The 62,833-nt window shown below is 42.4% G+C and overlaps 3 protein-coding genes across 13 annotated transcripts; 2 read left to right on the forward strand and 1 right to left on the reverse strand.

Moving 5' to 3' along the window:
• Positions 1–757: 757 nt before the first annotated feature.
• On the reverse strand, positions 758–7,743 carry Yod1 (YOD1 deubiquitinase). Its single transcript, XM_035445786.1, has 3 exons — positions 7,577–7,743; positions 7,275–7,541; positions 758–6,217 (listed from the first exon to the last, which is right to left on the reverse strand). The coding sequence occupies exons 1-3, from the start codon at positions 7,635–7,637 to the stop codon at positions 5,514–5,516; spliced, it is 1,032 nt and encodes a 343-aa protein (XP_035301677.1). The 5' UTR covers positions 7,638–7,743; the 3' UTR covers positions 758–5,513.
• Positions 7,312–36,502, forward strand: Pfkfb2 (6-phosphofructo-2-kinase/fructose-2,6-biphosphatase 2). 11 transcript variants are annotated; one of them, XM_035445785.1, is made up of 17 exons: positions 8,624–9,444; positions 10,582–10,698; positions 16,861–16,986; positions 17,453–17,549; positions 17,945–18,011; positions 18,146–18,220; positions 18,582–18,638; positions 19,532–19,656; positions 22,830–23,037; positions 23,392–23,538; positions 24,889–24,993; positions 25,647–25,776; positions 26,505–26,567; positions 26,996–27,060; positions 27,654–27,833; positions 28,444–28,512; positions 34,594–36,502. In XM_035445785.1, exons 2-17 carry the CDS (start codon positions 10,602–10,604, stop codon positions 34,657–34,659), a joined length of 1,677 nt encoding a protein of 558 aa, XP_035301676.1. In that variant the 5' UTR covers positions 8,624–9,444; positions 10,582–10,601; the 3' UTR covers positions 34,660–36,502. The 11 variants fall into 11 exon arrangements, 9 of the variants coding, with proteins under 9 accessions (XP_035301671.1, XP_035301676.1, XP_027273524.1 ...); XR_004770345.1 differs by having other exon boundaries at positions 27,654–31,736; XM_027417723.2 differs by lacking the exon at positions 28,444–28,512 and having other exon boundaries at positions 27,654–27,856.
• A 963-nt stretch (positions 36,503–37,465) lies between these two features.
• C4bpb (complement component 4 binding protein beta) lies at positions 37,466–48,810 on the forward strand. The gene is made up of 6 exons (XM_035445787.1): positions 37,466–38,906; positions 39,429–39,595; positions 41,078–41,254; positions 41,829–41,922; positions 47,928–48,054; positions 48,603–48,810. The coding sequence occupies exons 1-6, from the start codon at positions 38,851–38,853 to the stop codon at positions 48,753–48,755; spliced, it is 774 nt and encodes a 257-aa protein (XP_035301678.1). The 5' UTR covers positions 37,466–38,850; the 3' UTR covers positions 48,756–48,810.
• Positions 48,811–62,833: the final 14,023 nt, after the last annotated feature.

The following is a 62,833-nucleotide window of genomic DNA, read 5'->3' on the forward strand; positions in this document are numbered from 1 at the left end:
CTGACCCCGCCCCCTAACAGGGCACTCACTCACCCGCCATGCATTGCAACCTGTGAGGTGCAAAGCCCCAGTGCGTATATGCAACCTTTCCTTTAAAAGGTCCTGCCACCCATCCCTTGCTCTCTCTCTTCCTCTCAGCTCCTCTTGGGTTGGCTGACTACCCATCCCCCTCTCTCCCCTTTTGGGTTGTTTATCCGTTGTTCCTTTCTTTATATTAGCAGCTGCAGCTTAAACAAAAGAATAACAGAGACTGACTTCTAGTATCATCCCCATAATGCAGATTTAACAGCATTTGAGTTTTTAAGAAATATTAAAGCAACCAATTCTTGTTAGTTTCTTGTGTGCTGTGTGTATTTGTGGACTTAAGTCAAGTTAGAAAATCTAAGCTCTGGCCAACACTAACAGCCCTGGGGTTTCTGCTGACAATGAAAAACTATAGAAAAGCCACCAACTTTCAAACACAAGTAAGTCCATCCAGACCCTATTCTAGTAAAAAACAGGGACACCCAACTTTTACATTTGAACAATTTGCCAGCAAAGGTTATTAAATTTAAACTTCAGGGGATTTAGAAAGAAATTTAGTTAGTGAAGGGAAAATTTAAATGCCTTTTGGCATCAGAAAAGAGAAACACTAACTACTCCGGGTGTGGGAATCAGGTACACAAATTCAAGCTGTGGTATGGGTTGGTAATATGTAACTTGAGTGTAGTATTCTTCGCTGGCCCTCTGCCCTGACCCCAAAATATGCTCACACAACAATGTTTTCACTTTATTTATTCCTTTAAAACAAGTCACTTCATACATTTAGATATTGAAAAATCACGTCATAAATAAAATTAATGCATCTTAGTAACAAAGGCAAAATCATGAATTGTGTAAAATGAAGTTAGACATCTTCCAGGTAGCAGCAGTGCATGAACTTTGAAAACTTGCTGGGAAACAGCCAAGGGAACATTCAGAAAGCAATACTGTCCATCTTCACTAAGAACACATTTTCTTATGCTAAGAAAACAACTCTTTTATCTGTTTGGCTCCATTTAATACCTTTGCAATTATGTTCTAGAGCTCTGCATTTCAGGATTCATGGCTGTTTTTTATTTAAGGAGCTCTGCTCTACTGTGTTAATACAGCCTTTATAGACTATTTCTCAGTCCTTATCCTTTTGACAAGCTATATGTACTTATTAGGCATTCTTAAAGGAAAAATTAATTTGTTATAAACATATTTTCTGTGACACCTGGAGTCCTGAATGGCACAAAATATGAACTGGAAACCCTTGTCCTTTAAGTAACTTAGGGGGAATTATACTTAACTAAACATTCTGAACCAGTTCTGGTGCCAAGACATATCACCTCAGTAGAAATTCTCAACCTCTTTACCTGTAACTTAACCAAAGCATACCTTCACTATACTTAAATTCCTACATACAGGTTAATGTACTTAAAATCAGAAGTAAAAAAGCATGCCAGGCAAAATGCTTACATTCATGCCTTTTTAGTAGTACTTTTTCCTACTAAATTAAGATGTAAACACTCCATAATTCAGTATCAACATAAATACTTTGTTTTCCAAGTGAAATATTCAAAGCACTGTAAACAAATACTAATTTTTGAAGAAAAAAGACCTACCACAATCAAGGAAGTCTTACATTCATTGAGTTGGATGTGCTGACATATTACATTGGTTATTAAGAAAACACCCTGGGGCTGGGGATGTTGATCAGTGAGCACTTACCTAGCAAGCACAAAGCCCTGGTTTGATGTCTATCACCATGAGAAACAAGCTAGTTTATTCAAATCAAGTATTCCTTTAGGTTCACAAATACTGCTTGCATATCTTACTCAAAAACCAATTTCCCTAAAATAAGCTTACTTACAAATGAATGAAAGGGTTGATGAATCTACTCTTTCTTTTAAAAACTCTGTGCTGTAAACAAAATCTGAATACTGTAAAACAAGTGATAAGAATCACATTACAAAAATAACATTTCTTATGTTAGGGCACAGACCAAGCTCCTAATAGTGACTGAAATTAGACTTTATCAGAAGATACAGAAAACACTGATGCTGAAGGTTGTATCTTTCCTGTCCTCAAGATCTGTAGAGGGCTATGTAAACTTTTATTTTCCAATTTTTAAAGTGCTACAAAAATAATGTTTCAACACAGGAAAACATGTAATTCTTAGTATATGTAAATTTAAGAAGGCCACCTGATTTTTAATATATAACATGCTTGTGTGTATATGGATCATTGTTGCTTAATTTCATACACATCCTTCTGTACATTTTCCAAATGGACAGAAAATTCAACTAGGACAGTTTGAAGGGAGGAAGCTAGATAGACAAGCAAGTTAGGCAAAAGCAGTTAGAGGGAAATATAGGTAGGGAAGTAATGTTACTTTTGGATTCTGATTTTCTGGGACTTGGGACTTCATAGAATATTCAAATGGCATTAGTTCCTAACAAAAGGGTTAGGCTGACCAGTAACCATTTGATTGTGTTCATTTCTCATTCACAAAGAACAATTAAGAAATCAACCATGAATCACTAGCTTTTAAAAGATGTGGTTACATCCCGGATATCTTCATATGGCTGTCCTATCACAAAATTCCCAGGGACATTAATTTGGACTAATACCATAACTAGGGAGGGTATCTTCATAAAAACAGGCTGAATCTTTAATCCAAAGAAGACTGAGGGAAGACTGGGGTAGTGGGGTAAAAGTATAATTTTTATTCTACATCTAATATTCTAACACACTAATGTAAACGGTCTCATTTCAATTAAAAAAGAAATTCTTGTAGGACAGGCAAAAACTGAACAAAAGAAAGTGTATCATTAGGAAAAAATTTCTTTTAGTTACGATGCAACTAAATTTACAGATTTTTCAAAATTCTCATGAGTTTACTCATTAATAAATAATTTCAAGAGCTTAATAAGCACAGGCAAAAAATATAAAACAACAACAATAATAACAACAAAACCCTTTAAATTTTATGAGGCTTACCAGTTTGTATTTAGAAGGAACATAAATAATTAAATAATTTGCATATAATGCTTCACCTTGAATGTTCTAAACTAGAACACTACTCTAAAGCCAGTTTTCAAGTCAGCAAATAATTAAAAAGCCTTTTTTTAAAGCCATTTGACTATCAGTGTCTACCTGGCAACTGGACAAACCAGGTGTAAGATAAATAGGATAAAAAAAACTCCCTAAATAAATACTAAACAAACACTTGGAATGAAGGCTTTGAATTTTAAGACATCAGCACTCATTCTATTTCTTTACATTTACTAAACTAATCCTCTGTAGATAATGCAGACTCAAATTTAAAGTGACAGGAATTTATCTTCAAAAAATAGAACATGCCCTACACATTATAAGTTAATAAATAATTGTTACATGAACAAACTTCTGGATCCAAAATTTTAGAAACATTGAATTTGGATGCTCAAGTGGTATAGGAAGGCAGACTTTATAAATATGATGCACACAACTCGATTAATGGATGTCACCCAGTATTATATTTTTAATGTACAGTTTTAAATTAAATTATTTTATAGAGGAAATAAAAGAGATAAAAAAAATCATCTGGACCAAAGAGACTTTTGTGAGTCATTTACACATGTCACAAATGCCAAATGTTCAGTGTTCTAACTTCACTGGTGCTATATTTAAGGCTCAGTTAAAGAAATAAAACAAAACAAACAAACAAAAAAGGAACACAAAAATTAAGTATTTTCAATTTATATGACTATAATAATTGCTATTGCCTGACTGGCTATGTGCATAAAGGTTTTCAAGAAAGTCATCCGGTCAGGTGTGGCGGCCCCTCCTTTGTAATCTCAACACTCAGGAGGCTGAGGCAGAAGGACCACTTCAAGTTTGAAGAGCCTGGTCTATATAGTAAATTCCAGGCCAGCCAGAAACACATAGGGAGACCTTGTCTCAAATCAAGAAAGAATGTCACCTGATGAGTGAAGCATACTTTGTGAATCCTTCAATTGTTCTTTAAAGGAACTTTCTAAATTGTTCACTTTAATATTCCTTGATTTTACATCGTTACCACTACCAAGTAAAAGGCCAAGGGTTGACCTTAATTTGATAACATTTACTAAGATACACGGGAAAAGATGTAAGTGCTTTAAAGTGCACCGATGGTTGCCTGAGCTAAACAGTAAATCTGAGATTGAGATGACAAAACTTCACAACAGTATGCCTCTTTACATTGTATGACAGAGTACACAAACTGCAACTTAAAGATCCCTGATCTTTAGAAGAATTAAGAGGTAGAAAACTTTACCTGGAAGATTGTATAGTGAAGTTAAGTTTTGAGTGGGTGTGTCTTGAGGATTAATCCATCAAGCAAATGGCTACATATCTGATACTAGGTAGCAGGATTCTGAGAGAGCTGTATAAGGCAAGGATTTTAAAACTTTATATTTTAGAAGTGAAACAAACCCAATCAATTATTTAAAAACTGAAAGTCAAAGATCACAGGTAAACAAAGTACTAACTTGCAGATCAAAGTGGAGCTATGAACACTGTTATCTATGAAAAACACATTTACGAAATCAATTGACACCTTTGAGGAAGACTTGTTTGGAAGAAGTGCTTTCAGCAGGACAACTGAGGGAATGAAATCCCTCAAGACAGATTTAATGTAAAACAGCAAAAGAAAAACATCAAAACAAAACAAAACCACTCAAATTTGAAGATACTTTGAATTTTAAACTAAATTAGCAATTAAGAAGGCATACCCTGCTTCATTAAAAAAAATCTAATGTGACAAATACCAACACATGAATTGCATTAAAACATGAGGCCAACAGTCTTTTAAAGCTTCAGTAAGCTGCTTCAGGCACCTTTCCCCCTTATACATTCTACTTTATACACTAGAAAATCTCCAACAGGACCCCATTCCTGTTTTGGATAACATTCTCAAGGAATACACACATCCCTGTAAAATTGCTTTTTATGCATTTAGAAGTTGTTAGATACACTTATAAAGTCTACCAAATTGCAATATAAAAAGTTTTGACAATTCTGAGTATCTTCATCTGATGAATCAATTCAGAATTTAGAAACTACTAACTCATTCAAAGTTATTAAAAGGAATCAACTACTGGAGACACCGAAGTATATGTCCAGTGAACCTCTGCAAGGCTTTCCTCATTACCTAAAATATGATGTTTTCTTCTGTAAGTTAAAGAGCCGATGGGTGCTGGTTTATAATAGAATCCAGTCTTCAGGTTAGCATCAGAAGTGACCCAAGCCACCTATTCCGTCACCCTAGTAGAAAGAGGGCATGCCACTAGCGTAGACACACACCTGTAAACTTGCACACTAATTTTAATCTTAACAAGGAATTTCAGGGTCAGTCATACTGGTTTAAGTTAAAAGGATGGTCCAAGCATTGTGTTCTTCTATTCTGTAGGGTTATGAATAGCTTATTGGGAAACCCAGAGCCTTCTGGATCTGTGAGGTAGTAGGCTCCAACTCTTACGAACAGATCACACCTCTCCAAAGTTGGTGTGGCCTGTCTCCTTGGCATGTTCCCTTGCTTCCGCTTGTCCAGTTAACCCCTTCTGACACACCATGCATCTTAGGGTGAAGCGGTTTACATCAGTAAACTGTCTCTTTCTTTTAGCTTCTTCCGCTAACTCCAGTGCTTGTACAAGAACAATATCATCATTTGAGGAGAAAATGGTCAGAGGAGGAGTATCTGGATCAGAGAAGTTCCGCTGAAGAGGATCATAGTGGATACCGTCGTAGATGAGCAGAACCCTTTTGGTATATCCTGCATCTTCCCCAAAACGGTCAATTCTAACTGTCTGGGTATCTACCACACATATTTCACATTGATAGAATTTAGACAAAATTGATATCTCAATTGCTCCTCCCCAAGTATCATCCCTTTTGATCCATTCACAGTACTCTTCATTTGTTTTCCCCAGTATTGCCTCACTATAGAAGTCTGGGTCACTTGCTACAATCTGTGCTATGAGACGTCTCATGTCAGGGGCACAGGCTGGATTCAAGACTCCTCCTTCAACGACATAGTACACACTGGTAAAGAGGCAGGAGTTGTCTGCCGGGACTGCGGTTCTGGTAAGCACAGGCAAAGTTTCCCTGACATAACTAGGAGCACCATATTTTGAAAATGCAGGTGAAGCTTTTGGTCTGGTTTGGTCTTCTTCAACAATCAGCATGTCACCTGTTAAAAATAAAAGAAATCCAGAACTGCAGAGAAATTATAGACTGGGTGTTTATTAGCCAACTCCGTAGGTAAATTATGAGCCACATGAGTTAAAACAGGGTTACCAAGGAGAACTCGACTTTGTAAACAAGAGACCAGAAACACTTGTTTGTTTTTTAGTTCACGGTGTCTTCAGAAAGGAAAAGAGGAAAAAAAAAAAAATGCTTCAAGTTGCATCTCAACCTGGGAGACAAAAACCCTTATGTGAAAAGATAAGTTGAAAAACAAGCTGGGCAGTGGTGGCTCAGGCCTTTTAATTACCAGCGCTTGGGAGGTAAAGGCAGGTGGATCTCTTTTGGGTTCGTGGCTGAGTTCCAGGACAGGCTCCAAAGCTAACAGAGAAACCCTGTCTCAAAAAACAAAAACAAAAACACCCAAACAACAACAACAAAAACCCCTCCTGTGTTCTGCATTTTAAACCACGAATCTTTCAGATGTTAACCACAGACTAGGTAGGTCACCGTGGTATTTTCCTGGCACTTTGCACGACTATACATACCATTTGATGTGCAGAGGGGCCTTGCCACAGAATGGAAAGCCTTTTTTTTTTTTTTTTTTTTTTTTAATGATCAACACTGATATTCAAGTTTTAATACCGGGAACAAAACTGTACAGTAAATACAGTACAAGTAAGCGTACACGAAACAAAACTATAAAAACAAATTAACCGGAGAGAGAGAGAAAAAAAAAACCCAAAACACACCAATTGGTTAAAATCGGTTATCACAACTGCTGGCCTGCTGGTGATGGGGACAGAGAGAAATAGGGGTCCTGCTGTCCTTTGGGAAAGCAGAGGAGACAAAACGAATGGGGCGGTCTCGCGGAAGCCGGCTCAGGGAAGCGCGAAGTTCAAGGCTCCGGGCTCTCCTCCCTCCCAGGCAGCGAAGAGACTTGACACTTGCCCTGCCTTCCCGGACGGACGGACGGACGGACGGACGGAGCTGGGCTCCGCCAGGCCCCCGGCTGGCCCACCGGCACCTTGTGACCCTTCCCCGGTCCCGGCCGGTGCCCGTACCTGACTGGATGGGCAGGTCCCCGAGAGTGACGTCCCGGTCGCGGAGGTCCAGGCACTCGGGCGGGTAGCCGACGAGGATTCGCTGACTGCCCGGGGCGATCCCGGTGATCGCGGCGATTTGGCCCTGAAGTTCCCGTAAGCGGGTCCGGCTGGACAGTCCCTGCAAAACGTGAGTGCCACCCTTGGCCTTGCAGCGGAGCCGCCACATGGTGTCGGCCGGCCGGCCACCTGCGGGGCCAGCTTTGGTCCCTGCCGCAGCCTGGGAGGAGACGACGCCGCCGCCGCCGCCGCCTCCGCCGCCGCCGCCGCGGAGCAACCAGCAGGGGGGACTCCAAAATGGCCGCCTTTGGCGCCGCCAAACATCGCGAGAAGTAGCCGCTGTGGCGCTTCTCGCGTCACCTCGCTTAGGGACCGGCGTCGGTCCTCGGCGGAGCGCGGACGGTTAAAGTGCTAAGGGCGGCCGGCTGTCCCCGGGCGCTGCGGTGGGGCGCCCTGGGCGTCCGCGGCATTTATGCTGCGGGGAGGAGGGCGGGGAGGGAGTTCCCGAGTCTAGCAGAGCGGGGTGTCACCTTGCAGGGAGGTCGGGGATGATGAAAGCCGCCCTGGAGACACCAGGAAAAGCAGACTCATGGCTGACAAGGAAAACAAAGGTCACAGGACCTGCCGGACACTCAGGGGCGGCTGACGAGGCCCGAACTGATTCACCGGGGCTCACGGGACGGCACGACCGCACTCCTGGGTGAGACGAACCTGAAAGCGTCCATCTGCCACCTCAGAAAGACTGTGTGAGGTCAGCAGCCGTGCCCGGGGGCGGCGATGGCCTCACCCGGGGGCGGCGGCGGCGGTGGCGGCGGCATCAAGGAGGACGCACGCCTGTCACCGCACCCCCGGGGCCGCCCCGGGCGTCCAAAGCGGAAGACGCTTCGTTCCCGCACGGGGAGGGGGGACCACACGTCCTCATGCGGCTCAGAGACAGGGGACGGGGAGGAAGGTCATGCCGGACACACGGGCGGGTTTCCAGCCGTGTGTGCCGAGAGCCCGGCACGGCCTTGCCCATTAAAAAAGAAGAAAAAAAAAAAGTGCAGTAAACGCCAAATAATGACAGGGTTTGTAGCACGCGCGAGTAACGCACTAGGGCCGTGAAACGCATACTTGGACTGGCTGGAAGACGACCCCATTCCCAGGTAAAGAGGACACGAGTAAAGCCGCCCTGGTTCCTTCACGTTTCATACTTAACGTTGAAGCAGCAAGTTGCCTCCTCCCTCCCTCCCTCCCTCCCTCCCTCCCCGCCCGCTCGCCCACCGGGGACCGTCAAGTGCCAACGGCGTGCTGAGCTGACGGGGTAACCTCGGAAAGAAGTACTTCTGGAACGTGTAAAAAACAAAAAACAAAACAAAACAAAACGCCCGGACACAGCCTCTCCCTAAGCCTCTCCAACTGCAGTAGGCGGATCTCTGGGAGTTCGAGGCCAGCCTGGTCTCCAGAGCGAGTGCCAGGACAGGCTCCAAAGCTACACAGAGAAACCCTGTCTCGAAAAACAAACAAAAAGACAAAAAAAAAAAAAAAAAGAACCCACTGCAGCAGCAAATGTTATCCCTCTCCACCCCCCACACCAGGAGCAGGTGCAGTTTTCCTCCCTGGCTCTTCCAGATGACCACGGGTGACACAGTCTGGGTCGCGGCAGTGGGAGGACACGAGGGGGCGTGGCTTGGAGCCACCTGGGGCCAGGGAAGCTCGGGTTTGGAGCCTGGTTGGCTTAGGTTAGCAGTCAGCTCTCGCACCCTGGTAGCCAGCCGGGCATCTCTCAATTAAAAGCACATGTCTACCTCCCCGAGACTTGGGGAGTAACCTGAGCCTAGCTGGGGTTCAGGCGTGAAGGCGTTAATCTTCGCTCTTTCCCCAGTCAACTCCCACGCAGGATGTCAGTCAAATAGGTCTCGCGAGAGTAAGGGAAAAAAAAAAAAAAAAAAAAAAAAGGTAAGGCTTTTTAATTAACCCCGCCTTCAGCTCGATTTGTTCCTAAGCAACGACGCCACCAAGCTCCACTTGAGTCGTCGGGTCTGGGAGCCCGCAGCCCTAGGCGATCACAGATCCTCCCCGAGGCAGCCCAGCCTCCCCAGGAGCCCGCCTCCGGCCCTGCAGGTGCTCCATTGGTCCAGCCTGCCTCCAGGTGAGGGCTGATGCGCTGGTGGGCGGAGCCAGCGGGCCACGTGATCGGGGAGGGAGGGGGGGTCCGGGGCTTCAGTCTGTCGGCAAGGTCTGGTTCTCGGCGCTCCGGTGGCGGTGGCGACACCAGATCCACAGCCCCGAGGACGAATAGGGCAGGTCGAATAGGGTGAGCGATGGTTGAGCAGGATGCGAGGACGCGAGGATGGGGTGCTGCGCGGGCGCGGCTAAGGTGCTTAGCCCTTCGGGAAGTGTAGCTCCCCTGGCGCTCCTGGGGAGCTGAGCCGCAGCTGTTAGGACTGAAGGATTTGTGCTGTCAGGCGAGGAGCCGTGCAAGGGTTTTTTGTTTGCTTTTTTAATACGACCTTTTGTCTTGAGCTCCTTGGTATCTATCTGGGTTTGAGAAGTGAGACTCGGTCCCTCCTACCCTGTAGTTGGTATTAGGACCCAAGGCTTACTTTGTATGTAAATCATTTTCTTCCGCTGAGCCCCAGAGGGTGGAAAGGAGAGGGCAGGGAGGACGACTTGAGAATGGAGAACAGAGGAGGAGAGTGTAACACGCTAGGGATATCGCAGTCCCGTTACAATTCTTCCTTCAGAGAACATGTTTCTGCCCCTGGCCTCTCCAGCGTTCCCCTTCTCATTCTTCTTTTTTCCCGCTTCAAGACTGAGTCTTACCTTTGGATTGAGATTGCTTTCTTGACAATGCACTTCGCTTTTCCCCACCTCCACCTCACCTCTGATTGCCACCTCCGTTCTCTCCGTATTCTTAAAACTAGAATGTGAGGTCTAGAGAATTGGACAAACACTTTAGTCGGTTATCTTTGATTTGTCAGTTCTATAAAACAAACTGAAGTAATCATGATGGGAAAATCTGCTTTATTGAAAGATTACTGGAAGGCTTCCTGGATTTGAGATACATGAATGTGAACAAGGTCAACAAATAAATTCTAAGTTGGAGTGCAGCTCTATAGGTGAGGAGTCGGGTTTGTGAATTATCCAAGAACAAGTGCGCTTGAATTGGAGGAAGAGGCAGGATCTGAATCTTGGTAGGGACTCCTTGCTTGTATCACAATAATCTCTATTGTTTTTAGGGACACCTTCCTTCCCTTCCTTGTATTTCCCCTATCTCTTTTCCCAGGTGCCTCCTGAAGAACTACCATGTCTGGGAATTCATCTTCCACAGAACACAGAAGCAGCAGCAGCAGCAACTGTAAACCTCATACCTCAAACCTGCGGAAGGCAGGGAAGAAATGCTGTGAGTTCTGGTAAAGAGTGAAGGCTGCTCTCTCTTAGGAGTTTTTTTTTTTTTTTTTTTTTTTTTTTTTTTTTTTTGGTTTGGTCCTGGAAATGTATTTGTATCCTAGACTCTTGCTCTGTGGGAGTAAATAGTAATTCTTTGGCATGGCAATTTATGTTTTCCTTATTTTGTGACAGAGTCTTGCTACAGAACCCTGGCTTGTTGGGCACTTACTGTGTAACCCAGGCTGCCCGGTGGCTCATGCAATTCTCCTATTTTTTAGATGTGCGCCACTGTGTTGGACATGACATGGGATTAAAGTCTACAAAGTGGGCAATGTCTTATTCCAAACAAGTAGGGTTAGTAAAATGTGTCTTTGGAGCTTGACTGCTATGTGGCCCAGAGTTTCTTGTTGCTTTCATTGGATTTGGGAACACTTGCCTGATGTTGGATGCTAGTTATTACATACATAGGATGACAGAGTGTCAAGGTACAGGATTAACCTGGGGCTGTCACTATCTCAGTTTCCCTTTATCTCTTAAACTGTGTTCTAGAACACAGTCTAAATTGCAGGCAGAAGCCAGGCGTGATGGCACACACCTGTAATCCAAACCCTGATTTGATGAAGGCAGGATCAGGAGTTCAAGGTTGTGCTTAGTTCAGAGTACACCTGGGGTACTCAAGACATTGTCTCAAAACAAATAAACAAGCAGAAGTTGCAGGTAGAAGCCAGTACTCATCCTGCACCTCCAGGCCTGAGGGGAATGAGTCCTGACATGTGACTCTCAGTGTCTTGGGTGCCTTACATTCTTACAGGGTTAGCCTTGCATTTTGCAGATTCTTTCACCATAAGCCCAGAGATGGCAGAAATGGTGGCAGGGGAATGAAACATCTTTTCTTGTTCCTGACTTTACATTCCTCAGCAAGGCTCTAGAGTTCCTCAAAAGTCTGGGACATTGGTCCGCAGATGTTTCTGGAAACCACAGAAGTGTTTTAGCATGCTTGGTCTTCCTTGTGGAATGTCGCCTTTTTGGGAACTCTTCCAGTCGGTTCTCCATTTAGTAAGAAGTGCTTATGCATATGGGTAGGGGGAAGGAGGTGGGTGGTCAGCAGGAGACCAGGTCCTGGCTGTGTTCAGAGTTGACCCCAAAAGCTCCAGCATGGTGTCAGGCTCTCGTAGTTTCTTGCTCTTTTACCTGGCATCATGAGACATGTCCTGACAGGTGCAGTTATAGTACTGAGCCTGGAACACCTCTGTGGCTAGGGTCTCTTTTCCTTGCCAGGGCAGTACTGAGGGCAAACTGTTGCATGAGTAAACTAGGCAGCAAGATGCTTAATTGTAGCCCCTTCAGTCAGACTCCCTGGGTTTGAATGATGGTTTTCCTGTTTCCTAGCTATGTACCCGTGGGCAATTTGCTTAACCCCTCTCTCCCTCAGTTTACCCTTAAAAAAAAAAAAAGAATCAAGACTTCCCTCTCTCTGTCCCCTCTGACTCCCTTTTCTTCTTCCCCCTTTTCTTTCCTTTGACAGTGTCCCAGTATGTAGCCTAGATCAGTGTTAAACGTGCTTTCCTTGCCTTAGATCCAGAGTGCTAGGATTACAAGTGAACACTGCCACTCTTACATAGTTTACTCTGTTATAAAGTGAAATACTAAAGTGGTTCTCCTGGGAGTGATGTGAGAATTAGATCGGTGCATACAGTCAGATGACTATTGAAGCAGATGCTGTGTATACTGTCTCACGAGTGACTCTACTTTTTGTATTTACTCTTGAAACAGTACATAGAAATAGGATTGTACTTAAATCCTACCAGCACCTCATAATTTAAGAACATGGTAAAGAATTGTTTTTTTTCAGTGAAGAATGTTTTCTGTTTAACAGTATTGTAACTCACGTGTTCTGACCCAGCATGGCCCTCTTAAAGGGAATGTGCTCCTGTTACTAGGGTATGTAATTCAAAAAACAGTCAGGAGGGATGGAGTGGACATCAGAACCAGCTAGTTCACATTGTCATCCCTTCTAGCTCTGCTTTGCTCTCCAAGTAGCTGCACCTGCCTGCCTTCCTGACCCTTTCATAGTTCTGCCTGAGGGCTTTTGATTAAGAACCATAATCCTAGGTCCTGTTGGTGTTCTCTAGACTCATCCCTGCTCCGGCTCTAGCTTTTCTTTGCTAATCTCTCACTCTTTGAAACTGCTTTTTTTATACAACCGAAGGACTCTGAGTTGTCATTTATGTACCCAACTTTTCTAACTTTATGGTTGTACTGTGAGATTATGAGATCCTTAGGAGAATATTGGTCTATTTTGCTCTGCTGTACACAAAGATTTGACAGTTTGATTGTTTAGATGTCTTGTTCTGATCCATCCTACTAACGAGTAGATTCATAGGCACCTATTCTGTTCTGTTACTGTGTCCTTTTTTTTAAAAAAAAACTCTCTAAATGGTAGGTATCACACACAAGCTGATAGACCCAGACTCACCCATTCTTCATTGTGTGGGGAAGGTTACCTTGTTATAAACTCCCCACTGTCTAGTGTTGCTTTATTTATAGCTCAACTGCTATCTCCTTGTTGCTCATTACACCTGCTTGCTAACTTTGAGTCTGGAAAGTGACTGGGCTTTGTTTCAAGGCCAAAACCTCTGAGGAACCTTACTAGGACTTGAGATGTTACTGAGATGGGGTAGTAGGCAGGCTGGCTGGGTCCTTTTAAGATACCCAGGTGAGTGGTTTCAGGGGTCTCTGAGAGCAGTAAATGAGGGTCCTATGAGCTTTCTTTATTAAGTCTTTTTTTCTCTTTCTCAACTTTTGGTTTCTTTTCTTTATTTTTAAGATATTTTGAGTAGATCTGGAGAAGACCAGTATATTTTCCCCTAAATACAAAAGCAGTGCATGTGTAGGAAAACTCAAATAACTCAAAAAGGAAGCATGGAAAGTAAAATCTCTTCCAATCTCTCCTATCTTTGTTAAATTCACTTCTTTTAGGTGTTTCATTCTGGTGTATCCCATTACCAAACATAGGTAGCCTCATGATATATCTATTCTGTTCTGTTTCCTACACTTTGAACTCTTATTTTTTTTTTCCTGTTGGCAAATCCATATTGACCTCTTTCTACATTGTATTAATCTCATCCAGTAATTGTTTGAAATTCTTCACTATCATGAAGAACACTTCAGTGAACACCTTTATATTTCTGTACACTCAAGTCAACAGCATTTCTTAGAGAAGTATAAGGAACATGATAGTCCCAGTGGAAGTCCTCAGCCATGTGGTAATATGTTCTTTGAAGTTTCGGGGCCTCAAGAGATGTGTTTGCTGGAGGTTGGTTATTACCGACTAAGGCTGCACTGCTTGACAAAAACCTCAGTTTTTTTAGTGTTTAAGTATTGTTCTTAAACTTGATTATTTCATGCTTATCAGTCAAACAATAGTAGATAATCAGGTTTTGTAACTTTCAATGAATAAAATTAAGATAACAGTAATGATAATGCTTTATGGGTTGCATATTCAAAATACTGAGTCTGTTTATATAATAGAAAAAAAATCCTTGGCGGTGAGGAGCAGGAACCATTACTCTCCTAGACATCCTTCCAGATAAGCTTGGAGAACACAGTTATGTTTTCCCTGCTAATGTGATGGCCAAGAACCAGCAGATAAGCCTGAATAGGCAGTCATGAGATCAGGAATGTGGACAGGAAGCCTGACCTTGACTTTCTTCTGTTGTCCTGTGGGCCAAGCTCTTAAAGTCTGTGGGATTTAGTTTTTCCATTTATGTGAAAGAAACTGTCAAGCTCTCATTTTGACTAAGCATGCTTATAAAGAGAAAATGAATTGAAGCTGGATAAAGCAAGTTTAACTCTGCATAAGAAGACAAAAGAATTTCAGGGTTGGGGCAGTTTTCCATTGTCAAGACATGGTATTACGTATTTCTAGGTCAATTGGTGTGAAGTACCTTCTACTCAAACTCAGGTGGTGCTTTCTCCTTTTAACAGATAGGACACCAGCTTCCCAGTATTATTATTATTTTTTCTTTTTTTGCTTTATTTTATTTTCACAGATAAAAACCTGGTTATAGCAGGTGTGTGTGCGCACAGTCGAGCGTGTGTGTATGTGTATGTGTGTGTGTGCACATGTGCCTGGATGTGCTCTAGGCCGAGGCTAGAGGAGTGGTGCTGAAGAGTAGGGCTATGGAGTGCCTGTGACCCAGCCCTGTTTTCTTTTGTTGTTAGTTTTCTCTGTCCAACATGGGGAACACAGAGCAGCCTCCTCTCCGTGGTTTCTCTCAGAGCAGAGCAGCTCCTAAGCATGCTTTATTCTAAACTTCAGGGAGGGAAACAGCACCTTTGGGGGAAGTGCCTAATGGCCTGAAGATGTGGACAGAGAGGCCTGTAAGTGTAGCTAATGAGCCAAATTGTCAATTGTCCAGAGGAGTATGCATTAGGCTGGAGAACATGAAGGGGGGGGGGGTGTGTTAACTGCACGAACCTGATGCCAGGAGAGAGAGGCCTGTTGCCTGCTGGGGTCAGTGCTCAGGGACTAATGCCCCAGAGACTTTAAGGTATTGTTTTCTTACCCCTTAGCGCCTTGTGTGGATAGAGATGAAAAGTGCCTATGCTGCTCCATTACCTATTTTGGTGGAGCTCCTGTCCAGAGTCTGCAGTTTCCCCCATGCAACAGGGGTTGAACTCTTAGTAGGTGGTCTCTTAGTTCTTTTTGAAGGAAAGAATTCATAGAGACATTTAATAGATGTTTAAACCGAAGTTTATTTGGCAAAGCTAAACAAATAAAGACTCTGAGGAGATTGAAGTAGGAGTCTTCAAGGCCGGGAGGCATCCAGCAGGTTCTGAACTGTTGGTTTTGAACAAGTTTTTTTTAAGTATCTATTAGGTGGGTGCCTTTCTCCTCCAAAATCATGGTGGGCCACACCTCCCTTTTAAGATATTCTTCCCATGATCCCTGCAAACGGGGAAGTGTGTCACAACTGCAATGCACATGACATAATGACATCAGGTCTTGAGGGTGCAGATCCTTAGTGCACAAATGTGGGGAAATGCCCTGGTGCCTTTGTTTTTGGCACAGTGAGAACAACCTCACTGCAGGTTCAAAGATGTTTAGCCTCAAAGTGGCATTGTCACCACCAGGTGACACATGTTGCAGGGCTCCTTTGGAAAAGGGTGCTGAAAGCAGAAGTTCAAGGTGTTTTGTTTTTTCCTTTTCTTGTCTTTCCCTGATAACCTTAGCTTGGGTCTTGGCTTCAAGAAAGGGGTTGATCATACACAAATGTGGGTCTTTTCTCCATCTTTGCTCTGTGTCAGTGTACTCAGGGAGGAACCAGTTCTGAGAGCAAACTGAAAAAGGCCTTTTGTTAGGGAGAAAACTTTCTGGGTAGCACAGGTCTGGATTCCAATGCCAGGTCTACACTTGACTAATTTTGTGCTGTACAAGTCATTAACCTTCTAAGCCCACCAACCCAGGGAAACCTATATTTGTAAACAAACACTCCTGAGAGAAGTTAGTTACTCAGAAAGGTCAGCACCGCCAACTGCTACAGTTCTGCTTTCCAGTCATCTTGCCTTTATATGAGCTGTTGAGGCAGACAGGCCTCCCTGTGCTTAATCTGGAACCTTTATGGAGTCTAGTCAACCCTTTATCCTGCAGGCTTTGGCTACCAGATATCACTGGTTTAGAAATTAAAGTGGAGGAGGAGTTCATGGCCTCAGTGTTGTGGCCAAAACAGCTTGAGACAGGGCTCTTTTTGCAGAGACCTTCAAAGTCTTGCCTTGGGCTCTGGAGGGATGCCTGGGATCCTTAAGGGATACACTCTGTGGGACCTATTTTAAAGCCAGTCTAGTTTGGGGAGAATAGACTCATAGCTACAATGTTGTTAGGCATTCTTTCTCTTCCCAATCTTTACTAGTATTTCTTTCCCTCTTGGGAACCTCTCTGAAGACTTGGGAAATAAATGACTGGGTGTGTGTACTTTACAGAAGTCTACATGACCCTTTCACTCTGTTTCAAGAGGATATGCCAAATATAGCCTCATTTTGCCTCCTCACTCTTCCTGGACCTTTGCCCTGTAGGTTTATGAAGATTAGATGATGACTATGAAGTTCCTCATCTGGTACATAAACCTCAGGAGATGTGTAGTCATTAAGCTCTACCTGTTTCATTTTCTTTTAGCATGGGCTTCCTACATGACCAACTCCCCAACTCTCATTGTTATGATTGGTTTGCCAGCCCGGGGTAAAACTTATGTGTCCAAGAAACTAACACGCTACCTCAACTGGATTGGGGTACCCACCAAAGGTAGGTGCAGGCCATTCAATGGGAAGGGAGTTGGTTAGTTCTGGGTCCCCACAGGCCTCTGAGAGACTTAGTCTACCTAGCATTGAGGTCCTATAATACTTCCTAATTTACTGGATATGTTTCCTGTCCCCAGCCATGTCTCCTCCAGGCCTAGGCAGATCATCCTAGTTTTGATAGAATGCCTTTGATAGAAATATTCAGAATTAAATGAGAATATGGTATCTCAAAACCCTTGTCACATGTGTCATGTTTTGAACCTTAATGGTACCCTGGCAAGACAGTAGCTGAGGAGGTAGAAGTGGGCTTTAGACCTGCCCACGCTCTTGTAAGTCAGATCTTTAGCCCAACTTGTCTTAGTTTGGTATTGTTTCCGACATATATGGTGTTTTTTTCCCCCATTCCACTGGCCACTCTGTTAGGCCAAGAAGTCTCCTTTAGTGGGGCCATTGTATTGTTTTTACTGCAGTGTTTAATCTTGGGGTATATCGGCGTGAAGCAGTCAAGTCCTATAAGTCTTATGACTTCTTTCGTCATGACAATGAAGAAGCTATGAAGATTCGCAAGTGAGTCTTTTTTTAAGGCCTGACCTAAGTCAACTGTTTTTGGGTAGTTGTGAGACTGAATGTGTTAGGGTCCCATTTTTCTCTGGAAATATTTTTGGGGGAGGGCACATTTTAATGGATGTGATTAGGTTGACAGATCAGTTTGGGTTGGGTGGGTAGCAGACAGGGCTCTAGAAGATGCTTTTGTGTGATGCCTGAAGAGGTATAAGGTCTATAAATGGGACAGTGAGGAAGGTGTAGGATGGCGTGTAAACTTCTTGGAAAAGTTGAAAGATTTAATCAGGGGAAACATAACCAGAAAGAAATTGAGTGGGAAGTGACTCCTACAACTATGTGTGTCTCTGGCCTTGTTTGATCTTAGCTCTTTTCACTGATTTCCTTTGTTCTCATGGCAGACAGTGTGCTCTGGTAGCACTGGAAGATGTTAAGGCTTATTTTACTGAAGAGAGTGGGCAGATTGCGGTAAGCCTTGTCTGCTTCCCCTTCTTCATCTACACTCTTCCAGCATCCTGGTTACTCAACCCCACCTGGAGTTGGCCTTGGGGTCGTTTCATTTTTGTCTTCCCACTCATGTACTTTGTATGCTTTCTGCCTAGGTGTTTGATGCTACCAATACCACTCGGGAGAGGAGGGACATGATTTTGAACTTTGCAGAGCAGAATGCCTTCAAGGTGGGCTCTGATGCTATGTTGGAAGAAAAGGGATGAGTGGAGGTGGGGAGCTAGGTTGGAGAGATGGGAATGCAGATCCCTAAGACTCCGATGAGCACAAGATTAGGATATCTGATTTTGTCCATGTGGGGCATATGCCTTATCCTTGAGTTTTTTTGTTTAGATCCTTTCTCTGACTTTTATTTAGCCTGTAAGGGCCAGGGGATGCGGTAAGATCTGGTTTTAAAGGAAGAGGCCTTAAAGGCCACTTCATGAAGGAAATCCTGAAGATGGGGTAGCTGGGTGGAGTAGGTGAGTATGTGCTTTCAGTTAACAATCTGACATTTTTGACATGTTTATCATGTCTTTGCTCCATGGCTAGGTATTCTTTGTGGAATCTGTCTGTGATGATCCTGATGTCATTGCTGCCAATATTCTGGTGAGTGTTGCCCCTGTCACCTGTAGTCAGTCAGTCTCAGTCTCTCTGTCTCTGTCTTTCTCAGTGTCTGTGTGTGTGTGTGTGGGGGGGGGACTCTGGGTAGTGAAAGAAGGAAGCAAACAGAGGTCTTCTTTATCTGAGAGCATTTTGTACCTTTATGCTCTTGTCTTGGGACAAGGACCTGGGCCTGTGAGGAATAAAAATGAGTTGTTGAATGGGGAACAACTTAGACTGTGGGAGTCCTGGCTTTGTGCTCTGATATTATCTAATAGTGAAACCTAAATATTATACCAGATTAGAGTTCTTTTTGTCCTGTTCAGTCACCTCATAGGGAGGTTATTTATTCAGTAGTTGTCTAATGTTCTGATCAGCATTGAATATTGCACTTCTATGCCCTGTGGGGCACAGCACCAGACAGTACTCCCTGGACAGGTTGTTTTGTTCTGTGCTAAGTAGGCATCTTTGTATGCTCTCCTAGAGGTGCCTTCACACCATAGGAGCTGGAATTAACCTTATTTGAGGAAGAAGCAGTGATTCCTAAGTCAAGTACTGGGACACATACCCTATTCTGAGAAGCAGTAGGGGAAAATTGGAGCCCATTCTGTGTTCATAGGCAAGTACATAAAGGGCTTAGGGCTCAGGGCTCAGAAGCAGCATTAGCTGCATGACTTCCTCTGTCCTTTGGCCAAAGGCAGGCATATGACTCTCCAGTTGTCTTCCCTTTTTTGGTTGCCAGGGTCACAGGACAGGATGAGAGTGTTAGTGAATGGGGAATGCCAGTGCTCTAGTGAGAAGCTGTTTTTATAGACTTCTTCTGTTTTTAGCAGTGGCTATTTGTAGAGAACTGTTAAGAACAGAATTCTGACCAGGTCCATATGTTCCTATGATTTCAGGAGGTAAAGGTGTCAAGCCCTGACTACCCTGAAAGGAATAGGGAGAATGTGATGGAGGACTTCCTGAAGAGAATTGAGTGCTACAAAGTCACTTACCAGCCCCTTGACCCAGACAACTATGATAAGTAAGGTTCAACCCCATGATCTGAGGATTGAAACAGGAGGAAGAGTGTCTTGCTCCATCTTGGTCTCTATTCTTTCTGGTACTCTAAACCTACGATATTTATGCCATTTCTCAGAACAAGGTTTGTATTGTGATAGTGTCTTAGTTAGGTTACTATTGCTGTGATGAAACACCATGACCGAAAGCAAGCTGGGGAGGGAGGGGTTTATTTGGCTTACACTTCCACATTAGAGTTCATCGTTGAAGGAAGTCAGGACAGCAACTCAAGCAGGGCAGGAACCTGGAGGCTGGAGCTGATTGATACCACGGACATGGAGGGCTGCTGCTTACTGGCTTGCTCCTCATGGCTTGCTCAGCCTGTGTTCTTATAGAACCTAGTACCACCACCCCAGGGATGGCACCAACCACAATGGGCTTGGCCCTTCCCCCTCAATCATTGATTAAGAAAATGCCCTATATCCTGGTGTTACAGAGGCATTTTCTTAATTGAGGTTCCCTCCTCTCAGATGACTTTAGCTTATATTAAGTTGATATAAACTATCCAGCACACACATTATGGGTTGTATGTCTTACCTAACCACATTTAACCATGTTTTCCTATCTTCAGTTTTTCTTTCCTGTTTTCTAGAGCATTGGTTTTCAACCTGTGGGTTGGGACCTCTGTGGGGGTAGAGTGACCCTGTCACAGATGTTGCATATCACATATCTTGTATGTCAGATCCTACATTATGATTCATAACTAGAAAAATTACAGTTATGAAGCAGAGAAGCAACAAAAATTTTATGTTTGGAGGTTACAACATGAGGAACTGTATTAACGGGTCTCAGCATTAGGAAGGTTGAGAACCACTGCTCTGGAACAAGGTTTTCCACCTAAACATTAGTGACATTTTCAACTATGGGATTCTTTGTTGAAGGGGCTACTCTGCATATTCTAATATGCTTAGCAGTCTCCTTGGCCTCTGTCCACTAGGTACCAGGAACACCTCCAAGCTGTGAAAAGGGAAATGCTTTCAAATATTACCAAATGCCTCCTAGGAACCCAAATCATCTCTACTCAAGAAGCACTGCTCCAGATTTAGGAAATCTGAACTAGAATGCTGTTGAATATCCCTCAGATGCATCCATCATTAGTCTCCTCGATTTTGAAGTTCATCATATATAATTTGTATTTTAATATGCATATGTATCATATAAACCCAGGGACACTGACTGAAGGACAAATGTCTGATCAGTGTTAGCCATCATGGCTGGTAATGTCTTATGGCAGTGAGGCATAGAATACAGATTGATTTGCCTGGTGTGGGGTATAGTAAAATGTTAAGTCCATGTTGCAGAAAGGCAGTATATATTTGGAAACCTGTGGGAACATTGCCTTATGAAATAGTGTGTTTTGTTTTGAGTTTTTGAGACAGTCTCAAGGAGTCCATGCTGGCCTTTAACTTACTATATAACAGAGAATGACCTTTAACTCCTTGACCCTTCTGCTTCTACTTCCATAATTCTGGGATTGTATTTTGATGAAACAATGTTATATCCACTGGTTTTCTCATCATCACGATAGAACACTTGACGTAAGGAACTCTGGGAGGAGGAGTTAGTTTTGGCTTAGTGTTCAGCAGGTACAGCCACCATGGTAGGGAGAGCATGGGAACAGGACTGGATCCCACCCATGGTGGTGGAAGGCAGCTGCTTGCTCACATCTCAGAGGCTCAAGAGGCAGAAAAGCTGTGCTCATCTGGCTTTCTCCCTCCTCCAACCCCATTTTTTGAGTCAAGGTCTCACTGTGTATCCTAGGATAGCCTTGCGCTCAGGGCAACCCTAGTGCTGAGATTACAGGTGTGAGGCTCCATGTCTCGCTCCATTTTTTTTTTTTTCTCTTTGTTAAGTTCAGGACCCTATAGACCATGAGATGGTGCTGTCTACAGTCAGGGTGAAAGTTCCTCCCTTATTTAGTCTTCTGTGGGAACACTGTCACAGACAGAACCAGAGGTGTGTCTCTAGTGCCCTAGGTATTTCTTAATCCAGTCAAGATGACTATCAAAACCAGCCATCACAACTGTACATCATGAAATGTTAAATCACTACAGTTATCTCATTAATGTCTTGAACTTTTTCACTTTCTTCAAATGGATTTCTCGGAATATGTATTTAGAAGCATTTTCATAAAGTGGTTGAAAGGCACTGCCCTAGATGTTGCGTAAGGAGATAACCTTAAGTCTCTTTATGTCCTGAGTAGAAAAGCTTTCTAGAGGGATATTTATGTTTATCAGTATGTATGTTTATAGATTTTTATCTCTGGTGGTGGGTCGTGATTTCCCTTATTGTATATTTTCCTCCTGGTCATTATTTTGAATAAGCTCTTATTACTTTAATTTTAAGAAAAATCCTATGGCTACAAAGCAAATAGTGGCAATGTCTTTGAGAGAGATTGATTAGGTGACGCAAGGTGCAGTAGGCACCCTGATTTTTCCTCCCCTCCCCCTGAGTTGTCATGCTCTGTCTAGATTTTGACCACATTATGTGGGACCCATGTGTCTCACCAATTTTGAATTTAGTAAAATCTTCAAGTCACTTAGTCCAGCCCTGAATTCTGTTTTTCACACTTACACATATGGCATGGCACAGGATAGATACCAAGAAGACAGTACATACTTACTTTAAGTTCAATAAATCATATGCCAACCTAGTTTGAAGATGTAATCTATCTTTTTTTCTTTTTAAAGATTTATTTATTATGTACGCAGTATTCTGGCCTATATGTCTGCAGGCCAGAAGAGGGCACCAGATGTCATTATAGATGGTTGTAAGCTACCATGTGGTTGCTGGGAATTGAACTTTGGACCGTTGGAAGAGCGATCAGTGCTCTTAACCTCTGAGCTATCTTTCCAGCCCGTAATCTATCTTTTAACATTTGGTTGTTCTATAAATGTGGCAGTGACGGGGAGAGAAGGAAGAGCTGATAGGGCCTGTGAGTCAATATACAGATCATTCTCCCTATACTTTTCGTTTGCTCATTTGTCTTGAGTCAGGGTCAAACCCAAGTCCCTTTCTCCTTAGCCTCCTAAGTGCTGGGATTGTCACTAGGTGCTGATAGCCTTGTCCCCCCTGCCTACTACACTCCTAGTTTCAGATTTTCTGACTGTAAAATTTCTTCTTTCTACTCTCTCCCAGGGATCTGTCTTTCATCAAGGTGATAAATGTAGGTCAGAGATTTCTGGTCAACAGAGTCCAGGACTACATCCAGAGTAAAATTGTCTACTACCTTATGAATATCCATGTCCAGCCTCGCACCATCTACCTTTGCCGGCATGGAGAGAGCGACTTCAATCTTTTGGGAAAGATTGGGGGTGACTCTGGCCTTTCACTTCGAGGAAAGCAGGTGAGTAGCCAGCAGGCTGGATTTCCTTAGCTTAGAATTAGAATGTGGAGGTCATCTGTTTTATCCCCTCCTGCTTAAATCCCATCTGGGCTTAGGCTGTGGCTTCACATAGCCAGGCAAGTGCTAAGGATGTTCCCTGCTTACTGTTCCTAACTCTGGATTAAATTATGGGTCACTTGAGAGCATTCAGCCATCAGGAAATTATTGAGCATGATTTGTGATGTAAGCAGAATTTCAGCTGAATTTCATTTCCTCTTGGGTTTATAGTTTGACCATGGCTAGTAGTTTCTGTGTGTATGATGTGTGTGTGGTGTGGTGGATTTTCTTTGTTTAGCTTTTATTTCCAAACCCCAGTTTTCTCAGGCTCTGAAGAAGTTTCTGGAGGAACAGGAGATCCAGGACCTCAAAGTGTGGACAAGCCAGTTGAAGAGGACTATTCAGACTGCTGAGTCCCTTGGGGTGACCTATGAGCAGTGGAAGATCCTAAATGAGATTGATGCTGTGAGTAGGCATTTCTGATTGACACTCTCAAAAGTTATAATCTGGGTGAGTTAGAAAACTAGAATCATCAACTAGAAACTGAGGAATCTGAATCTGACCATTTCAGAGGTTAGACAAGAAAGGGTTAAGTCCTCCTCATCAGAGCTTCCTGGCTGCTCCTGTACCTGAACCCAAGGAGAGACACAAGCCAGTCTGTAACTGAGCCAATGGTGTTTGAGGAGAGTGGAGCTAACAAGGACTCATTTTGTTTCCTTCCTTGGAAAAGGGAAATTCCTAATCCCTCAGCTCTATAAGACTTGCTTTGATAATTCAGCCAGCAATTCTGGGAAAGTCTTTCCCCAATTTTTTTTGGCATTCTTTAGCCTCTTAATCCAATTATACATTTCTTTTGGTTTTATTGATACCAGGGCTCACTCTAGCCCAGGTTGGCCAGGAACTCATGTCTGCCTGCCTTAGCATCCCAAATATTGAGCTGACAGGCACGAGCCACCATGCCCAGCTTAGATGCTTCTCTTTCCATCCTTCCCTACCCTTTTATTCATCCCATAAGGTTTCTCTTTCCCTCAGTTTCCCCTCCTCTGATTCCTGCTCCTGTTGTCTGTTATGATAAATCTTTCCGCCAAAAGCCGCCTGAGCCCCGCCGCCACGAGTGAGCTTTACACCAGCCGCCTACCTGAGTTAGGGCCCAAATGAATACACAGAAACTTGTATTAGGTTCAAAGCTGCTTGGTCAATGACTAGGATTCTCATCTGTTAGCTCAGTCTTAACTATCATAAACCTATATATTTTATAAGACTTATCTTATCGGACGCCTTACTGGCATCCCTCCTTGCTGGTGGATCACATTGTGCCGCTGGAGCAGGAGCGGAGGGGAAAAGAGGGCCCTTCCTGTTTCTCCTTCTTTAAATATGAGTCTCCTTGCTATGTCACTTCCTGCCTGGATCAGCACTTCTCTACTACATTTCCCAGAATCCTTTTTGACTCCTAGTCCTGTCTAATTTCCTGTCTCATTGGCCAAACAGTATTTTATTTAACAATCAATAAGATAAGCATACACAGTACATTCCCCATCAGTTGTCTGCAGATTCTTGCTGAGCTGTGATCTCCCTTGTAGTAGTTGGATAGAGTGGCAGCTCAAGCTAGAGAAACTGCCCCTCTCTGAAGTACCTCCTGTCGATGGCACCTTGACATCTGATTTCCTGGCCACAGACAGGTGCAATACACAGAAGGACACAGCACATGGTCTCCACACATAGTGAGGCACTGGTGTTCTTCAGTGTCATCGTCCTTATCTGGGATGGGGAGAGTATAGGGTAGCCCACATCCTGATGCTGGTGTGGCCTTTGCAGGGCGTGTGTGAGGAGATGACATATTCAGAGATTGAGAAACGGTACCCCGAGGAATTTGCACTTCGAGATCAAGAGAAGTACCTGTATCGCTATCCTGGTGGGGAGGTGAGACTTCGTTCACTTGAACTTGCTGCCTAGTGCTTTGCTGGGTGCTCTTCAGGGGATGAGAAAGAATGACCTAGGAATCCCTAGTTATCCTGCCTTTGGTTATACTGTTTAATTCAGCTTAGACAGCCAGTGCTTTACATTTTGTTAGGTTTTTAAGATCTTTAGGGGACACAACCTTTTGTGTTGAAATGTTATAGAATGAACATGATATTACTTTTTTCATTCTATTTCCTCTACTCCATTCCTACAAGCAGATAGAGTCACCAAGTAAGTATGGGGCATGAGTTACTTACCATGTTTTAGGCACTTATTCTTATTGAAATGACTTCCTACCCAAAGGTAAATGAAATGTAATGGCAGAAGTTCCAGAAACTTGTAGAACTCTGTTGTTGCTCTACACACTGCCTATTAATGTCTGTGAAGAAAAGAGAAATAAATTGAATTCATATGTGCATTTCTTGAACTGTGGTTTTTGATCTAAGTATTGCTTTTGAAAGATCTGATTTTTCTTAGGAAACCAGGGTTGGGTAGTTAGGCAACATAGAGGCACTATGCCTCCCAGAATAGTCTCTTGATTCTGGAACTTAGCCACCAACTTGGCTGCTAGCATGCACCTGGCCTCTTACCAGCTCTCCTTACTTCCCCTGAAGTCATACCAGGACCTGGTGCAGCGACTGGAGCCTGTCATCATGGAGCTGGAGCGTCAGGGCAACATCCTCGTCATCTCCCACCAAGCTGTCATGCGCTGCCTCCTGGCCTACTTCCTGGATAAAGGCGCAGGTACTGTTTGAGGGAAGGGATGGGGGAGGGGATAAGCACACACAGGGCCTAGGCTGGACTCAGTGGTACCAGGATTCCTGACCACTGGCTCTCCTTTTCTTCCACTCATATTAGAGTACATTCTTCAGGCTGCAGTGTGGCGCTCCCAGCAGCCATTGATCAACCACTTACTCACTTCAGTCTGCTGCTACAAAAGCCAGCAGTGGAGGATGGCTGATTTAACACTGCCTGATTTGCCTAAAGGGCCAGCTCCAGCTGACATTATTGGCAGCATCAAGGTGGATGGTTGGATAGTCCAGTTTGTCTGTCTAGTTATTGCAGATGGTTTATTAGAACTGTCTTCATCCTTCATGTTGGGAGTCGAGCAGTTGTTTTAGGAAAGCAGTGCTACTCTGGCCTGTCTTTCTCTAGTCCTCAGGCCACTTGAAGCCTTTGATTGCTTTTGAGTGCTCAGGAAGGCCATAGTCTTCCTTTACAGGAGACCTTGGCTTCAGAACCTCTTCCTTTTTTCTTGCATTTCAGATCTGCATTGACCTTATTTCCTTCCTTACCACTCAGTAGCTTGGGACTTCTTTGAAATGGCCAGTTTGCTGAGATTAGTGGAGAAGCCGTGCTTCTAGGTGATGGTCAGGATAAAGAAAGCTCATGAGCCCCTTAGATTCTCTTGTTCTCAAATGACCCTATTCTATAATACTAAGACTTTCTTCACCAGGTCTTTTTTCTTTCAGATGAGTTACCATACTTGAGGTGTCCTCTCCATACCATCTTCAAACTTACACCTGTGGCCTATGGTAACTATGAGCTTGAGTTGGTGAGAGGTGGGGAATGAGGAACACTCTCTGTGTAGCAGGGATGTTGTGTTAGTAGCTTCCACTTGCAAAAAGCATATGCACCCGTGTCTCTTTGAGAGTACACATATGGTCCAGTGTATACTTGATCATGCTGGGACCAGAGTTTTCTTTGAGCTACTTCTTGGTGGCTTTTTTCTCTTCCTCCTCCTCCCTACTGCTACCCCCTTTTGTTGGTTATTTATCTCTTGTGCTTGGTTTTATTTTGTTTTGCTTGTTGGGATTAATTGGGTCTAGCCTGGAACTCTGGGTAGTGTGGAACTCATGACAGTTCACCTGCCTCAGCCTCCAAATGCTGGGATTTCAGGAGTGAGCCACCATGCTTGGCTACGACAGCTTTTCTTTCCTGTTTTTTTTTTTTTTTTTTTCAGGTTGCAAAGTGGAAACAATTAAACTCAATGTGGAGGCTGTGAACACACATCGTGATAAGCCAACTGTAAGTATTTCCTGCTCACCTTGAATCTCTGAATCTTTGTTATTGAGAGACTTGGGTTTCTTTTATGTACAAAATCAAGCAAAGCCAGAATTCATGGCCTGCAGTGGTCTCCTTACTTCCAAGAGGGAGAGATGTAGGGATTTTTAGTTCTTTAAATGAGTATTTCTTTCATGAATATTAGCCTTGAAAGTTAGTTACCTCCTGGGTATTGAGTTCAGTATAGAAAGTGTTTGGCTGAAGTGAAATGTATGAATTCCCTTGCTGTACCCCCAGAGAAGTCTCCATTTACAAAGCAGGGCCCAGGGGTCATTGCCAGTATAGTCAGCAGATGCAGGTCAGCTCCTTGGTTTGGTCTTGGCAACCTGTATGGTCTTAAGCAGACACCTTTGTTGTCTCCCTTACTGCTCTTCAATGTGCCCAGGGATCTTCCCCTTTTATTCCCCTGGGGCTATGGGCCCAGACTCTGCCCCACTCTGTCCTGTGCATAGAGAAGCAGGAGGAAGAGCGGTTATGCTCAGGAGCATTATTTGACCTCTGTGGGTAAGGTTTTGGTATGGCTTTCATGTATGTGGTGTCCCTCCATTTCCAATCAGCACAACTTCCCCAAGAACCAAACCCCTGTAAGGATGAGAAGGAACAGCTTTACGCCTCTGTCCAGTTCGAACACAATAAGGCGTCCAAGAAATTACAGTGTTGGGAGCCGGCCCCTCAAGCCCCTCAGCCCTCTCCGTGCCCTGGACATGCAAGAAGGGGCGGACCAGCCGAAGACCCAAGTCAGCATTCCGGTGGTGTAATTGTGTGTTTCCCTCCAGCTTTGGCCTCTTGCCCTTGCCACTAATCAACCAAGAATTCATTTAACTTTACCCCACTCCTGTCCCAACATTAATCTGAACATGGAATATAAGCTCATGCGTGTGCAGAGCAGCCTTAGCCATTCTCTAGTGTAAACACCTCAGCCGGGGGCAAGATGGCAAGTTGGGTCTTTTTAGGACAGCTTCCCAGATGGGATGGTCTGAAGGAAGAGGAGCCAAGCATGAGTCATGGACTTGGTTCTTCTGTTTCCTCATGTCTGATCCACTAATGTCTCTGTGAAGTGTGTGTGGGGGTGGGTGGAGGGTAATTTGGGGGGAGTGCTGAATAGAGGGAGATACAGAAACCCATTTGTCCTTCACCTATATCCTTTCAATCTGTCGTTACACTCCTTACTTAACTTCCATGTCTTCTAGCTTCTTTGGGTTGTCTGGTTTGATGCATGGCATTGTGGTGTTGTAAAGTAAGGGATGGTTGATAGGAGCCTAAGCCTTATTGGTGCTGCCTGCAAATGGGTCTGCATCTGCACTGGGAGAGTCTTTTCCCTTCCCTTCTCCCTTCCTCTCCAGCCAGGTCCTGCAAGGGTCAGCCCAGGCTACAGAACATCCACAGAAAGCCCTGGACTTTGCAAGTGGACATAGGGTGAGAGCTCTCACCTCTTTTCACGAGAAACAATCCTAAGTTTTTGTAGTACTGGGGAGCTGGCTCTAAGGATGTGGACATGTTTTGATTTGTGTTACCAATGCAAGGAGCCAGACAGTCCTTTGCTGGCTGTGGAGTGGGGCTGTGGATAGGGTGAAGTCTAGTTCTTACAAATTCCCAGTTCAGACTTTTTGTCCTGTGGCTCTCAGTTTCTTGGCTGTTCCAGTAGCTTTCCTGTCGCACGTGACCTTTGGGGCTGTTTAAAAGCACCAGGATCCACCATTAAGCCCTGAATTTCTCCAGGCAAAAGGGTGGTTAATAAATTCAGTAAAGCCACTCATTTCTTAGCAATACTTTTTAGAATAGTTTCCTTAAGCCAAGTTTTTACATGAAAATTACTTTTTGAGCATAAAATTTTGATGATGAATTTAACCTCTCTTATTGGGGAGTTCTGTTTATATTGAGAAACTATCTCAGTATTCCAAGGAGTCTCCTGAGGTTTGGCTCTTGGAAGTTTATATGTGTATCTATTGTTTGCTTTAAGGTGATCCTCTCTGCATTGGCCCAGGGTCTTGTCCTCTGAGCTCAATACCAGTCCACTCATGTCCCCTCTTCTAAGGGACAGTTTTAAAGGTCTCAGGAGATTTTTCAGAAGAGACAGGTGACTCCTTACCTCTCAGTTTGTCATGTGGGGCCAACTGGTGAGAGAAGGTTAGCAATTTTCTATGAGACTTTGTCTTGTGACAGAAAGCTTTTTGCATGGTTCTTATCCAGAAACAGTCCTTAGACTGTGCTGTATAATTTTTGAAATATATACATGCCTGGGGTTCCCATGAGTCAGGCTGAGTACTGCCTTAAAATCTCTGGGATTGGAGCCTAGATAATTGGGTGTTTAAATTGTGTCCTTAGTGGTCAACCCACTAAGAGTCAGTTCCAGGTCAATAAGGCCACTTGAGGGGATGGAGAGATGTCTCAAGCCATTAAGAGCACTTGCTGCTCTTCCAGAGGTCCAGAGCTTGTCTCCTAGCATTCATGTAACTCTAGCTCCAGGGGATCTGATGCTCTCTTCTGGGATCCCCAGGTACTTTCATATATGTAGCTCATATACACATAGACACACAAATACAACCTGTAAAACTAAAGTTAAATCTTTTTTTAGGATCCCACTTTATAAAGCTGTAAGAAATTATGCCAGTATATTGGTATCTTAGACAAAGTATGTATCAGACTGGGAATTCTGAATTCTTGGTTCTGATGCTGGGGCTGAACACAGGCTGCTTTGTTAGAAAGGTATTCAGGGTTCTGGTTCCATCTTTTCCCTTGGCATTGCAGGGGAATGTGCAGCATTACTGCACTTAAACACATATCCTTGGATCCACACTGAGAACTCATGCAAGGTGATAGAGACAGAGCACGTGGACTGATGGAGGTCATCATTACAGGCTGCTGACTTCTGGTCTAGAGGCCTCTACCCTTCCATCCCATATAGAATACTTAAGCCAGTTTCACAGGCTGCCTAGGTTCTTGAAACATCCAAGACAAAGAAAGTGGGAAATTCTTTTAGGTAGTATTCATTTTCCCCTCTTGACCTTTGTTTATGGGCATTGGCCTTGGTAAGGAAACATGCAAAAAGACAATTTTTTTTTCAATTTCCTTAGCCTGGAGATTACAAACATATATGTGTGTTTAGGGCTGACCAATTAGGATTAGGTAACCTATCAGGGTCTTATTCCTGGAGAAGACAAAGTCTCCCTCTCTCAGCAGCCATTGATTGCTGTTGGCTCTTCATCTAGAGTAGGTTTTTTATTCATACATATGTGTATATATGTATATGAATACAACAATAACTAGAAGAAGAGATTATGAACTTGAAAGAGTAGGGGAAATTTTGGAGGAGTTGGATGGGGACCAGGAGGGCCAGAATACTACTCATGTATGAAATATTAAAAATAAAATTAAAAAAGACAGAAGATGTAACTGATAAATGAATATTTCCAAAGAATCAAACAGTCTAGAAGAGCTGACACTGGATAGAGTATAGCCTGTCTTCTGACTGTTTTTTTATTCTGTGGCTGTGAGACCCACAAAGGTTTGAGATATCCTCTCCTCACAGTGTGAGGATGAGATGAGGCCTGGGCAGTATGTCTGGTACTTTTACATTATTCCCTTGTCTACTGTAGTTATTAGCAGCTCTGTTCTAAATTGCTGTTCAGTCCTTTCTTCTGCTGCCAGGTAAGAGTAATTCAGAGAGATTGAGTGGGAGGAGGAAGAACCCTGATCCAATGGCTAAGGTTATAAGAGGAGACTTGGCTGACCACCTGGAACTGAGCTAGCCTGTTGTAAATACCATCTGTAAAGGGGTTCACTGGATGATCATTCTGACTCTCAGTCTATACTCACTCTTCTAGTTTCCTGTGTTAGTTCACTTCTTGTATAAGAAGAGCTGAGGTATTTTTATTATCCTTGGATAACAAGGAGTGGAAGTTGGAGCTGAAAAGCAGCAGGGGTTTCAACATCCTTCACCTTTTAGAGCAAGATCCTTCAGAGGAGCTGAGCAGGAGAAGCAGAGTGGAAAGTGCTTATTCCAGAGTTAAGGGAAGTTCCACTTCTCATTTTCCCCCTTTCCCTTTGTTACTTATGGGTGGGAAATTACCTTGCTGTGTGTCTGTGTAACAAGCTTACAAATGGTGACTTGTGGTGCCCTGTATTGAGGCTTTCAGTTTTGTTATGGAGGGTATAGGTGAAGGCTTGAATCTACTTATGTGAATTATACCTGTGTAAAATAGAAGAGAACGTAATATTCTGTATGTATGTTATTTATTTATTTTAAACTCAAAGCTGAATGGAAGATGAAACTCCGAAGAATGGTGGGAGGGGTGCTGGAAATGTAGCTCAGTGGTAGAGTACTTGCTTAGCATATAGGAGGCCCTGGGTTCAATCCCCAGTACTGGGGAAAACAAAACAACTACTACTGGATGAGAAAGTCAGGAAATGGATTTGAGAGAAGAATGTAAAGGAGATTTAGAGAACCACTACTGGCCTATCTTCTTTCCAAACTAGAATTTAGCACTTACTGATCATTGGTAAAGGAACCATTTCATTTGTTTTTAGATATGCATTATGCTGTGTGCTTACCACTCTTCCTGAGTCCTAAGAAGTCAAGTTAGGGAAGCAGCATGTGTGTTCCTGGACCAAATGGTTGAATATTTCAGGCAAGGATCTGAGTGAGTAATCCTCTTAGAAATCCACAGTTGATCTCCAGGCACCCCATTTAAGCAAACAGGGTAACTGTTAGGGAATAAGTCTGAATGATGATCTTCTGGGATAATCCTGATCTGGGTTCCAGAAAAGTTCCTTAGTGCTGGGAGTGGCCAATGAACAGGGGAAGTAGAGCATGGGACTCTTAATCCCAGGGTCGTTCATGCCCCATGTTGGGTGCCAGTAGAAGGTGAGGAATTATAACCAGTTCACCAAACCCAAGATGAATGATAAATAGGTTAGGTGTTTATTGAGGATGAACTTACAGAGATAACAATAAGTAACTGTCTCGGTGTTCCTGCTCCAAGGATGCAGACCCTGCCTCTCCAGGCTCTCCACTACCCTAAGGAGCTTTGGTCTCCCCCCCTCCTCTACCTGAAACGGTCATGTCCCCACCTTTAACCATGCCAAAAGGGCATGGCCATTGTTACAGGTTTACAGACAAGATACCACCACAGGGAAGCATGGCAGGTACCTGAGGCAGCTCTGAGTGATGGGGTTTCATGCACATCCCACTGCCTTACCAGTCTCAGAGGAATGTTGTATTTGTTGAAATTATAGTAAATTACCCAATTTTCCTTGTATTTATTTTGGCTTGTGTTTCAAAGCATTTTCATTTTAAAACTATTAACAGTTGAGCCAGGTAGCAGGACTGCTATACAAGAATTCAACTTTTCCCTAGAGTTGATGGACACAGATCTGAAGTGTGACTGAGAATTTCATTTTCTAGGGTCCAGAAGACAGGTCTTTTTGCCAACTGTCTCTCATTTCTCATTGTCCTGATTGGTAGTCTGTTTATATTACTATTATCCCTTGCTTTTTGTACATGTTCTTCAAAAAAGGAATTGAATATTTTATGTTTTCTTTATGGAGAAGTTCTGTACACTATGACTTTTCATAGATAATTATTGTGTAATAGTGAACAACTTCTCATTATTTTTCAAAAGGTGATATTGTAGGTTACTTGTGTGGCATCTTGTGATCCTAGCTAAGGTGATGGCTAGTCACAATAACAGTAAAGTTGTGACTTTACTTGAAGTTATTTCATCCAGTCCATTGCTTCAGGGCAGGACTTCCCTTTTGCCATCCATTTCTGAACCCTGTCATGGGCTCCAGTTCTCACTGAGAATGCTGCTGTTTTTAGTCTGCTGTGTGTTTGGCCTTAATCTTATACAAAGGGAGATGTGCATCCAAATACTGATCTCAAGAGTGTTTCCATAAGCCTTTCACTGGGTATGTGACTAATACACATGCAACTCACTCTTTAAAGAAACTTCTGAATTGTGTGTAGTTTTTCTGTTGTTGTTGAAGCAACAAGGTCAGCTTACTCAGGTGGCTTTCCTGTGGCAAAAGCAAAGGGCCTATCACAAATGGGGCATGTGATATAGAGAGGGGCTGAGCACTGCTGGTTTGGGTGGAAATGGGCTGAACTTGGGAAGCCCAGTAACAGAATTTTATTGCAGATTTCTTAGGCACAGCCCTGCTGAAAGTGGGGATGTCAATCCTTTGTAGCATTTTGATTTATTTCATGGTATTAATAATGAAATATTGCATTGGGTCCTTTTAAAGTGTATATAATTGTATTTGAAATGTGTTTTATGTGCAGGCCTGTGTAGAATGGGTTAATAAAGTCATTGAGTAACTTGATCTTATCAGAAGACTTCTGTTTTTATTATTATTGTTATTATTATTAATTTGATTTGTATTTTGAGCTGTTGTTCCCATCTACTGTCTTCTAAAATTGCCTCATACTTGACAAGTGAGACTTAGCATTCCAGTGGAAGTTCAGAAAGCCTGGAGTACAGGGTCATAGGCATGGCTCTTTTCCACCACCTTCTGGGGGAAGGTGTGAAGGACATTGTTGGTAGTGCATCAACTTTAGTTGTCAGTAACTTGCACCTTCTGGTACCTGTGCAAGAATTAAGAAGTATAATAGGCCACACTACACATAACTTTTGTTATCCATTGTAAAGAAAAATATGGTAAATCTTTAAGAATTTACCAAGCAGTTGTTTCTAAAATACATCCTGCCTGTTTCCAAGCAGACTTCAGCCAATGGTATGAGATGGAACTTACCATCTCCTGGAGCAGAAGATACTGATGGGTATCCACTGTTTTCTTGCCTTATCCCACATTGTGCTAGCAAGGACCAAGAGCTCATTAGTAATTCAGAATCAGAGGCTTCCAAAACTTACTAAACCATGATTTTAACAAGATCACTAGGTGATTGGATCCATAGGTACATTTAATACTTTAGAAACAAGCTTTCTAAGGGAAATAATTAAACAAATACCAGTTTATGGCTACCGATTTCAGGGTGGATTGGGGTAACCATAACAGTTGGGACCCTCCTCAGAAGCTATATACTGTAATTTCATTGCTACTGGTGTGTGTGTGTGTGTGTGTGTGTGTGTGTGTGTGTGTGTGTGTGTGTGTGTGTGTGTGTGCGTGCGTGCGCGTGCGCGCGCGCGTGCGTGCTGGGGGTGGAGGTCTCTTGGCTGATGCAGCCTACAGAGTCCCAACCCACCTCTGCTTTCTTTCTTAGATATGCAACTTAGAGTCCAGTTCTGAAACAGACAGGTACTCTATTACTGTCATAAGGTCAGCTGCTCTGGGAAAGAATCTGTTCAACAGCTAAGCCATTAAAGTTTACCTGAGTCCCCAGGGTCAAGGTGTGCACAGGCACACCAGTATGTCCTCACATGTGTTTGGATGTGGGGATGAGGTAACAAACGCTTGTAGGGTTGGGGGTGGATTCTTCTCACATGTCTGTTCATCATTTGGCTGTGGTATAATGGCTTTGCTTCTCTTTCTGACTCCTAGGAAGTGGAGAATGTGCTGGCTGAGCATAGACGCCCCTCAATGGCATCCCTCACATTGCTCTCCTGATGGTGTGAGGCTGAGGTCAGACCTCCCCGAGGAACTGGATCTACTAAAAAGCCTGGGATGCCAGCATCACTGAGGCTAGAACAGGAAATTAAGTGGGAACTTCTCATTTGAGGCTATCAGAAGTGAGGCCTGGAAAAACCTTGACTGCATTTCTTCCCCTCATGCCTAATGGGATTATTACTACACTGTGCCTCAAAAATCCTTAACAGTCTGAAGGAGTTAGTTCTTACCTCTTTTGACCCAAGTTTGCAAATGCTATTCTACTTAGGCATTCAATATTCTACCTATGACTGCCTGCATCCTTAGCTGGAGATTGGCCTAACATGTGAATACATTGCTTTAGAACTGGTTTTTAGGTGAGGATGAACTTCAAGAAGGCCGTACTGCTCGGTGAGAGCTGCTTGTTGGATCTGTTGAGGGTGAGCGGGCTGAAGTGCAATATGAGTGCTAGGAGTCACCTCTTGCAATGTGGCAAGTAAGATATATCACCAGGTAAATGGAGGGTGTCAGGAACTCAGTTCTGAAGTGCCTCGTCTCTGGCCGCAGAAGAGTAGTGTTCATTGCTCCCTTTTTATTTAAATAAGTTTTTCTTCTTCCATACTCTTTGGTGCAGGGTCTGGATAACAGACTTCCCCAAAGGGGACCAGACTTTACATTCTCTTGTAGCTACTATCTTTTCTCTCTGAGACTTGTGCCTCACAGAGCCTGAGAGGACTGATTCAGTGCCCCCTGAGGGGTTGGAAATGAAGGCTAGGTGGGACCATATCCATCCCACCAGGAAAGAAAGATGACTTCTTGAAAAATTTTCAAGATATTTTTTTTAATTTCAAAATAGGCAGAGGCAGACATGGCCCTTGCATCTGTCTCATTGATGTGATGTCTGGGAAAGCCGTGGCTATGACTATAAGCAGTGGTCCTACGATGGATGCCTCTGTTCTAGCTGTCACTACTGTGATCAGCTGGTCTCTCATGACACTTGACAGATGCACATGGCCTCTGTGCATCAGTGAGTCGATGGCCCTTTCAGATGAATCAGATTGCTGTTCCTAGATCTCCGTGTGTCAGATGTGCACACACAGTCACTATAAATGCGCTTCTGTTGTGTTATCCCTGAAGAAGAATGCAGAAGCCACAAAGTGTATTGTACCTTACAAGTAGAACCTAGTGTTTTTTCATTTTATTTTTGTTTCTTTTCCTTTTCACTTGAAATGCTCACTTGTTGGGCAGAAAAATAGTAGCAAGAAAAGTCATGAAATGCTTTTTCTACATGGTTCTTTTATATTTCGGACAATACTGGTGACGGTTACCTAAGCAGGATGTGGTGAACTGCAGGCAGTTCAGTGTCTCCTGACTTGCAGCTCTCTTCATATGCACATCACCTGGAGGGAGGCTCCTTGTTCTGCTCAGTGTAGGCAGTTTTCCCTTGATTGCTTGCAGCATGCTGTACTACAAGGGTTTTGTTCTTGTGGTACAGGCTGCTTTCTGCATTAAAGTACACTCCTGCTATTTTTATGAAGCTATTTATTGTGTGTGAGGATTTTGCATGTATTTAATCAGAATGTCATATATGTTCTGTGTTCTGCTAGCTGTGTAGGTGGCTTGACTCCTAAGCCTCATGTCCGTAGTATTAAGTTAAATTTGTAGAGCATAAATACATGTGTGTGTAAGAGTGATAACTATGTTATAATAGTACATTTAAATTTTTTTCATTGATCTTATTATAAACCAAGAAATGTATTTCTCTGGAGAAAAAGTTCTCTCTTGGATAGTAAAACCATGCTGAAATATCTGAGTTACATAAATTGCTTTTATAATAAAATAAAGTTATTTTTAATTAAAAGGTGCAATGAAATTTTTAATTCACATACAAAAAGACATTATTTGATACATCACATATGCACAAAATATGATTATTTTCCAAAATGTACTTGAAAGTTTTTAAAGAAATGATTCTGAAGTTATTAAATGGTATCTATGTTTCTAGCATTTTGTTTTGTTTTGTTTTTTTGAGGCAGGGTTTCTCTGTATAATTTTGGAGACTGTCCTGGAACTAGCTCTTGTAGACCACAGAGCTCACAGAGATCTCGAACTCACAGAGATCCACCTGTCTTTGCCTCCCAAGTGCTGGGATAAAAGGTGTGTGCCACCACCACTCGGCTATTTCTAGCTATTGTAGCATCTTCAGTTAGTGACTATCAAGTTCCTCTAGCATTGCAGTCAGTAGGATTGTTACAGCCATGTATTATTACTAGTCTAGACATTTATTCATTGACTTACAGATTTTTAATGACTGCCTGTTGCTTGAAAGGTAATGCCAGTTCTGGGAAGCCACAGACAAGTAGGTTAAATGTACCTCCTTAAATTGGGGGTGGTATTAAAAGCCTTGGAGGCATTTGAGGATGGGCCCTTCCCTCCTGGCTGACTTCTGAGCCTATCTCTTGTTTTCTTGGTAACAATAGAAAGGCAAGCACCATTGGATTTAAATTACTGTATGGAAAAGTGAAGTTATTGTTGAGCTCTATTAAGGTAAAGGTACTTCCTCCTGATCAAAAGAACAGGGTCTAAGTTTTATCTCTGTCCCTAGGTGGAGAGCTGACATTCTAACCCTCCCAAAACATTGTATACTGTTGTCTTTTAAGAGTTAACCAGCTGGACCTGTCAATCACCTGGCCAGGAGCCCACTCCCTCCAACCCCCTGGAAATCTTATTTGCTTGATGTCATGTTAAGCGGAGGGAAGAATAATTAATGAGATCAGGCAGCAGCCAGGAAGAGGTAGGTGTTGACTGAGTGTCCTTTCAGAAGCCACTACTTCAGAAGCCTGAGGGTGCTTCCCTCAGGCAACACTGCAGAGGCACTCTGCTTTCAGAAATGTATCTTTCCCTTCTTTCTTTCCTACCATCCCAAAGTAGAAGTGTGCTTTCCCAGTCACCCTGGGATTTTTCATTCTTTCTCTTAAGTACCCCATCTCCAGCCCCCATGCAATTTCTTAACAACCTCCAATGCATAGGACACAGCTTCATTTCTTCCTCTTCACACCACCTCCTGCCTCTTGGCAGCCTTAAGATTTGAAGGCTTGCCTTCAAACTAATAAAATTGTTCACAGGCTTCCTTCTTACTCTGTTTTAAGTTCTTTTATCAATTAGACTAAGAACCCAAAAAGAAATTCTTAGTTTCCCAGTTGTACTTGAACTTCTGGTCTTCAGTACTAAGCACTTGCCTGAGGTAGCTAATATGTGGAAGCTGATCTGATGTGGACGAATGTACTAAGGCATTCAAAACAAGTCTGCTTTGGCTCACAGAAGGCTTGGCTCAGAGCAAGGTCACTGCTGCCTCCCAGGAAGACTGCTATCAGAGCTATTCATAATGAGCTCTAGATATAAAATTTGGGTGCCAGCTCAGGATAGGTGCTTGTGCTCAGCCATTTCTGATTCAAGGCAAAGACTGTCATTGCTTCTAACAATACATGACCCATTCCAGAACACTGTTAACATTGAAAAAATAGCTCACTACCCATGTAGTCAGCCTGCCACCCGATAAATGCAGTCCCTTCAGTTGCCTCTAGGTAGACTTTGTCTCTAGTCTTTCCCACTGTGGCTGTACTGAAGTGTGTCTGATTAATGCAGCTTCTGCCTTCTTGTTATCTTTGGTGCGTTCATTCACCTGTCTTATCTTGCCTGCCTGTCAATATTGTCCCTGGCACAGAAGAGAATTTAGAAAAGTGGCAGGGAGGTGGCACTCAGTTTGGTCTTCACTGGGAAGTTACCATTGACCATTACACCCTCTTATGTCCCCATAGGTGGAAAGGGCTGTAGGCAGTGGACTGTAGACACTGGTAAATATTGACAGAAGTAAAGGACCATTTGGCCCATGCCTGTTGGGAAAGGATAAACCTGCAGTTCACAGTGACTGGTCAACTGGTTTACATTTCTAGAAACGGGGAAAGTTGTTAAAATTTTAAATCTGGCAGCTCTTTAATCAATCTTTCGTGGTTGCAAAGCCACTGGATACACCGTCTTCTTCCTGCTGTTCTTCCCTGTCACAGGGAAGACGACTCTTTTTCACATTTGTTCCAGGAGGAAAATATAACTCCTTCTCTAGAAGGAAGTTGTTCTGATCTTAAGTGGTTAGGAGGATGTTTATGATCTAAATTACGGTGTAATTTCACTCTGGGTCAAGTAAGTGCTCACCAAATGCTTTGTTGGGTTGTGTGCTCTCTGATGTGGCTGATTTCTGCCTTAGATGGTAAGTATGATTTCCTAACAAGATATTTCATGTTAGTTTGTGGCTTAAGAGGCATTCTGTGTAGTGTTTTAATGAAATTTACATTTATAACATTATTAAAAATTCTTAATTAAGGTATATGCTCTATACTCATTGGGGACCTAGTATATGTTAATGGTGGTCTTGCTCCCTGAGATGGGTGGTCATTTCTGACTTGCTCTTTTTATTCTGGGACTCCCAAAAGTGACAATTTCAAAATCCCGAGATGTCAATGATGAGAAACTCTAGGACTGATACTTGGGGGAAGGGATTGCTTGTTCAAGAATGGATAATTTGTGGCTGAATTTGACTACAATGCCTCTGATCTGTTTGGAAGCATAACTTTGGAAATCTTTGGAGGATTAGGGATGTGGGCACACATATGAGAGGACACGACATGGTGGGGAGATTACTTCAGCAAAGACTTGGCGGGAGGAATCCCGTGGTGTGTCCTTGAGCCAGTGACATGCCAAATGACGCTATTCTCTTTTTTCCTTCCAACAGAGAGCTTTTCAGAGCTTCCTCCAGTGGACAATAGTGTATTTGTTGCAAAGGAAGTAGAAGGACAGATTCTGGGGGTTTACCTTTGTATCAAAGGCTACCACTTGGTGGGAAAGCAGTCTTTGGTCCTCAATCTCTCAGAGGAATGGGATGACTCCCCTCCTGAATGCCACTGTGAGTTTGGTTTTTCTGTCCATATTGTCATCTCCTGTATTCTATTATATCCTGCTGACTGCAGGCCATGTTAAAATTGCAAAAAAACAAACAAACAAAAAAACCAAAAAAACCCAAAAAACCAAAAAAACAAAAACAAAAAACCTCAATTTCTAAGAAGCTAATGTCTATTTCACCAGGTGCTTCTGAAACAAGATTTACAGTAGCCCATCATGTTGGCCTGGAGTTTGATATGTAGCCCCTAGTGACCTGGAACTTACAACCCCCTGCCAGTGCTGGGATTTCAGGCACATGACCAATGCCTACCCATCATGTTACTTTCAAACTAGGGGAAAGCTATATTCTCAATTTGCATATGTGATAAGTGAGATTCAAGTGGCTTGCTCCAGGTGACAAAAATCATTGTGTTATCTTCTGTAGTGACAGAGCATAATTCTTCTAGATGGTTTTTGTTATTATTTTCTAATAAGCTGTGTTAATTTTATCTATGCATAACATTTTAAAGTTTCCTTCATATGAAAAAAATACATCCTTCTCCATTGACTCCTGATTTTCAACAAGAAAGAAACAGTTAAAATATATAGGGAAAGAGAAAACAAGAAATGAGTAAGTACATATTTGTCTAGATGAAAGAAAAGGAAAGACTTGCTTGAAACAGGCTTGAGACACTGAACAGTGAGTGAGTGTTCAACATGTTACTGGAATACCTAGTTACATACTTCATTTTGTATAGTATAGTTGTCATTTATATTCTTGTGCATGACGATGTTGTGTGACTCTGTTCCTGGGGAGACATGAAAAATGTCCTCCCATTTCAGATAAGGAACTAATCACAGACCAAGGTTAAGGACACTGCCAAAGTCCAACTTGGTGAATCGATGACTTTATTGGGATTGCTTGCAAGAGTATGCTGAGGGCTTACTTCCAGAAGCAGAAATGACTCAATGACAGCTGTATCTCCCAAAGTCTACTCCAGCAGTTATGATGGCTCACAGAAACTGGGAACCTGCAGCCCTCTGTACAACTTGCAGGCAGCTAAACAGGTTGAAAACTCTCTTCCAGGCCACCCAGCTAGTTTGAGCAGCTCTGGGCAGTCCTTACTGCTTATGTAACATTAAGGAAGGAAGAGCCCTGCGAATCTAGCCAGGTTCAGGAAGTTCCTGAGGCTTCTTAGCTGTTTTCTTGCTGAGTCCTTTCCCTTTAGAACTTCCAGAGTCCAAATGAGCCTTCTTTCGAAGGTCGTAGGTCTTAAGGAGCTTTGGAGGAAATTTCCACACGACAGTCCCACTCCTTTTTTGTCCCCGATTATGGAGCCTTGGCCTTTTCTCATCCTGCATTGGTATGGTTTGATATTACACACCTACCCTTTTAGATACATGGACACCATTAAGTTCTGAGTTACTGTTACCTTTCTGAGGCTTGGGGAAGTGTGACACTTACTTCTTCCTAGCCCCTTAGAGCACTGGCTGTTCTCTTCTTCAGTGGGCCACTGTCCTGAGCCTGTACTGGAAAATGGCAAGACCAATTATTCTGGGCCTGTGAATATAAATGACAAGATCATGTTTAAGTGCAATGATGGTTACATCCTCAAGGGAAGTAACTGGAGCCAGTGCCTAGAGGACCACACCTGGGCACCTTCCTTGCCCATATGCCGAAATAGTAAGTAGTGGTTAGTATTGTCACTCTGGGGGTAAAATTTGCCTTTTGGTGCCCTATTAGTGTATCAGCCAGAATAAAACCTTCCCCTACTGTCTTGTAAATTATTTATCCTTCCCCTATGATCCAAATTTCCTCTTTCCTTTCTTCCTCTTTCCTCCCCTCCTCTCGAAACCTCTGATCCTCCTGCTTCCACTTCAGGAGTGATGGGATGATAGGTGTGCCACCATTCCTGTTACTGGTGCTGGGGCTTGAACCCAGGGCTTCATGCATGCTAGGCAGGCACTCTGCCAGCTGAACCACACCTTCAACCCTAGTTGCCTTCTATACCAATTGGCAGCTCTACAGTGTGTAGCTCCTTTCCTGGAGCTCAGGGGTCAAGCTGGGGAAAGTATCTTTTCCATGGGCAATTGTTATTTTCATGAGAAAGACATGAATGGAGAACGCGCTCTTGGGTCTCACTTGTCCCAGTGTGAAAATGGCAGACTCTAGAGTACACACAGCATAGGAAGCTCTGTCCTTTTGATTGTACCCGCCTCTCACAAAGCTCACTCCAGGCTGTCTTCCTTCCCCTTAGGAGACTGTGGACCTCCTGGGGTTCCTAGCCATGGCTATTTCGAAGGAGAGTCTTTCACTGCAGGATCTGTTGTTACTTATTACTGTCGAGACGGGTAAGTGTAGAGTACCTTTATACCCTAGCTGGAGCAGTTACTTTTCTATGGTTGTGATAAAGTGCCACAGCCAAGGCAACATAGAAGGAAGGGTTGATTTGGGTTTATAGTTCCAGAGGGAGAAGAGTCCATTAGCGTCCTGGCAGCAAGCATGACAGCAGGTGCATGGTGGCTCAAGCAGAGAGCTCACATCATAAATTGCAAGCACTTAGCAGAGAGCATGAACTCAAAATGGCATGAGCCTTTAAACTCTCAGAGCACCCCTCTTGTGACATACTTCATCCAGCAAGGGCATACTTCCTAAGCCTTCCCAAACAGTGCCACCAACTGGGAATGAAGTATCTGAGTGCTGGAGAGTATGGGGGCATCTTATGCAAACCACCACACTTTGAAAGTACTCTTGTTGCTTAGTTATTCAACCCACAGTCAGCTGGGACTCAGGGGAGAGAAAGGAAAAGGATCCTGCAGGGAGATGCAATTGCCATTTGTTTATGAAATATGTCCTTTTGTGAGTATGGAGCACACTTGTTAGACCATTTTCCTAGCATGATAGACATAACAATGGTTGGGACCGTCTAGGGCTACATAAGGTATTCTGTGGATGGTGTTACTTCAGTTTGATCTGAGAGGAGCAAATTTCTGTCAGGTCCCCATGTTGGCTAAAGAGATATGCCCTTTTAATTTGTAATCTCAATGCTAGGGCCCTCTCTTGGGTAATTATGACTATTGCTTTATTGTTGCTGAATTTGTTTTTGTTTTTTGTTTTGTTTTGACCTTTTAATTGAGCATTTTCAGTACTTTAGGGAAAAAAGTGGGAGTCTATCTTTAAAGCCAGATTCAGTTGCTTATTCGCCTGTTTGATGTGTTCTACTCCTGGTGAGTCCTGATCCTATTGGGTTTAAGGATAGATGGAAGACACACAGTAGGCTTTGGTTACCAGTCTTGGTTACTCACCTGCCGTTTCACTTCATGACCTAGAAAGTGCTCTTGGTAAGTTTTAATTACCTAGAGATTCCCATATGGAGAGTTCAGTCCAGTCAATGATCACTGTCTTGTAGCTTTTGGGATGGCTCTTTTCCTGACAAACTTGCAGAAGTCTAGTGACAGTGTTAGGATGTATCAACTTAAACTGGCCTTTCCCTGAGCTGGGTAGAGGGTTGATGTGTGTATTTTCCATCTTAGCATGTGCTGTGGATGTCACTGAGAACATCCCACATAATTTTGGTAAGTATGTACAATGTCTGTCCTCATGGTCTCCATTGTATTGCAACGGCCTACATGACTTTCTGGCCTGTGTACCCCATTCATCTGTGCAGCCTGGCAGGGAGTTTTTCAGTCATTATTCCAGGTCATTGTAAGGATTGATGAGACTTGATGGTCAGCAACATGCTATAACATTTCTTGTTTGTGTTTTACATTGTCTCTCATATCTCCGCATGGCTCTTGTCCCCACAGTGGGTGTTTGTTAATGAATCACTGCTGACTCTGCCAGTGAGAAAGCCAAAACGAAAGTCTCTGAACATGGACCAAAGCTCTGTGCTTATAATTAGGAGTTTCTTTTCTCACATTGCTAGGATCCATACTGCATGGAGTCTGGCCCACTAACTACTGTAAACTTGACCTTCATCAACACAAAAGCTTTCTGTCTTTCTGTAGTAGGCTACTGCCCTCTGTTAGGGGGTGGTTTCACTTTGCCAACCCACCAATTTATAATTGTTTCTCCTTCCTTCACTGATGAATGGTAGTCTAGCATTTCACTGGGTACAGTCACTCCTCCTTTGCTGTGGAATAATCCTTTTGTACATTGTGGAAATGTGTTGCTAATAAAAAAGGAGATTTGCCAATAGCTAGGCAGGATTTTCAGGATAGAAGGATTGCTGGGGAGAAGAAGGGCAGGGTATAAGGGTTGTGAGCCAGAATCCAAAGAAGCAACATAGGAAGTTCATAGATGAGGTAAACGAGCCTTAGGGTGGCACATAGATGAATAGAAATGGGTTGATTTAGGTTGTAAGAGTTGACTGGAGACAATCCTAAGCTATTGGCTGAACATTTATAATTAATATTAAGTCTCTGTGGATATTTGGGACAGAGCTGATTGGATCCCAAAGAAAAACTCTGCCTACACTTCTTCTATTTGATAGTAAATGGGGGTGCCAACACTGTTGGAGTTCTCTACTGAGGAAGAAGGTGCTATCTACATATCTAGAATATTTTCACTTAACCAAAGTAGTCATCAATGCTGTACCCAACTATGGATGGGTCTATAACTAATGTTGTCTAGCCTCCAGTGGGTAAGTAGTCAATATATTGACCAGAGCTTCTAGACCAGTGGGTTTTGTGGCTATTAAGACTTTATGAGTAGTGTACCATTTTTTTCCCAATAGACATTTGCATGGTTAGCACCTTATTGTGTGTGAACTATCTGCATACCCAGTACTTGCTCCACAGGTTTATTTTTCTCCCTTAAATGCCATGGAATGAGCTTCTTACAGTCCTAGGTCTCTTGCTTTGTATTTGAATTGTAGCATGGCCTTAGGTGGGAAGGGCCAGGTATGGGATGGAAGCCCTCCAGTAGCTGATTAGCCCTATAGATCTCCATTTGCTTAACCATGCAGAGGAGGAGGAAAGCCTGTGCCTTGCCTGTTATATCTGTGGCAATACTTTCATTTTACGGTAACAGACAACACTCAAATATTTCATAAACAATTTAGGTCCTTGGACCTTGTTTGGATTAATGTCTCCTCAGTGTAATGCAATATTTGAACAGATGCTGGTTTGGTTCATTCTGCTAGATCTGATATTGTTATCCCATGGCATACTGTGAGGCAGTGTAAATAACCCTGGAGAAACATGGTGAAAGTCCACTGATGGCTTTCCCAGATGAAGGCAAGATATCCTTGCCTTTCAACTGCTATATCACAACTGAAGAAATCATTGGACAAATCCAGTACATAGATCACAATGGTGATGGCCCAGTTGTATTTTCAACACTTAAGCAGTATAGCAGTGTTAACCTTATTTAATATTCCCAGTAGCCAGCTGTCTTAAGTTATGTCCCATCAGGCTTTTAGATAGGGCATGACAACAAATTAAAAGGTTACATACAAGCATAGTGATGTTTACCTTTCCCAATTCATGGATTGTTTCTGTGTTCTTTTGGTGCTCCCCCATACCTTTAGAAAGTACTGGTATATGGCCTTGGAGTCAGTGGTGTCACTAGTATGGTTTTTTTGAGATTGACTTTATGGCCAAGACATATTTGTTTGTCATGTACTTTTCCCATGGTAGTTTGCAGTAAAATGTGTTTATTCTCACAATATATTAAGGGATTATGGCATAGACCTTTGGGGCATATGCCCCAGTCTCAAAAGTGAGCACTGGAGCTATTTGTCCACTGGATCTCTTAGTTTCTGTTAAATCTGGGTTTCTAGATATGTGTACTTTTGGCACCAGTAGCTGTCTGCATAGTGGCTCCTGTGTTACAGGGAACCAATAACTAGCCAACTACATATGAGGAGTCTGTTTTTAGGGATGTGGAACCTTGAACAAGTCTCTATTCATTGTTTTCTCCATACCTAGAGGCTCACTATACTGTCTGGCTCAGGGGAAGCCTCATCTCTCATGGCATTTTCAACTAGAGGATGAGCCCAGATTTTCCTTTTTATTCCCCCCCCCCCACACACACACACGTGTGCCTATTCTGGAGTCCTAAAGGTACACTGCCTTTTCAGGAATAGGAGTTGGAATCTTTTATTAAGGGAGTGATTTCCAAAGTTTTGTTGTCCAAATTTGGCTGCTTGTCTGTTTTTTAAAAATGTATTATTGCCTGATGATTTCATATATGTAAATAATATATCTTGGTCATTTTTATATCCCCCCATTACTTCTCACTCATCTGTCTCCCACTTCCACCAAATTCCGTCTTTCCAACACGTTTCCTTCATATTCCTGTGTTGGGTTGGGGGACACCCACTGAGTTTAATTAGGACTGCTTGCATTTGGGAGACTCCTGAGCCACCCTCTTTTACTGAGTGGAGTTTTATTCTTTCACCACTTTTATGTTTACTTATTCTGAGCACAGCATTCCCCTGTATTTTATCTTTGTCTCCACTGAATCTGTAACCATTTGAGCTTCTTTTGGTATTGTTGGCATAGGATAGCATGGATATCAGACCTCATACCTGACTGGAGGTCAGGTACCCAGTGCAAGATGACATCTTTCATCTCTATTTTGCAGGTCATTATAAGCACCGGAAAAAGTCAGAATACACATTGCATCTTTCATACCAAGTTCCTTCAAATATGACTGCATTTCTTCTGTAGATGTCTCTATTTCCCTTGGCATGGGGATGTCTTTAGAGTTGGACCAAGTATGTCTAATGACAGTAGTTAACCATGCTGCCAGTGACTGACTGTTGCTGCTGCTGAAGTATTGAGGAGAATGTCACCAGCATTCAGGTCCCACAGGCTCAGCAGGAGGCACACACTCTGTTTTTGCTTGAACTTGGCTCTCAGTTGCAGTAACTCTAGAGGAGTGGAGGAGTGTCTTAGGGGAGTGCAGGCATCCTGGGGCAGGCAGATTGTTTGAGTCCTTATCTTCAGGGGGTCTCCACATTAGGTCTTCTATGTCTTGGTAGTCTGCTGCAGAATCGTGGTGTGAATGTTCATCTGCCAGGTCAAGTGTCTTTGCTAATGTGTCTTTGCTGTTGTCTTTTGCCACTCTGGCATCTCTTTCTAACTTTAATCTTTCCACTTATGAGCCCGAGTTATCTCCTTGAGGATGGCTTCTGTGAGCCAGTGTGATTGTCACACATCAGCAGCAGTGGCCACTCAGTTTTCCTTTTGCTTTCCCACCACTGATTTGTTTGCTGCCTTCAACTTGGCTAGCAATCTTTCTTGGACTTTTGAGGTATCTAAGTACTCACAGGGTCCTCCAGCAAGTCACATAATGGGGATGCATCAAATCACATAGGAGGCTTAGGCCAGCCGAGGATTTCCCTGGAAGAATCCATGTCCACATCCAGAATTTGCTCACTCTCTTCCCTCTTGGAATTCTGCTGACAAGGCTAATTTTATGAAAACCCTGAAAAGGAAAGCCTCCGTGGGAGTTTGGACATATTTTATTATCAAGCAATCCTCGATAGCATCAGGCCAGAAAATAAGGATCTGCATCATGGTTATAAGCAGAGTAGCATCTATATACAGTGGGAACAGAAGTAACAGAGGAAAATTGGATTCTAGTACTCAATGCTGCAGTGACATCCTTCTCATGGGTATGGTATGCCTGTCTAGTAGACCTTACCTTCCTTCTCTGTTTCCTGTCTTCAAAGGAGAGAATGGCCAGTAACCCCCCCCCACACACACACATACACACACATCAATTGTATGCCTATAATCTGTAGAACATCTGCAACAAAGGGTTGCTCCAACTGCCTCAGATACAGAGAATGGAGTATTTCCCACAGAATCCAAGAGCAGAAACCTTAAAGAAACAAACAAAAAACAAAAATCAGAAATGCAGCGATTTAGAGTTTAGACCCTTAAAGCATTGTAACAAGGACTAACGTTCCTTCAGATGGTCTTCTCTCCCTCCTTGATGGGTCATGTAACTTCCTCAGCCTTTAAGTCCCGCCTCTCAGTTTTGATTCACCTTTTGTTTTTCTGATCACACACCACCGCTCTCATCTAGAACATTCACCTGCACCTGCATTTTAGCGCTTCATACAGATGTCTGTTAGGTTATGACTGATCAAACACTTCTTTCCCCACCTGTTCCCACCAAAACCACTGGTCCTGAAGCTCTCACTTTCCTCTGTGTTATTCTGAGTTGATTCATCCCTGGGCTGCCTACCATTTCAGGAGAGCTGTTTTGCTTTAGTATACTCTTAGTATACACTAAGAGTCGGGGGCAGGAAGGTGGGTTTGATCACAGTTTGAAACACTGAAATACAGTCTCCATTGCTCAGCTTAGAAGCCATAAAAGCTAAGTGTTCTAACATCTCCAGGTATCACTTAGTGGGCACACAAAAGCTGCAATGCATTGACGGGGAGTGGAGCAGTTCCTATCCTACCTGTAAGTCCATTCAGGAAGTCCTCCACCTGGCTGAACAGATTGCACTTGGGAAAGCAATTGTAAGTAAGGGGTGTTATATGTTTTGTTCTTAACTGTAGTCTCAGGCCTGCCATTACTCTTGGCATATACTTAGTGGATACTAGTTCAATTCTGGGTAATTTGCTTGAATGGGTTCACTTTGACCCATTGCAGAAGGAGCCTCGTAAAATGGCCAGCTCACATTTCTAGATAACATTCCTATTCATCACCATCATCACAAACACCTCACAAAACCTCCTTATGGGATTTACTACCTCATTTGGCATATAAAAGAAGGTATCTAATTATACTCATGAGATCTATCTGTAAGCACTGGCTGCTGGGAGAAGCTGCTCCAAGTCTAGAGTCCAATACACTCTGAACACATTTATTTTCCTTCAGACTAAATTTGGCCTGTATTATTCTTGAAATAGCAGTGATTATATTTAAACCAGAAAATGTAAATAACTGATGATGTTGTGGACTCAGATCCTTGTGGAAATTCCCTGGGTTTGCAGCTTATTGGTTTCAGAGTAGAGAGCTGAATCTCATCTCTCTAGTTGTAACATTAAAGTTTTTCTTTCCTCAGCTTGCCTTTCAGGAGAGTAAGGACTTTTGCAGTGCCACAGAGAACTTTGTGAGAAGCCTAAAGGAAAGTGGGCTAACAATGGAAGAACTGAAGTATTCTTTGGAGCTGAAGAAAACTAAGTTGAAGGCAGATATTTTACTGAAACATAGCTAAGCAAGATGGTAACAGAAATGCCCGTGTGAATAAACCACTTCTGAGGTGCTTGCAAGTTGTTCCTTCCTGAGCTGAGATGCATGGTCATGGGGCTGTACAACAGGTGTACTGTGTGTGCTCTGGGGGTGTGTGTGGGAATTTTACTTAGATTGGAGAAGGGCCAGCTATGGTGGTTATCTGCTTCAGACCAGAGTTGGCAACATGCTAACGGAGAATGCAGAGAAAATGAATTCTTTGGCTGGATGGGGAATAAGAAATCATGCATCTGATCTGAGTTTATGTCACATGAAATGTGAATTATAAGTCAAAATTTCTGAAACAAGAACTAACCTTTCATTTCTGGAAAAATATACTTACAACAATTACATCTTTAAAATTACCTATTGAGTACCACACACTCCCCAAGTACAAAAGATTATTACCAACGCTATTGGTTATTGTGACAACTTGATAGTAAGTCCCTACTGCTGAAGATACCACATACTTATGATATACTACATGGAGAAATCTCTCTGGCATTCAAAAGAAAGTTTCATCCCTTTTGGATAGTATTCCCAGTTCTGGAAGGTGCTATACATGTTACCAGAGGAGAAAAGTAATCATTAATCTCCATTAGCTGGAACCTGCAAGCTTTAATAATGATCTCCATACAAGATATACCTATTGGTGCAATAGTGGCACAAATGTTAAGGGAATAACCAACCACATTTTGGTTGGCTTCAAGGCCTGATTCATGAGGTGGAACCTATCCCTGACACTGTAAGTGGCCAAGACCAAGAGACTAGGTCATAGGTCCTAGGGGAAAATGCACTACTGTTATTCTGCAAAAGGAACATAGGAATAAAATGACTCCTAATGCTATACCCACAGATTAGTAAAGTGGGAAATTACCAATGCGGAGCCGATCCCACTTCTGACACCAGATAAAGTGGGAAATTACCAATACAGAGCCAAGTAGAAATATAAGGATATTTAATAGGGAAAAGCCTTAACTTACAGAGCGACCAAGCCAGCCAGTGTGGCATCAGTCTATGCAGCAAGCCGAAAGGGGAAAACGAAAGTGAACTATCCACCTGAACCTCTCACTATACATTACCCTGACGCCCTCGCAGGCATGATCAGGCACACCTGTAGCCAGCCCCTAAGTAGGCGTGGCTACAGCTTCCCCTACAGATTAGTGTGCCACTCAGTCCTCATCAGAGAACCTTCTTGCAGTAGGTGATAATTTAAACAGAGACAGCTAGACAATATGCAGAGTAGAGGCTTTGGAATTGCTAAACTCTGAATTGTATATATTTATCATACCACTACACTTAAAACTCAGGGAGTCATGCAGAAGAGCTTTAAAAGCCAGAGGTGGTAGATGACTTTAAGGATACAACCTTTCCAGACACATCAGGAAAGATATATACTCTCTCAGACTATGGAAGAATGCCAAGACATGCTCAAACTCAAGCATGACAAAATCCAAGCATGAAGGACAGGAAGTAGGCACAAGTACCGCCCTAGCCAATGAGCTATTCTCAATTGATAACTGCTGGGAGTGGGAAAATCACTTCTCTTCAGTGGAGTGACATTGGTGTAGCAGCCACACTCCAGGGAAGGCACCATGTTCAAGAATAGTTAACACAAATCAGATTCCATGGTTTTAGGAATTTTTTTTTTTTTTTTTTTGGTTTTTAGAGACGGGGTTTCTCTGGTGTAGCCCTGGCTGTCCTGGAACTCTCTCTGTAGACCAGTCTAGTCTTGAATTCACAGAGATCTGTCTGCTTCTACCTCATGAGTGCTGAGATTAAAGGCGTGTGCCACCATCACACCATCATCATCTGGAACTCTGTTTTTTAAAAAAAGAAAGAGCATGAACTCTTGTGGGTGAGGGGAGTTAGGAAGATTTGGAGGATGGAAAATATTTTAATACTATACCATGTGAAATTCTCAATGAATAATTAAGAACATTAAAATGTTTCCGACAAAATAAAGTAAATAAAATGACCCATTGAAACAGAAGTAGAATTAGGCCTCAAATTCTTTTTTTTTAAAAGCTTTTAAAAGAAGCTTTTATTTATTTTGTAGTATGTGCATTACAGGAAACGAAACACAAGAAGCCAAGAACAGTCTCCCAGTCACAAGCAGCTCAGCTTACTGTGTCCTTCTAGATGCTTCAATGTACATACATTTAGGGACTTGAGATTATACAGTATGTATCACACTTTCCCCCACATTGTGAATATTCACCAACTAAAAACCCCACGCTACATGAGTATTTTGATAACCAAGAATACACCACGCCATCTCAGTCTGTCAGACAAAACTGTAATCCTGTTTTCCTTGGCAACAAAAATTTCATAGAAGACAAAAATGGCAGCAGGCTTCTAGATAAGTATTAGCGAAGTTACAATTAAAATTCTGCATTCCCTCAAAGCTCAGTTTATAAGGAAACACAAAGCAACAAACCAACTAAGTACAGCATTCCTAAGTTTATCACCAGATCTATATACTAAAATATGAAGGTGTGTTCCTGCTCAATAAATGTATTCCTATAGAGCACTGAAGATGCACCTACGAAAGGTGTCCTCAGGATGTCAATCTCAACACAGCACAGTGCCACAGATCTCGCCCTGTGAACATCTCTGCCTCTCCAGTCAGCCTAGCAACATGAATTAACTCACACTGTCCAGACATGGCTTTACAATTCAAGAGGCACCTTTTCTGTCAATCTATGAAGCTATGCTTTTAACCATATGCTCTCCTTTAGGACATTCATGAAGTTCACATGTTGTGGGATGAACTTTGTACACAATAAACACAAGTACCTGCACCTACACCTAGCTTATGAAGCCAGGTCTCTAAACCTTGTGTGGTAGTATTGTTACCTCCTTTTGGCTAACTCCCAGCCCCACATCACACGGGTCTGAGATGATACAGTAGGATGAGCACATATTCTCTCAAAGATAGGAGATACAGGAACCCAAAGGCTTTCTTCCCTAAGGTGATTTAATGTTTTGGAGTGGATTTTTGATTTACTCTTTTTTTCAGAAAGGGTTCCTGAGACGCAAGAAAGATGGAACATGTTTAGGCAAGAGCATGTAAGTTGGGTTGGTTTGAATGAAACATGAACAATGGTGAAGGATAAGAAGGTTGGTTAAATCCAGCTAACGGTGTTTAAAACATGTATCAGAGAATTTGCACTTCTTTTGTTGGGTAGACTACACATGGCCTTCAAGCGGTGAGATGGGAGTAACACAGAGGATGCTTTCTCACAGTGGTAAGGAAAACCGTATGTAGCATGGGTTGAGGTGGAAAATAATTGAGATGGAGAAACCAATGAAGGGTTACTGAAGTGGTTCAAGTATGTGCCTCAAAGTTTGTGTTGGAGACTACTCCAATGGGGCTTCTATTGCTGTGATGGACCAGGACCAAAAGCAAATTGGAAAGACAAAGGTTTATTTGGCTTAAACTTCCACTTTTTAGTTTTATCACTGAAGGAAGTTGGGGCAGAAACTTAAGCAGGGCAGGAACCTGGAGGCAGGAGCTGATGTAGAGGCCATGGAGGGATGCTGCTTACTGGCTTGTTACACTTGGCTTGCACAGCCTGCTTTATTATAGAACCCAGGGCCACCAGCTCAGGGATGGCACTACCCACAATGGTCTGGGACCTCCCCCATTGGTCACTAATTAAGAAATGCCCTACAATCTCATCTACAGCCCCATCATAAGGAAGCATTTTCTTAATTGAGATTCCCTCCTCTCAGATGATTTTAGCTCAACAGTCCCTGTGAATCAATGACCCCTTTAGGGAGGTCCAACAACCCTTTCACAGAAACTGCATTTCAGATACCTTGCATATCAAATACTTATATTACCATTGATACCAGTAGCAAAATTACAGTTATGAAGTAGCAATGAAAACAATTTTATGGTTGAGGGTCACCCACAACAGGAGAATTGTATTAAAGGGTGGTAGCATCAGGAAGGTTGAGAATCTCTGCTTTAGCTTGTGTCAAGTTGACATGAAACTGTCCAGCATAGGAAGTGATTAGGTTTTATGGATTTATATCCTCAGAATATAAATCTGGTACCGAGTTAGTTATCATAGGAGACCAGACAAAAGAATGGAGTTCAGTTTCATTTCTTCTTTGCCTCATGCTTGTCCTCTTGTCCTTCACCTCCTACTGTGGGACAATGCAGCAGCAAAGCCCTTGTCAGAAGCAGGCCCTTCAGTTTTAGACTCAACAAATCTCCAGAGATATAAGAAGTACATCTCTGTTCTTTATAAGATACCCAGCCGTGGTGCTGCTCAGAGTCATCTGACGCAAGCGACCTGCATGCTGGACCGAGTTCGCTGGTGGCAGGTCCCAAAAACTGAACACCCAGAGGCAGCCCGGCCTCCATCCGCCGGCCCAGGTAGGCCAGGAGCTGTTTCTGGCTCCTGTTCGTCGTCGCTGCTCAGAGTCATCTGACACAAGCAACCTGTGTGCCAGATGGAGTTCGGCAGCGGGATCCGACACACCGAGGCCCAGTGACAGCTCTGCCTCCAACTGCCGGCCCGGTGGGACCCGGCACGCCTGAACACTGCCGACACCAGGGTAACAGTGACACCTTCATCCATGAGAAGAGGACCGACATCAGAGTATTGGATCCGTTTGCATCTACCAGAAGAGAAACTTGTTCCCACACCCACCAGGAGAACAAGAAACTCTTGCTACACCAACCAGAAGAAAAGATGAGAAGAGGACAAAGTAAAAGCACATCCAACAACAGAAAACTCAATATGACACTACCGGAGACTAGGACCATACACCAGTAAGACCTGAATATCATGATGCAGATGAACCAGAAGAGAATGACATTAAAGCATCTTCATGAAAATGATAGAGGACCTCAAAGAGGACATGAGAAAATCCCTTAAAGAAATGGAAGAAAAAACTAACCAAAAAATACAAGATATCAACAAATCTCTCAAGGAAACAAGATAGACAATCCTTTATCCAAACTTACCAAACAACAAAGAGTGAATATGCAAATTAATAAAATCAGGAATGAAAAGGGGGTCATAACAACAGAAACAGAGGAAATCCAGAGAATCATCAGGTCATACTTTGAGAACCTATAATCCTCTAAATTTGAAAATCTAAAGGAAATGGACAATTTTCTGGACAGATTTCACTTTCCAAAATTCAAGAACAGATAAGAAACTTAAATAGACCCATAACCTCTAATGAAATTGAAGCAGTCATTAGAAGTCTCCCAACCAAAAGAAGCCCAGGGCCAGATTGCTTCTGTGCAGAATTCTACCAGAAATTCAAAGTACAGCTAATACCAATTCTACTCAAAGTATTCCACACAACAGAAGCAGAAGGATCATTACCAAACTCTCTTTATGAGGCTTCAATAACCTCAATACCCAAGCCACACAAAGATACAACTAAGAAAGAGAACTACAGACCAATATCCCTCATGAACATTCATGCAAAAATTCTCAATAAAATATTGCAAATTGAATCCAAGAACACATCAGAGAAATCATCCATCCTGATCAAGTAGGCTTCATCCCAGGGATGCAAGAATGGTTCAACATATGAAAATCCATCAATGTAATCCACCATATAAACAGACTGAGGAAAAAAAATCACATGATCATCTCACTAGAAGCCGACAAAGCCTTTGACAAAATCCAACACCCCTTCATGATAAAGGTCCTGGAAAAATCAGGGATAACAGGAACATACCTCAACATAATAAAAGCAATATACAGCAAGCCAACAGCCAACATCAAATTAAATGGAGAGAAGCTCAATGCAATTCCTCTAAAATCAGGAAAAAGACAAGGCTGTCCACTCTCTCCATACCTCTTCAATATTGTCCTTGAACTTCTAGCTAGAGCAATAAGACAACAAAAGGAGATCAAGGGAAAAGAAGAAGTCAAACTCTCACTATTTGCAGATGATATGATAGTCTACCTAAGTGACCGGAAAAACTCCCACATCTGACAGAGGACTGATCTCCAAAATATACAAAGAACTCAAGAAGCTATTCTCCAAAACACCAAACAATCCAATTAAAAAATGGGGTACAGAACTAAATAGACAATTCTCAATAGAGGAATCTAAAATGGCTGAAAGACACATAAGAAAGTGTTCAACATCCTTAGCCATCAGGAAAATGCAAATCAAAACAACTCTGAAATACCATCTTACTCCTGTCAGAATGGCTAAAATCAAAAACACCAATGACAGTTTATGCTGGAGAGGATGCAGAGAAAGAGGAACACTCCTCCACTGCTGGTGGGAGTGCCAACTTGTACAGCCACTTTGGAAATCAGTATGGTGACTCCTCAGGAAAATGGGAATGAGTTTACCACAAGATCCAGCAATTCCACTCCTAGGCATGTACCCAAAAGAAGCACATTCATACAGCAGGGACATCTGTTCAACCATGTTCATGGCAGTATTGTTTGTAATAGCCAGAAACTGAAAGCATCCTAGATGCCCCTCACCTGAAGAATGGATAGAGAAAATGTGGTACATTTACACAATGGAGTACTACTTAGCAGAAAACAATGGAATCTTGAAATTTGCAGGAAAAAGGATGGAACTCGAAGAAACCATTCTGAGCGAGGTAACCCAATCACAAAAAGACAAACATGATATGTACTCACTCATATGTGGATTTTAGATATAGAGTAAGGGATTACCATCCTACAATCCACACTGCCAGAGATACTAGTAAACAAAGAAGACCCAAGAGACAAACTTTGTCCCCTGGAGAAGGGGAAAGGGTCACCATCCCCCAAGCAAATTGAGAACATGGGAAGAGGAAGGAGGAAGCTACGAGAGTGAGAAGGGAAGAACAGGAAGGATGCAGAGGTCATGAAGAAGCAGAAATTTTGAGTCAGGTGTAGATTATAAGAAAGGACATATAACAGGATTTTCGTTGGGGGTGTGGTAGAGGAGGAAGAGAGGGAGAAGGGAAATGGGATTGTCATGTAATTCAATCTTGTTTGTAATTCAAATATTAAAAAAATTACCCTAATAAATTTAAGCCATGGTAAAAAAAAAAAAAAAAAAGATACCCAGCCTTTGGCATTCTGGGATAGAAACAGAAGAAAGTCTTAGACATTCACACAAAAGATCCTGATGGTGCTGAACTATTTTCATGACAGCAGAAATTAAAATGGAACAGAAGGAATGAAAGGTTTTTTGATACTTACATCAAAATAACTTTGAACTGATTTGAGGATTTGAGTAAGGAAGAAGTATTCAAAAGCAGCCCTGAAATTCCTTCCTTGAGGTTCTAGAGTTTTTTTTAGAGGTGCTATTCGTGTCAAGTATTTAAATATATCACACACACAACAACAGAAATGTGAATAGAACTTAGGTCAGTAATCAAAGACAATGATATGTTATGGAGCGGTCCTCCTACTGGGGATATTTAAAGGATGAGGATAATAATTTCATTAAAGTGAAGAGGATTTGTTTGTTTGCTTGTTTCGTTTCTTTAATAAGGAAAAGAGCCAGGCAGCGCAGAAGCCAGCCTGGTCTGTGCAATGAGTTCCAGGCCAGCTAGGGCTACATAACCTCTAAATGATAAAATAATAAAAAAAGAAGGGAATGAAATGTGTTTACAAATGAGAGTAAGGAAAAGGAGTTATAAAAATTTGAGAGAAATTAGAAGAGTTGGGGAAGTTTAGGGTTAGTTGTGGGATCTGTTTTAGTTTCTTCTGTTATAATGATAAAATACCCTTACAAAAGCAAAGTTCTGTTTTGTTTTTGTTTTTTATTTTTAGCTCACAGTTACAGTACGTCATGACAGATTAATTAAAGACACCATGAGCTTGAGGTAGCTGGTCATATTATGTTCTCAGTCTGAAGAGGACAATGAAAGCATGCTCACCACCCAGGACCTCTTGCCTAGGGAATGGTGCCACCTGTGGTGTCCAGGTCTTTCCACCTTAATTAGCATAATTAAGATAATCCCCCCAGACACGACCAGAGAATCTGGATCTCCCAGACTGATCCTAAATTTTGCCAAATTGACAGGAGTCAAAGGGGGAACAGACAGACGGATGGTTTAGATTGGAAATGTTTGGCAATGTTAAAGATTTCAGAGCAATCATAAGAACTAAATTGAAGACATTTGAACTTGCAGATAAAGGCTGTATTCTTGAGAATATAGCATCATATTAAAAGAATGAAAAGGAGTTTGAAGTTTTGGTAAGATTGCTGGAAGACTTCAGATTAAGAGACAAGTGAACACGTAGAAAAGAAGAGACAGCTCTTTAAAATCAGGATTGACAGGAGAAAAAAAAGTGGCATGGATAAAACTAATACAGAATGAGTTTTAGTCATAGAGAAGGCAATCTTATCTGTTGAGAGTAAGACAAGCTAGGCCCCTTGGAGAGAAAACTCTGTGCAGAGAGCAGGGAAAAGAGCTTGAACACATTGGAAAACAATACTTTGAAGACTGAACTTGAAAGGTGTTATTTCCTCCAACTCAATTTTGTAGATTGTCCTTTATTTAGATTCTTATCAAATTAAATCAGCCTTTTACCTTTGTGAAGTGCATGTGCTTTCTTTACCCATAATAGCCTTCTCATTTTCATCTAGTAATTTCTGCTAATTATTCAAGCCATCCCCTCCAATCTCACATCCCTGTCAAACTTCTCTGATGAGCTTAATTTGTGGTTCCATTAGTGTGTATTACAGAAAATAAATTATGATGCCACGAAGATTATATTTTCGTTTTTGCTATGCTGATCAAACCCAAGGACCTTATATATGTTAGACAAGTGCTCTACCACTGCATGACATTTCCAGCCCTTGATTTCCTAGTTAGGGTCATATATATATATATATATATATATATTATATATATATATATATATATATATATATATCCCAGGCTGATCTTGAATTCCTAGTCCTTCTGCCCCAGCCTCCTAAGTGCTACAATTACAAGCTTGTAGCACTATATCTGGTAAGAACTATTTTTTTTACATTTATTTATTTATATAGGGGCATATATGGCATGGCATATGTGTGGTAATCGGAGGACTACTTATAAGAATTAGCTTATGCTGGGGATGACACTCAGATCACTAGACTTGGCAACATGCACATTTACTCACCAAGCCATCTCACTGGTCCAGAATTGCTTTTCAACAGCAGTCTTTTGGGCACACAAATCTGAAACTTTAGGATTGATTAAATGGGCCATGTCAGGGCTTGACATTATTTGTAGACATGCGTGATATGTAACACTCCTAGCCCCTCCATTGCATTCTTTTGAGTGGTAATGAGTGTCAGACCAGCTTCTGGAGACCTGTTGGTGCCTGCTTGTTGGTGGTTAACATTTGTGGAGCATGTTATCATAAAACAGAAACCCAATAAAAACAAAAACAAAAACAAAAAAACCCATTCTGTATCTGTTATACCTCCTTGTGATTCATGGAGACAAGTGAAGAGTAAGGCCCCAGACCTGGGATCCCTGAAGGCCTCTGGGCCTTCTGTCCTTGGAAGACGATCCTTTTGGTTGGAGTGGGTCTGAACTCCTCAGGGTTTCTAGGCTGGTTGGATTTTGTGTTGCTTATAATTATGAAAAGGAAAGGAAAATTCTGACATCAAATTCCAGTCATCCTTCTAACTTAGGGGAAATGGTTGGCAGAGAAGAAAACAAATAATTGCAACACATGATCAAGAATAAGCGCTGGTGAGGAAGGAGATTAGGTAAACATCACTGCTCCAGTTTGTTAATCATTCACTGGGACAAAGGAGAGTTTCTCTCTGTCCATCTTTATTTACCTGCCTCTGACCAGCCACCTGCGTGGGTGGAATTCAAGGACCACCTGTGTGGGAAGAATCCAGGGACTTTTTGGTGAATCGATTACTGGCCACCTTTAGGATACTATGGTCAACTGTCATCTTAGAAGATACTAGTACGGTAAAGATCAAGGCACATCACAGAGTCATTTCCTCTGCAACTGCAGGTCAGTGAGATACTGATCACTTGGGTGGGGGGTTATGGGTGAAGCTAGCTATCAAGCCCTTTAGGATATGCACCTCTGTGTTCTATTTTTTTGAGATTGTAACTTAATTACATTTCCCCTTTTTCTTTCTTCCCCTCAAATCCTCCCATACACTTGTTTTTGCTCTCTTTCAAATTCATGACCTAGTTTTTCATTAATTGTGATTACATTAATGTATTCCTAAATATAATGTTACTTGTTTTCAGGGTTGAACATTTGGCACCGGACAACCAATTGTTGTGGTTTTCCCCTGGAGAATACCATCTCTCTCATTCCTAAGTATCCTATAGTTCTTTGTGTAGAATTAAGGCCTCATGGGCTTCCTGCATCTAGTTTTGTATGTTCATTGGTGCCCTTGTTTAGCTCATGTTTGGGAGGTCTTCTTGGTGAGATTTTACTGGTATAGCTTCTGATGTTACTAGTTACAACCTCACAGTAAACTCCTTCATCCCTTGGCTCTTACAATCTTTCTACCTCCTCTTCTGCAATGTTCTTCTTAGGTACAGGAGTGTTTTGTAGATGTATCCATTGGCACTGGTCTTCATAACTTTACATTTTGATTGGTTTTCTGTGGTCGTCTCTATTTGCTGCAAAGAGAAGTTCTCTTGGTGAGGGGGTGAAGACTAAACTGTGGGTGTAAGGGCAAATTTTATAGATTATTGTCACAGATTATGCTGATTTAGTAAATTAGTGATTGCAGATTCTCTGTTAATGACTGTGATTTCACTAGCACGGAGTAATTTGTTAGCTAGTAATTTGTTACAGTACCAGACATGGTTTCCTCTCTTGTTGAGTGGGTCTTAAGTCCAATTAGAGAGCTTTTGTTTGCTGCCAAGATATGTGTGCCACTACTACATGCTTAGGGTCAGTGTGCCTTGTTGGTTGTTGTTGTGGTTCATAGGCATCATAGCTAGGTAAGGTTGTTGGTTGCTGCCTTCTTTTGGAAGTTTTCGTGGTGCCTTCCAGTACCACAAAAACTATTCCTCAGGGACAGGGCATTCAAATCAGCTCCAGCTCCAGCTCAGGGATCTCTGATCACTATTTCTAAAGTTCATGGTGTCTTCAGCAATAGGAACTTACCTTCCTCTTCCAGGGGTTAACCAAGGGCAAAGCAATAGGGTTTATGGTTTGGGAGTCTCTTGGACAGGCCTGGCCAAAACCTCAAAAGAGGTCTTCTCGTGTTTGTTGTGGAGGAAGCACTGTCAGTCCAATGGAAAAAGTTCACTAAAACTATATTTGTATAAGTTATGTATAGTGCTTGTCTAGCATGCAGAAGGTCTTGGGTTCAATCCTCAATACCACAGGAAAGAAACTAAGCAAAAATTAAAACAAACTAACAAACAAAAACAAAAAACAACACCAAAGTCTTAACAGTTTGCTAGATGGTAGTGGTTGTGCATGCCTTTAATCCCAGCATTCAGGAGGCAGAGCCAGGTGGGTCTCTGAGTCTGAGGTCAGCCTGGTTTACAGAGTAAGTTCCAGGACAGCCAGAGCTACACAGAGAAACCCTGTCTCAAAAAAAAAAAACCAAAACAAAACAAAAAGCAAACTATATTTGTATATTTATACATGGAATTATGTGTATAATGGGGGGGTTAAAGGTAAAAAGTGTTGTGTGTGGAAGACACATTTCCTTAGAGTCATCTACCACCTTTGACTCTTATAATCTTTCCACTCCTCTTCCTCATAGATCCGTGGGCCTTGAGGGAAGGGGTTTAACGAAGACATCCCATTAAGGACTGAGTGCTCCAAAGTCACTTTCTGCACATTGTCCAGTTTTGGGTGTCTGTGTTAATTCCAATCTGCTGCACGAAGACACTTCTCCGATGAGGACTGAGTGAGGCACTAGTCTATGGGTATTCTGATACCATTAGGAGTTATTTTATTGTTATGTTCATTTAGCAGAATAATAGTAATAGGTTTTCCTTTAGGTTCATGATCTATCTAATCTTAGGATCTTGGCCAATTTAGTAGTGTCAAGTTTGGGTTTCATCTCCTGGAGTGAGCCTTAAATCCAATTTTAAGAAGAGTGGTTATTTACTCCCATAATATTTGTGTCACTGTCACGACAGTATATTTTGCAGGCAGATTTCTGTTGTAGGTCTCAGAGTTTGTATCTGGGTGATACTGATGATCAGTTTTCTCCTCTGTCATGTGCAGAGTACCTTATAGTGCCATAAAAGCTAGTTAGTAGGAGTGAAGCTCTTGATGGGCATCAGCTCAGTTTTTCTGTTTGATGACCTAAGTACTGCTGTCATCAGATGTGGGACCTTACCATCTGGTGGAAAGCAACCAATAGCCTTAGAAATAGCCTGTGATATTTGGTGGCATAAGATGTTTTGCTGGGACATTGTCTCCCCCATTATATAGTGACTCTATTTAAATTCCTTTCTTAAATGTATATATTTTAGGAAGCTTCTACAGTAGCATGTTTCCATATAATTTTTCAAATGGCCTTTAATATGTTGTCACTCCCCATATTCCATCCTTTACCTGTAAACAGAGTTATTAATTGGTCTAAGTGATAAAAACCTGGAGTCAGATACAGAGGAAAATGCTGAGAGATCAGAGAGAAGAAGGAGCAAGCCACAGCCACACCTTACCTCCTTACCATCTCAGCCGACAAGAGAGCAAGTTCCTGTTTCTCACTGCTTATATCTTGTTCCTACCCAGCTACTTCACTTCCTGTCTGTCTGTGCAGCCCTCCAGACCTCTTTGGTTAGCTTCGGCAAGCTCCATTCTCTGACCTTCAGACAAGCAAAATATCACCACATTTACCCTGCTCTCCCATTCCCCTCCTCATTTAGCCCTCCTATTCTAGTTTTCCTTTGGTCTGTCTATAAGACTATGTTGTATAGGTTTGAACAGGATGCAGATAACACAGGCACTAAGACCAACAATTTGTAAATGGGACCTCATGAGGCTAGAGTGCTTCTATACAGCAAAGGACACCATTATCTGGGCAAAGTGGCAGCTACAGAATGAAGAAGAGAATACCTTCTTTCAGGCATCTTTGCCAGTTACACATCTGGTGGAAGGCTAGTATCTAGACTATATAAAGAATTAAAAAAAAAAAAAAAGCCCTGAGGCAGGAGAATGGTTCAGAGGTTAAGAGCACTGGCTGCTCTTCCAGAGGCCCTGAGTTCAATTCCCAGCAACCAGACGGTAGTTCACAACCATCTATAATGAGATCTGGTGCCCTCTTCTGTCATGCAGGCATATGTGCAAGCAAAACACTGTATACATAATAAATAAATCTTTTAAAAAAACATTAAAAAAAAGCCCTGAACGTCAAGAAAATAAATACTCTAATTAAAAATGGAGTACAGAAGTAAGCAGAGAACTAGTGGAAAGTTCTCAAAAGATCAAACACAAATAGTTGAGAAACACTTACAGAAATGTTCACCATCTTTAGCCATGAGGAAATGGAAATGAAAATGACTTTGAGGTTTCATCTTACTCCAGTCAAGATGGCCAAGATCAATAAAACAAATGACAACTCATGCCAGGAAGGATGCTAGGAACAGGAAACACTTATTCATTGCTGGTAAGAGTACAAACTGATGCAGCTGTTATGGAAATCAGTGTGGAGGGTTCTCTCTCCAAAGCTGAAAATTAATCTACCACAAGATACAGCCATACCACTTTTGGGCCATACCAAACACCCAAAGGACTCTACATCCTACTGCAGATTTGTGTTCATTTCTGTTCTGTTCATAACATCCAGAAATTGGAAATAGCCTAGATGTCCATCAGCTGATGAATGGATAATGAAAATGTGATTCATTTACACAATGGAATATTATTCAGCTGTTAAGAAAGATAACATTATGAAATTCACGGGTAAATCAATGAAGCCAGAAAAACAAATAACCCTGAGCTAAGTAACCTAGACCCCAAAAGACAAATGTATATTTTCTCTTATATGTGCCAGCTAGCTCGTCAGTCTTCAATGTGCATCTACAATCTGAATAACCACAGGGTTAGGTATCTAGGAAGGCAGCAGGAGAGAGGAGAGGTCTCCTAGTTTGCCAAATTGAAACAATGTCTCCTG

The sequence above is a fragment of the Cricetulus griseus genome, chromosome 5 (genome assembly GCF_003668045.3).
Source record: "Cricetulus griseus strain 17A/GY chromosome 5, alternate assembly CriGri-PICRH-1.0, whole genome shotgun sequence".
Taxonomy (NCBI): domain Eukaryota; kingdom Metazoa; phylum Chordata; class Mammalia; order Rodentia; family Cricetidae; genus Cricetulus; species Cricetulus griseus.

What these genes read in the sequence shown, in the direction of transcription:
- Yod1 (XM_035445786.1), bottom strand. Translation starts at nt 7,637, where the DNA reads ATGTTTGGCGGCGCCAAAGGCGGCCATTTTGGAGTCCCCCCTGCTGGT. An exon ending in TGCTGGTTGCTCCGCGGCGG is followed by an intron (nt 7,542 to 7,576) that starts CGGCGGCGGAGG and finishes GCGGCGTCGTCT; the next exon opens with CCTCCCAGGCTGCGGCAGGG. An exon ending in GGACCTGCCCATCCAGTCAG is followed by an intron (nt 6,218 to 7,274) that starts GTACGGGCACCG and finishes TATTTTTAACAG; the next exon opens with GTGACATGCTGATTGTTGAA.
- Pfkfb2 (XM_035445785.1), top strand. Translation starts at nt 10,602, where the DNA reads ATGTCTGGGAATTCATCTTCCACAGAACACAGAAGCAGCAGCAGCAGC. An exon ending in GAAGCTATGAAGATTCGCAA is followed by an intron (nt 17,550 to 17,944) that starts GTGAGTCTTTTT and finishes TTCTCATGGCAG; the next exon opens with ACAGTGTGCTCTGGTAGCAC. An exon ending in ACTTTGCAAGTGGACATAGG is followed by an intron (nt 28,513 to 34,593) that starts GTGAGAGCTCTC and finishes TCTGACTCCTAG; the next exon opens with GAAGTGGAGAATGTGCTGGC.
- C4bpb (XM_035445787.1), top strand. Translation starts at nt 38,851, where the DNA reads ATGCTTTGTTGGGTTGTGTGCTCTCTGATGTGGCTGATTTCTGCCTTA. An exon ending in ATTTCTGCCTTAGATGGTAA is followed by an intron (nt 38,907 to 39,428) that starts GTATGATTTCCT and finishes TCCAACAGAGAG; the next exon opens with CTTTTCAGAGCTTCCTCCAG. An exon ending in ACTTATTACTGTCGAGACGG is followed by an intron (nt 41,923 to 47,927) that starts GTAAGTGTAGAG and finishes TAACATCTCCAG; the next exon opens with GTATCACTTAGTGGGCACAC.